This window comes from Protopterus annectens, chromosome 8.part1, assembly GCF_019279795.1.
Source record: "Protopterus annectens isolate FY-2018-M chromosome 8.part1, PAN1.0, whole genome shotgun sequence".
NCBI lineage: Eukaryota > Metazoa > Chordata > Ceratodontiformes > Protopteridae > Protopterus > Protopterus annectens.
The window spans coordinates 137,568,823-137,640,911 of NC_056742.1; positions in this window are offsets into that span (position 1 = coordinate 137,568,823).

The following is a 72,089-nucleotide window of genomic DNA, read 5'->3' on the forward strand; positions in this document are numbered from 1 at the left end:
GTTTTACATTTGCAAGACGTTTCGTTGAAAAAGCGAATCTATGAAATGCGATATATTGTTGGCGAAATTAAAGTGTATTAACCCACCACGGAGTTCGCGTAGGAATGGGCGTTCCCGCCGTGATTGACATGCGGGAGGGCAGGGATTAACAACGGCAATGGCATTCCTATGGCCTTTCCATTCAAATAATATAACATTAACATGGTGTTGAAGGTGTTCCATCTACTCATTATGCTAAGTATGAATGTACCCCACTGTTGCATGGAGTCATTATCACATCAAAATGTACATCCTTAACATGCAGCAGCAAATTGTTCTATGATCTTCTTTTTCTCTATATAAAGTGGTCCTACTGTCCCTGTAGTTATGTTTGTTTCAGAGAAGGTCTGCTGTTATTTGGAACAAGAGCACACATGCTTCTGCCTCATCAGCATATAAGTGTTGCCACGAAATGTTTACGGAGAAGCCTAACCACATGCTCACGTTTACAGCAGATGTTCCTGTTTTTACAAAGCCTTTCCCCCCCATGCATGCCTCACAGCATTACAAATGTTAACAGACTGACCCTAACAAATTTGGACATATTTGGAAAGAGGAGCATTTCTGTTTTTTTTTTAACGATATAACGTGAATCATACCCACCGCAGGTCTGTATTTTTCAAACTCGTTTGCCCCCATTGTCGGTGTGTGCCCGTGTACAGAAATGACTCACAGCATTATAGGGTGGGCTCAGATTTAGGTAGAACCGCTCAACTTCTTAATGCAAGAACTGTGGACAAAGTCTTCAATGATATGTGCAGGGGGGGCCAAAGAAATAGGGAAAGGTTTTTAATCTTGGTGTCATAAACCTAAAAGCCATTACTGGGCTGTCTATCTAATCTAATCACATCTAATGAGATGTGTACCGAGTTTTCTGTTTATAAATGAAACTGTACAAACAGTACTTGCCTTTGTACTTTTGCACCAGTTTGCGAAATAAAAAAAAAAGATTTCACAGCAATCTCATCTGTGTTTTTATGTTATGCATACAATGTTTTCTTTATAATCTAATTTTTTTTTTTGTGCAATTACCTTTTGTTTTGATGGATTTGAATACGCGTATGTTTTCTGTTTATAGATCTATACTACCTTGTGTTATGGTGGCATCTTTCAATCAAACGGTGGGCGGTTCAGTCAAAATGCTCGCAGGCGGGGTTTGGGATGGGCTTGCTACTGCACATCTGGTGGGTTAATACACTTCAATTCCGCTGTGTTTTTATGTTATGCATACAATGTTTTCTTTATAATCTAATTTTTTTGTGCAATTACCTTTTGTTTTGGTGGATTTGAATACGCTTATGTTTTCTGTTTGTACAGATCTATATTACCTTGCATTATGGTGGGATCTTTCAATCAAACGGTGGGCGGTGCAGTCAAAATGCTCGCAGGCAGGGTTTGGGAGGGGCTTGCTACTGCGCATCTGGTGGGTTAATACACTTCAATTCCGCTGTGTTTTTATGTTATGCATACAATGTTTTCTTTATAATCTAATTTTTTGTGCAATTACGTTTTGTTTTGGTGGATTTGAATACGCTTATGTTTTCTGTTTGTACAGATCGATATTACCGTGCGTTATGGTGGGATCTTTCAAACGGTGGGCGGTGCAGTCAAAATGCTCGCAGGCGGGGTTTGGGAGGGGCTTGCTACTGCACATCTGGTGGGTTAATACACTTCAATTTCACCATATTGTTTTCCCTAATCTTTTGGGGGGAAAATTGTATGTCTGAAACAACCAAAAACTTCACAACACTTTCTAGTCCATACGTTATTACTAGGCAAATGATGCCAGCGGGCATTTTAAGGCCTAGCCATGCTTCCCAAGAATCAAACTTTCTACCTTGTGTCTTTAGGATAAACAACGTAACCATTATGCCAGCCCCCAACTTGTCCCGCAAAATCTTAATGATATAAAAAAGTCAAACTTTAGATCTTTGGAAAGGTGGTAGCACTATCAAGTACGGTGAAGAACTACTAAAATGTAGGGGACTGATGTGTGTCTCAAAGGATACCTGCACAATGGAATAAGCTCCCCATCTATGTGAAGCAGAGTTCATCCCGACCCTGTTCAAAAGAAATCTTTTTAAACATCTTTATTGAATTATCACTTGTGACATAGGCAAATTTACATTTATACAAAAGTAATCAAACTGTATTAACAAATTAACATTAACAAACATACTACTAAGCAACATTACATAAATTGTTCAATTCCTACCCCAGTTTTTTAAACAAGAAACATCTTTATTAAGCTATCACAACATAATGATACATTTATATAAGTGAAAACAAACCACACCTACACAAGCCTAGTTGCAAGTGTTTTACATCCCAAACCATACACACTCGCAGTTGCAACATTATTCATAACTTATAATCTACCCAAACATTTTCAGTCAGACTTTACATAGCTCATTTAAGTCCTGCCTTCTTTTAAACCTCATTCTTCCCTTGTATGTATTGTTCCAACAATTCCCATTTTTTCCCTATGTAGTTTGCTGTTCCTACCGTTTTCTAAAGATCTCCGTTCCAGTTGTTTTATTTCTGTTATTACTATATTCACTACTTCTGGTTTAGATTTTGATTTCCATTTTCTAGCAATTGCTTTTTGGCAGCCACCATAATTAGACACAGCAAGGCCTCACCATGTCTAGGCAATTCCGCTTCTGTATCGTAGCTTAGAAAAATCATCTCCCTCGTCACATCAATCTGTCCACCCAGCATCTCTGACAGAGCATTCTTCAGATAATCTTTTAAAGTCTGCCAAACCACTGCACTCCGAGAAAATATGTTCCCAAGTACCTCTTTCTTCCCCATCACACCTCTAACATTTGCTGTCTACCTAAGGAAAAATTCTCTGGAGTCTTCTTGGGGTATAAAATATCTATGTAAACATTTCCAAGCAAAATCCTAAATCTTCTAGATTTTGTGTTCAGAAGAAATCTTGATCACTGGGTTGGAAATCGCAAATTCACCCCTGGCTTGGTCCCCATGATGTCTCTGATAGACAGTCAGACAGTAAGCAAATTAATCTCCAACTAATATACCCCCACACATACACACACACAAAACCCTTAGCTACCTCCTTACTAACATACCCCACCATACAGGTGTCCAAGGAACTCTGGGATAAAACTGGGTTGGGTTCCACGGCTAGGTTTGTAAAGACCCTGGTAGTTAATAGACTAGTATAAACCTATGAAAACCAAGAAGGCATAAATAATAAGGGCACAAATGTTTGTTTTTGTTTAATGTTGCATTGGGATATTAATGTGTTTTGATTTTTATATGCTTTGAAAGGCAAAAGGTTTCCACTCACTTTCAGAATTACCACCTGTCTCTCTTTCTACAGATCAGTCCTGATTTAGGAATGTGTGTTTTATGTGGGTGGAAAAGTGAAAATGGCAAAAATGTTTTCAACTATTTATAGGTGCAAAGGAGATTAATAGGTTAATGGCTTAAGAGCCCTTATAAGCCTAGCCATTATTACCCAAATTTTACCTGATTTACAATCTCTAAGGGATGGAGGATGGCTTAAGTTTGTGCCTATGCCTCTGAGTATTTTATAGACTGCACCTGTGCATAAGGGACATGGGCACCACCCCAGGACTGAATTTATAGGTTCATAGGTGTGTACTAGGCTAATGGCCCTGGAGCCTTTACAAGCCTAGCCCATAGCATTACCCTGGCATCGTGCCACCCGACCTTAGTTCCCAGTTCCTCTGTCAAGTAGCGCCACTGGAGTAATCCTCGGGGTGAATTTTCTATTTCCCATCCACTCAGCAAGATTTCTCTTGAAGAGGGCCAGTGAGGTGCTCGGCTTGACATGTATGGGAAGTCTATTCCATAGCATGGGCAGTCTCTGGGTTATGAACTGTCCCTCCAGCATGTTCTGTTGATTGTGGTAATGAGGTTGAGGTCTCTGGAGTGTGTGGTGTGGAGGGATTGGGATTTCTTTAGAGGTAGCATTTCTAACAGATCTGGGTCAGACACGGCTTTGTAAGTCAAGCAGAGATCTCCTTTAAGTAGGCGATATGAGACAGAGAATAGTTGGAGTTTTTTGAGTCTGTCCATATAGGACAAGTGTTTAATGCCTAGTGTCCTCTGTGAGATACTTTTGCAGCCTCTCCAGTTGTTGCAGGTGTCTAGTGAGGTACATGCCAAATGGGGCATTGTACTCGATGATTGGCCTAATGAGGGAAGAGAAGAGGGAGACAGTTACCTCTTTCTTCCTGGATGCAAAACCCTTAGTAATGGGATGTGCCACATAGAAGGACTTTCTGACCACAATGGCAATGTGGTGGTCAAAAGAGAGGTTGCTGTCAGCCTGTGTTCCCAGATCTCCCAACTTGCAATCGTCTGCGAACTTTGTCAGCCGGAGTCCCTTCGTGTTGGCCTGGGCTTCAGAGAAGTAGATACCAAACAGGAGAGGACCCAGGACCGAACCCTGTGGGACTCCACTTGTGACTGGTTGGCAGTCTGATTTGGAGTCAGCTACTTTCACACTGTGGGTTCTATCTGTGTGCCAGTTTGCAACCCACCTAGTGATATAGGGGTTGATGCCTAGCTTAGTGAGTTTTTTTATGATTCCTGAGTGGGGAATGGTATCAAAGGCCTTGGCTAGATCAAGGTAGGCTGTATGAACCACCTTGCCTTCATCCACAGCTCTGGTGACTGACTCAAAGAAGTCGACCAAGTTGAGCAGGCAGGATCTACTCTTCACAAAACCAAACTGTATGGGATCCAGAGTTTGGAGATTCCCTATATCCTTATTTATTAGGCCCATGATGCGTTCCATAGCTTTGCATATCAGACTCGTCAGGCTAATGGGGCGATAGTTCCCAGGGTCTGTAGTCGCTCCTCCTTTGTGGAGAGGGATGACTGTAGCAGTGCACCATTTGGTAGGGACAAAGCCTGAGGTGAGGCTGTGACTGAACAGGACACCCAGGTGAAGTGCCAGTTCACTCTGTTGTTCATGTAAAACACAGCTAGGGATATTGTCAGGTCCCATAGCAGCTGTATTCTTGGCCTTGGACAGTGCTGTTTTAACCTGTGCAGCAGTAATACTGGGTACCTGGCAATCTACTGGTATTGTGATTGGTTCTTTGGGAGGGGAGGGGTAAAGTTGGCACTGAATCTGTTGGCCAGTATATTGGCAATATCTGCTGGCTCGGTATAGGAGGTACTACTATGCAGTAGCAAAGAGCAAATCTGGGTATTGCCATGGAGATTCTTTACATTTATTTATTTATTTTATTTTACATTTGTTAACTGGGATAATCTAACTGGGCCAGGTACATTTTCAGTGGAGGCCCGGGGAGAAAAGCTCCACAATTAGATTAAGTAACAAAAATAGACAAACAGATAATGATAACGCAGAGACATGCATAATAACAATAGCGAGCTTAAACTGTCCCAATAAACTATGAAATAATTACAAGTCTACAAGTCTAGACCTGATAATCTTGTGTTATTTCAACAATAGGAAGATTATGAAGGAGGCAAAGCGGAATAAGAAATACAGTCATCTGTATGTTATACATGGGCAAATCCAGGTTTTCCTGAAATGTGATTTGAGTGATTTTTTGAATTGTGTGATAGTAGAGGAAGAAGTTATATAAGAGGGGAGGTTATTCCAGTTTTTAGCAATGGTATGAGTATTGTTGGCACTAGTTATACAGAGGAGAGATTTATTGGTAGAATGGAGTGGACGATTAGTAGAATAGTGGGAAAGTAGTTGTTGTAGAGCTGGAGTTTTGTCAGGGTACTTCAGGATGTTGAAGGCACTGACTAGCTGTTTTAGGTGAGTAGATGAGGAAATTCTAGCCATTGAATATCCCTAAGTGCCTGACAGTGATGGGTTCTGAAGGTAGAGTGGTTAGCAAATTTGGCAACTTTGTTATAACATGACTCAATTTTGTCAAGGTCACTTTTTCTAATGTGAGTCAGGATTGGTGCTGCATACGTAAGGGTGGACGGTAGGTGAGTTTGAGCTAAGGTGATGCGTGCTTTGTCTGTGAGAAAATTCTTGTGTCTATAAAGAGTTCCCATTTTTTATGGACTTTTTGGATGGTCTGAGCAATATGGACATCAAAGAAAATATTTTTGTCTATTTATACCCCAAGGAGCTTAGTATGGGCCGTAGGAGAGATAACAGTGCAATTTCTAGAAGTGATAGAGAAAGTTAGGGGAGTAGATTTAGATTTATTAGGAATGAACAGGAGTAATTTAGTCTTGTTGGGGTTTAGAATAAGTTGGATGTCAGAGATCCAGCTTTCAACAGATGTAAAGGATTCTTGGGTCAGCTGCTGTATGGTGGTCAGAGATGGGGCTGAGCAGATAAGCGTTGAGTCATCTGCATACTGTATAAGTGTGGCCTGCTGGGTGGCGGTATGTAGATTATTTGTGAAGATAGAAAAAAGTAGTGGGCCCAGGATTGAGCCTTGTGGTACACCTATGTTTGTTTGTGTCTTTCGGCATTTCCCTGGTTAGGGGTCGCCACAGCGGAACTCCAGTCCGCTAATGATTGATTTTTACGTGTCGAGTTACCAGCCCTGACACACAACCTTCAACGAAGGTACGCCCATTCACGCTGTAGTTTAGAATCAAACCAGACAGCGTCTTACTGTGAGGCGACAATGCTACCGCAGCACCACCACCGCGGGTACTATGTGGTACACCTATGGTAGTTGGAAATAGAGGAGATAGTTCACCTTGCCATTGGGCAGATTGCTGTCTGTCTGAGAGATAGTTTTTGAACCAGGAGATGGCAGAGGTGGCAAAGGATAGGGAGGTTAGAGCATCTACTAGTTTTGTGTGTGAGACCATATCGAAAGCTTTGGAGAGATCTAAACAAATAGCAGATACATCATTATTATTGTTTCTATGCTGGTTAACCTGATTAGTAAAAGAAAGAAGAGCAGTAGTTGTGGTTTGGTGCGGGCAGAAGCTGTGTTGACTGGTGGAGAGGAGCTTATGTGTGCTCAGGAACTGCATAACTTGGGAGTGAATACATTTCTCAAGAAGCTTAGATAAGGGAGGAAGTATGGCTATTGGACGGTAGTTTGAGAAATCATAAGAAATGCCACCTTTATGTAAAGGTATAATATATGATATCTTCCATAGTAGAGGGACATAAGCTTCTTGAATAGATCGGTTGATAAGGATTGAAACTGGGTAAGATAAGGATTCAGCTGCTATTTTTAGGAAGTTAGCAGGTATACTGTCAGCTGCAAGAGTGGTAGGTTTCAAGTTTAGGAGGAGTTTTTTGATTTTAAAGATAGGAACAGGTGAGAGAGTGAAGGAAGGCATGTCATCTGGACATTTACTAGAGGCAGATGAAGAGCTATTTTTGGATAGTTGGGTGGACAGCATCTGGATTGAGTTAGTAAAGTGATAATGAAGTTGGGAAGCTATGTCGTTATATAGTACATAACTATAGAAGGCCTTGTGCTTGTCTTTACTATCTACTACAATTCTGTTTTCATATCTAGCTTTAGAGGATTTTATGAGGGATCTCAACTTTTTGTTGAGGCTGATAAGGGAGTTTTTCCAGTCTTGGGACTTCACCTTATTCTGCATCAGTTTCCTCCTTCTGTTGTAGAGTTTGTTTATGGCAGGGAACCAACAGATTGGCTTCCTTTTTTTGGAGGAGACCGTCTTGGTTCTATTGGGTATGGCGAGAGCCATACATTTGTGTACATGTTTGTACAGTGCATTGGTGTATGATTTGGCAGTCATACAACTATTCTCCATTTGCATGGGTGCCGTGAAGTTAGCCACCTCTGTTTTTAGGAGCCCAAAGTTCGCTTTGGAGAAGTTTTTTATGGTGGTTACCTTTGCGGGGGGGGGGGGTGTAGATTTCCAAGGTGATTAGTTTGCGGTCGGCTCTAACCAGGGAGGAGTTGACTATTGGTGGAGAGAAATGGTCGCCCATGTTAGTAATGACCAGGTCAATGATGTTGCTACCTCTAGTGGGGGTAAGAACGAGCTGGTCCAAAACATTGGAATTAATGAATTCCCTATCCATTGATCCAAACTGAGTTTGAAGAAGGTCAGGGAAGGGCTCTAGTTTACATGAATAAAAACCTTGTTCTTGAGACGGGGTAACCTCTGAGACACATATCTGTCTCTTTAGAATGTTTTGTCCATGTCACAGACCAGATTTAGATCCCTAGATCTGGTGACCCTTGTGCAGTTTGTCTTGTAAATGTGTAAGAGTTCCATCAGGGCTGGATTTATGAGAACCTTGTAGGCTAGGTATGGATCACCCCTTAATAATCAGTAGGAGACAGAGTAAAGGGATAGGGCGTTTTGTCTGTCTGCATAGACATGTTTACACCCTGAATTTTTTTTTCATAAGGAACCTCTGAGGCTGCTGCAGCTGTTGCAAGTCCCTGGTCAAGTACATGCCAAAAAGTGCACTGTACTCAGTTATTGGTCTGATAAGGGCAGAGTACAGTGGAACTATAACTTACTTGGATCTAGATGCCATGCCTTTACTTATAAGCTGTGCCACATAGAAGGACTTCCTCATCACTGTGGGCACATGGTGGTCAAAGTTCAAGCTACTCTACTATCTGTCTCTGAATGTACTCTTGGGGGTGTGCTATTGTAATTTGTAGGGGCATTTGAATTCCCATAGGGCATGATTATGCATTTTTTTGCATTTAGTTTTTGTCCATGGACCTGGCACCAATCATTTGTCTGAGTCTGGCCCTTCTGAAGGATATCTACATCATTGGGGTATTCAGTGATTGCCCCCAGCTTGCAGTCGTCAGCAAACTTAGTTAGCCAAAGGCCTTCTACATTAGCCTTGACATCAGAGAAGTATATTCTAAACAAGAGAGGTTCCAGCACTGAGCCTGTGGCACACCACTAGTAACTGGCCTCTTGCTGGATCTGGATTCACCCACTCTAACAACATGTGTGTGTCCATGAGTCATTTGGCTATCAGTCTGGTGACATACGGATTTATGCCCAGTTTTGAGAGTTAATCTATAATACCTGAGTAAGGAATTGTGTCAAATGCTTTAGCCAGGTCAAGTTAGGTAGTATGCACATTTTTAACCTCATCCATAGCCCCGGTGACGTTCTCAAAATCCACCATATTCAGCAGGCATGATCTGCCTTTGACAGAGATGAACTGGATTGGGTCCAGTATTTGGAGGTTTCCTATGTCATTATTTACCAGCTCCATGATTATTCTTTCCATGGTCTTGTATATAGTGAAACTTATGGGTTTGTTGATGGTTCCCCTTCACCCCTTCATGCAGAGGGATGACTGTTGCTGTCCTCCACTCCACAGGGGTAAAGCCCGTCTGAAAGCTGTGGCTAAACAGAAATCCTAGTTGGCCTGAGAGGTCCTATTTCAAGTTATTTAAGAGGCATCCTGGGATCTGGTTAGGACCCATTGAAGCAATGTTTTTAGCTTTAGAGAGTGCAGTGACGACCTGTTCTTTGGTGATAACTGGTAGAGGAATGGTGGAGGATATTTCATGGGGTGGTAACCCAAGTTGATAGAGAGGTGAAATTTGAGCTAAATTTATTGGCGAGCAGATATGCTATATCTTTTGGTTGAGCATAGGTGATGCAGTCTATAACTAATTCTGCACATTGTTGTGTGTTGCCATTAAGACTGCAGACATAACTGGAAAATGCCTTATGGGAATCCTTAGCTTGGAAGGATATTTGTAGCTCAAAAGTTGCTTTTAAAGACTTGTCTAGCTCCCTGACATGCTTGTTAAGACTGATGAGAGAGGTTTTGCTCTGTTGTGTGCATTCTGTCTTACTTCTAGACAAGATATTCTTTACTTTGTTGTACAACCTATTTATACCAGGGGTCCATCAGGATGGTTTGTTTTTGTGGTTTGTCCTAGGTTTATTTCAGTCTGGTGCTGCCATTTCTATGCAGTTGTTTATATGGTCATACAGGGCTTTTTTGTACACCTCCATGTAAGGTTCTGTTTGCCTGGTTTGGGACAGCTTGGAAACTAGCTATGCTGTCACTTAATAGGAGGTAGTTTGCCTTAGAAAAGGTCTTAAAGGTATTGGGGTTATGTGGGGGTTCTAGTTATATTTCATGGGATACCGCTTTGTGATTTGATCTAACCAGTGAAGACGTCACACTTAAGGGGGGGGGTGCAACTCTCTCCCATATTTTTGAGTACTAGGGCTAGGATATTTGTACCCATAGTGGGAGTGCAGATTAGCTGCTCCAGGGTATTTGCATTGACAAAGTCTCTTAATCTTTGAGCCTGCATGTTAGTGATCTTGTATGCTTCCCAGTTAATAGAGAAGTAGTTGAAATCACTCATGAGTATGGTATTAGGCTGAATTGAATGGTAAGTGACTCTAGTAAATTCAGGTATGCTGTATGGATTTCCTGGTTAATGGTGGGGGACCTGTAACTAGCAAGGATATGGTAAGTGATTTCTCCCATGGTTAGTGGGACATGGAGTAGCTCAAGCATGTCATATTGTTTGACTAGTGCTTATCCTTTATGAAGATGGACACACCTCCACCTTTTGCCCTTTCATATGCAATGGGTGATCATAACGTGTGAAAGGCATTATGGCCATGCACTGAAGGAGTAGTTTCCATAGATTTGAACCATGTTTCATTAAATGCACAGATGTTAGAATTCTCCAGGACGAGGAGTGCTTCCAGGGAGTGTAGCTTCTTGTTCAGACTCCTAGCATTGAGCAGTAATACCTTTAGATTAGCCTGACTAGATCTTGCTATGTTGGAAGGTTTGTCTGTTTGGCAATTCCTAAAAAAGTCACTATAGGGATAAATAATGTTTTGGCCAATATTTGAAAGCCTAGTGGTGACAAGTGAAGACCATCCCTGGCAAGCAGGATGGCCTGTCAATCGTATTCTCCCAGGCTGACAAATATTGGACCCCTTTGGAGTAACACCAGTAGCTAAGAAAATTATTAAATGTAATCAGTTTATTTTGGTATTGTGGCATCATCTTTGGAGATAGCAGAATGCTGTTCAATGCTAGGCTCATACTTGCCTGTGACACATATTCTGAGAGCTCAGTCATGTCACTCTTCATATAGTCCAGGGAGGTATGTCTCAGGTCATTTATGCTGTCATGTACTATGACTGATTCATACTGGTAATTGGGGTTTAGTGACCTAAGTGCTTGCATAATCTGGCAAATCCTGGCCCCTGACAGGCAACTAACTGTAACCTTCTCCATCCCGGTGACAGGGACATCAGTGTGTCTCACAGTGGAATTTCCTGTGACCAAAATATTGGGTTGTGTGGTGTTACACTTTATAGGCTTGGTAGATGAGACACAATGAGATGTAGCTTTATGTGTTATGGTGTGAGTTGTCTTTTTTGTGTGTATGAGGATTTTCTGAGGACTGCATCTGAGAGGCCTTTGAGGTTTGGACAAGTTACACATGAGCACTTCTGCATATGGAGGTCTATGTGTCTGGTCCTTTGTAAATGTGTGTATGTGTCACTGACAATCTGTTTGGCATTTTTTGTGTCTGCATACAAGAGTATAGCCTCCAGCGACATTGTAAAATGAATCGCTCACATACTGTATTCATCTGTTTCTGAATTAAGTGGCTGTCAGTGTACGTTAGGCAATTGCTACACTGCCTCAGGATGCCCATGTCCACCCAGCTAGACATAGAGATAGCAGGAAAGTTCCTATCCATGGTTGCAGGTCCTTAATATGTGCTTTACAAGGGAAAAGAATGGGGGTGTTTGCAACAGGATGAGGGATGGGTGCTTACTTAGTGTAATCTACAGGTAATCTATCCGGTGATGATGCCCAGTGTGCAAATTAATTGTTCTTTGAGCAGTGATAATTCTGAATGCTGTAACAATGTAATCTAGAGCTAAATAAATGCAGCAGTGCTGTTCAGTGCACAAAGTAGTTGCTCCTTGAGTAGTGTGGGACTGTGTAAAATGTAGACATAGTTTTTATAGGGAAAGCACAACTTCTAGTGGTTGCTTATATACAGGGTACCACTAACTGTAGTTGTGTGAAGCAAATGTGAGCCATATATAGAAGAAAAAAAAAAGTTTTAAACTAGGTATGTCTGCAGGCCAATCAGGTAAGCACACTATAAGCTTTCCACCAGCAATTCCCAGATCATATAGGTGAAATCAGCTCTCTCATGCCATATGAGTGCAGACCTCAGCTCTCTTAATGTAAAATGACTGGTTTGGAGCCTAAGTGTTAAGGAACCACAAAATACATGCCTAAAAGAACTGAAAACAGCAGATACAATGTATTTTGACTACTAAAACTGCAGAACAGCAGCCATTGCAGTAGTGGAAAATGTATCTAAAAACTCTAAGCAAATGCAGTTAAAACAAGACATATTTGAGAATGAAGTGAGCAGAAGCAATACTTCATTTTGTTTTTCTTGCCAAGGATGGCTTCAGATGCAAGCAAGCTCTCTCAAACTCTTTGGCTTCATTGCCAAATGATGAGCAGATCTGGATAACTGAGCCAAGACTCATGCAAATGTGAAGCTTATATACAAGCAGAATAAAGCAAGTTTTAAACTAGTTATGCCCACAGGCCAGTCAGGTAAGCACACAATACAATTCCCAGCTCAGATGGCTGAAATCAGCCCTCTCCTGCCACAGGAGTGAAGACTTTGACCTTCTTAATGAAAATGACTGATTTGGAGCACAGTTGTTAGGGAACTACAAAAATAGATGCCTAAAAGCACTAAAACAGTAACTACAGTGTATTTAAAGTACTACAAAGGCAGAACAGCAGCCCTTATGGCAGTGGAAAAATGCAACTACAATAAATAGCATAGAAATCTTTGAGAATGCAATGAAAACAAGTACTACAAGTGCAAAATAATACTTAATCTTGTTTTTCTTTCCAGGATGGCTTCAGATACAAACAAAATCTCTCAAACTCTCTGGCATCATTGCCAAAGTATGAGCAGCTCTGGATAAGTGAGTCAAGACTCGTGCAAACACAAGGCTTATATGCAAGCAGAAAAAGCAAGTTTTACAATAGTGAAATGAAAAAAAGGCTTCCACCACAATGAGAAGTACACTAAAAATTCTGTTAGGATACAACCTTTAATAAAACGTAGAAATAAAAAGCACAAATTGTGCTGTTCAGGTTGCAGATCAAACCGGATAAGCGCTTTAAGTTAAAAAACCTTCTTCAGATCCTAGTGTGTAGACCTGACTTACTACTGTTAAAATAGAGATCCTTAATTGCTCAGCCAATCACATACAGCAATCAGATACACACCTTCCTTAAGCCTCTATTTCATTTCTTAATCAGGCTTCTCTCTTTCAAAATGGGCTTAATAGGAACTACTCTGTTAAGTCCTGGAAATAGATTAGCTCTAAGGTTCATGATCCATCTGGTTTCTTCCTTTTCAGTTTTGTTGACAATGTCTCCTCCACGAAGGTTAGTAGTCACATTTGAGATAACCATAAAACTAAATGAATGCCCTGGATTTTCAGACACATGTCCATATAGGGCATTAGTTACCACTTTGTTCTTGATGTCTAACAGGTGGCAAAGTATCCATTCCTTGAATCTTCTATTGGTCTTTCCTACGTAATAGGCTTGGCACAGTTTGCAAGTGCCAACGCATATAACATTCTTGCTGTTACAGTTGGCAAAACCAGAGAACTTATGGCATTTATTAGTTATCGGGTGAACAAAACTGTTGGAACATTTGATGGGGCTGCAAGCTTTGCTAAAGCCACATTTCTGAGTTCCTAACCTATTTCTTCCTTCTGACTCTGCTTGTTAGATAGTCCATCATAGTTGCACAATAAATCCTTTAAGTTCTTCTTGTTTTTAAAACCAAACTTAGGTGTTTCCCCTACAATTTTCTTAATTTTGCTGTCAGCAGTTAAGACTGGCCAAAATTTCTTCATGGTTTCACGGACATCAAAGGAGTCAGTGCTGTAGGTCATCATGCATCTGAGACTGTTGCTGTTCCCACCTTTCTTCACATCACTCTGCATCCGCTTCGAGAAGTATGGTTCCCCTTTGTTATGTTGAATGGACATTGCTTTGCCTTTACTCATATCCAATTGTTTTTTATTATAGCTTCTTGAGGCAAAATTCTGTAAAAGTTGGTCTTGTTCCTGCAGAAAATCATCATCGTCAATACAGAGCATGGATATCCTGGTCACTTGATTTTCAACAATATTCTGAAAAACATGTCTCGGATGCATGCCATTATAATACAGCATATGGTTCCTCCATTGTGGTTTCCTGAATATAGTGGTGCCAATTCCTTTGCTATTATTTATTGAGATTCTCACTTCTAAGAACTCGATCTCACTTACTAACGTTTTCACTTCGAACCTTAAAAAGCTGGTCATAGTTGTCAAATAGTTAACAAAATCATTTAGGCACTGCATACTGCCCTTCCATAGGAATATAACATCATCCACAAACCTATTGTAAAAGATGATGCATTCCTTCCATCCATTTTTTGCATCCATTTCCCATTGCCTTTCCCATTCAGCTAGAACTATATTGGCATAACTGTTTGCACAGGGGGTGCCCATGGTTGCCCCCATTTCTGCCAATAGTAGCTCTCACCATAGAGGAACACATTGCTCTCCAGGACCAATTCCAACAGGCTGCAGACTAGATTCACATCCATGCTCACTTCAGAGCGAGAGGCAAAGTCCCTTACTGCTTCTATTCCTAGATCGTTGGGTATGCAAGTGAATAAATTATTAACGTCCATCGTCACAAAAATGAGGTTGTCTGTGGAGCTTTCTTGCTCCATTCTTTCATACAATCTCTCCAGCAACTGTCCAGTGTCCCTCAATACAGTCTGTGCAAAAGGCAACAACTTCTTGAGTTCAGTTTCCACATAAATTGAAAGGGGCTCAGTGTCCCAGCCTCTCTCCGAAACTATCGGTCTCAGAGGGGGGTTAACACTGTTCTTATGAATCTTGGGCAGCCCTTTGATAACAGGTATAGTTGAATATACCATTTTAAGAAAGTCATACAGATTTTTATCAATTACTCTCATCATTAATTTGTCATAAAAGACATTCTTTACTGAGGAAATCAATCTGTCTACTTGATACTTCTTGATTTTATGGTATGTATCACTATGGCTTAGCATATTCTGCATTTTCTGGGCATACTGTATTGAATTCATCACTATTAAAGCTCTTCCTTTGTCAGATGGCCTGAAAATAATTTCTTTCATTATTTGCAATTCTTTTAGTACCTGAAACTCATCCTGTGTTAGGTTGTAATAGTGTTTACTTTTTCCTCTTGACCTCTGTTCAGCCACCTCATCCTCACACAACCGTAAGAACATCTCCACAGTGGGATGATTACTGGGAACAAAGGAACTTGTTTTTTTTTTAAGACAGACAATGTGTAGTTTGTACCAGTGTTTTTATTATCAAAAAGACACTTCAACGTAACGTTCCTGCCAAAGCACCTCGAGTCTGTCACTAACTCACTCAGGTTAGAACGTATTGAGGGTATAAAGCTCAAGCCTCTTTGCAGAACACTCATTTGGGTAGCTGTTAACTCATAATCGGATATGTTAATTACCAACAAAGTCTATTCATCTGAGCTCACTAAAGTTCCTAGGTTACCTTTCTCTTTTTCCTCTCTCTGCTTTTTGTCCTGGATCTCCTGACATTTTTCTGTGTTAATAGAAAAGAGAATTGCTGTAGCAAAGGTACATGGACGGATCCCTTCTTTGGTATCACGCTCAAAACTATTTCACATGAAGGCTGAGTGCTTCCAGCCAAAACAGTGTCTACATTCGCTGCATTATCATTTTCCATTAGCGATATAATGACCTCAAGCATGCCAGAATCATTATTAACTATACTGCCATTAGTCATTGTTATATATGTTATATACATTGGCACTTGCAAACTGTGCCAAGCCTATTACGTAGGAAAGACCAATAGAAAATTCAGGGAATGGATACTTCACCACCTGTTAGACATCAAGAACAAAGTGGTAACTAATGCCCTATATAGACATGTGTCTGAAAATCCCGGGCATTCATTTAGTTTTATGGTTATCTCAAATGTGACTACTAACCTTCGTGGAGGAGACATTGTCAACAAAACTGAAAAGGAAGAAACCAGATGGATCATGAACCTTAGAGCTAATCTGTTTCCAGGGCTTAATAGAGTAGTTCCTATTAAGCCCATTTTGAAAGAGAGAAGCCTGATTAAGAAATGAAATGGAGGCTTAAGGAAGGCGTGTATCTGATTGCTGTATGTGATTGGCTGAGCAATTAAGGATCTCTTATTTTAACAGTAGTAAGTCAGGTCTACACACTAGGATCTGAAGATGGTTTTTTAACTGAAAGTGCTTATCCTGTTTGACTTGCAACCTGAAGAGCACAATTTGTGCTTTTTATTTCTTTGTTTTATTAAAGCTTGTATCCTAACAGAATTTCTCAGTGTACTTCTCGTGGTGGAAGCCTTTTTTTCATTTCAATATTTTTGCCTATTAAGGCTTCCTTTGGAGGTGGTTTTTGGTTTGGTTGTTTGTGCAAGTTTTACAATAGGTATGGCCACTGGTCAATCAGGCAAGCACACAATAATCTCACATTTTTAAAACATCCTAATTAGTACAACTGAAAATGTCAAAATTCTCCACCTACACAAACTTGTATTTTTGGTGTATGGGGTTAAGGGGTACTAGACTCTTTAAGTAAATGTATTTTTTCATTGAATATCTGTTTTCTGAACTATTTTAATGCATCAAAATAACTCTTAAGTGCTTCTTATGAAATTTTAATTTGATTCTACACAAAATGATCATCATGGGGCCTGCCATGTTATTGCAATAGTGTTTTACTGCTTTCTTGTCTTCCTGGAATCTTTTTCAAGTTTCCCTTATAAGAGATAGACATAAGGAAGTGATGTTGTTTTCTCATTGCATTGACTTACTATGGCAGTAGTGTGAGTCATAGACATCTTACACATGTGTAACGGGTGTGCTTGTATTTGCCCACAAATGATTCTCATATATATTTCTTTGAGAGCTTATTTTAAAAATGTATAGCAGATAGCCAACTCCAGCTAAAGAAAGTAGATAAAATGCAGGATGTTTATAAGGATGTCAGATTGTATTCCTGCAAGTACTGACAGATTCTCCCACACACTTTTCTTGAGGTATTAAAATTGCCTGTAGTGTAAGAGCCTTGCTAGATCATGTGTGACTGACAGCTGTTCCTCAAAAGCAAGGGACATGCAATGTAATTCTACTGTTCCTCAGTGGCTGAAGTGGGAAGATCTATGTTTTTTCTCCTAAATGTTGTAGGGCTGGAAACGTGCTGTGTTCATTGCTAATTAGTTTAGTATTATAACTGCTGTCATGTTCTTATTTTTCCTTACAGTGCAAGGTGATTGTTTGTATTAAGGCACATGAAGAGACACATTAGCAATACATGCCCTCAGTGTGACATCTGCATGGCAAATAGGAAATATAATCACACCCACTTAAAGAGAACCAAAGTTTACAACTGTCAATAAACTATATAGGTGTTGATGGAAAAGGGCTTGTTATTTTTCAAATATCAATTTAAAGTTTTGTTTTTAAAAAAAATGTAATGCAAATTCAGTCATTTTTGCCATAGTGATTAGGAGTTGTGAAACAAACTGGAGGAACAGGGAAAACATATTAGCTAGTTAATGTTATCTACAAGAAAGTTGTAAATTACTAGGAATTGTCATAATACCTAACAGAATAAACCACAGAAGCAAATGTGATCATACCTCTCAATTGTCATATTTGCCATAGACTTCACAAAAGGTTTGATTTTCTGATAAATGAAATAGGATCCCATTAAGTGAGTATTGATGGACATTACAGTTTCGTGCTTCTGTTTTTCAAAGAAATTGCATGTTGGTGCCACATGTTCTTTCTACATATAAGAAACAATTCTGTAAACATTAAGTGCCCCTACCAAATCAGTTTTCATTTGTATTATGAATAGATCTCTTCACCATGCCCGCTCATTCTTCTTTAGTTGTACTTCTTGACGTAATGATGAAAACAAAGAGAGTGTAAAAAAATCTTCAAAATCTATTGCAACTCATCAAAGATTTTCCAGCCACACCTATAGCATGCCCATAGTTGCGCAAAGCAAAACAGAATGTATGGAAAATAGAAAATATAATCACACCGACTTAAGAGCACCAAAGCTTACAATTGTCAATAAACTGTATAGTGCTAATGTAACAGGGCTTGTTATTTTTCAAACATCTATTTTAAGTTTCTGTTTTTAAAAAAATGTAATACAGATTCAGTAGATTTGCTATTATCATTAGAAGTTGTGAAACAAACTGGAGTAACTGGGAAAACATATTAGCAAGTAAGTGTTATCTATGAGTAAGTTGTTAATTCAGGTTGGGGAGTGCCATAATGATTAAGGTATTTACCTTACAGATACAAAGTTCAGGGTTTGGTTCTCACCTTTGGAAGGCATGGCTAGGCTTAATAAAACCCATTGGATTCATTGGCCTAGTAAGGAATTATCTATGAACCAGAACTTTTAGTCTGGCAGTTGATGCAGAGAGTTAAGACTGGGAACTAGAGTTCCTCTGGTACAGGGTTTGATTTTCTAAGTCCTCATTTGCCTACTGTGTGACCTTGAGCAACTCACTTAAGCAAACAGTGCTTGGTGGGGCTACTGGGAGTTTGGGCTAGGTTCCTCAATGGTCCCCTGGATTGCAAGCCTAGTAACTACCTATGATTTGGGACCTGTCATATTACCTACTCAGTAAACCACAGGAGTGAGTGTGATCATACCTCTCAACTGTCACATTTTGCCACAGACTTCACAACATTTAAATTTTCTGATAAATCACTGATGATCCCTGTGACACCTGTGCATGGGCCCAGCAATCAAGGAGTCTCAATCCTCACCACTAACACCAGTGAGGGGCATCCACATTGGGAAGGATAACAAATACACACACAGTAAAGTACATTTTCCCTTAAGAGCACACAGAGATCACAGTCAGTCTGAGACTGGTTTCTCCCTTTTCTCTTCAGATCCCCAATAAGACTCCCCACTGGCACAGCTATATGGTACAGGTCTCAGCCTAGTGGTCAAGATAAAAGCTCCTGTCCATCCAGTGTTTCATGTCCCTGCCCAAGTAGCTGACACACACACACTTTGAGATATGAGTTATATACAAACACACAGACACTGCTGGGGAAGGCTGGCACAGGTTCTTCAGCTATGTCCCCTTCTCTGCCAGGCTATAAGGTAGAAATCACTGCCACCACCCACTAATAAGGCCCTTACTAAAGGGTGTCCAATTATTACTGTGCAATATTATTATCAAAATAATAATTGTGACCCAGGGCTAAAGCTATTGGAGTGGCTTGGACAGTATCACTATATATGTGCAGTGTACTCTAGAGCTTAAATTATTCCTACACAAAACAGCCACAGTTGAAAGGTTTAAAATATTTAATAATACATAATAAAAACACAAGACAATACTTCTTACTACACAGTGCTAGTCAAGAGTTCGGAGATCACAGGAAAATGCTTAAAATAATACAGTAGAATAGTTCTGACATCAATACAGAAAAACAGCTAGACTAAACTTACTATTTTCTATCTGTATATAAAAGCAATCACAGTTCTAAATAAACTTACATATAGAGCAAAGCAGAGTACTGGTGAGTTGTTGTCAACTTTAGACAAAATCCAAAAGGCTCTCTCTCTCTGAGTCTCTGAGAAAGCCCTTTAAATTGATAATACATCCTGCTGACTCATTTTAGATTACATCATTCTTAACAATTCTCTGGGTTCCCAGGTGAACAGAAACTCTACATTTACATTTCTTAGTAAGCTTGCACCTGGTCAGCAAACTACAGCAATTAAAGACATTATATATGTAAAATTTAGCAATTAACTCTGGTCTCAAAACAATAGAAAGAATCTGCTAGTCCAGACACCACGGTTCTGAGTTTGAGATCAAACAGTCATACAAGGCTTGACTTAACAGCTTTCTTCCAGCAGAGTGCACTGTTGTTACATTTTTGATGTTCAGCCTCCAATATAGTCTTCACACATTTAAGAGAACAAGCCTATGGCTTTTATTAATATTTACAAAGACATATAATTATCTACAAAAGTCTATCTAGCTAGGCTGGCAGCCTTCACATATCTTCACAATCCCATTAAGTCAGTATTCAGACATTACCTTTCATACTTTCTGTTGTTCAGAAAATGCATGTTGATGCCACATATTCTTTCTACATATAAAAAACAAGTCAGTAAACATTAACTGTCCCTACCAAAGCAGTTTTCATTATGTATTAAGAATATAACTTTTCACCATGTCCCCTCATTCTTCTTCTTTTGTTGCACTCCTTGACTTAAACATGAAAACCAAGAGAGAGTGTGAAAAAATATCTTCAAAATCTGTCTGCCACTCAGCAAAAATTTTCAAACCCACAACTATAGTACACATATAGTTGTTTAAACCAAAACATTGTGTCTTAATCTGAGCAACTGCCCAGTGCAGCAACATCATGTAAACATGCACCAAAACAGACCCAATTCTATTTTTCAATTTATGTTATGATGTTTTTAAACCAAGCCACAATTGTCTTCCTATATCGTCTCATGTCTACTACTTATATGTTCATAGGTAGGTACTAGGCTAGCTACCCTTGTGGGCCATCTTAAGCCTAGCCAGTTTCCCTTTTGATGCTTGAATTAACCTTTCCCATTTGGTGTTAGATTGGCTTTACCCATCCTCTGGTTGATAATTATATTTTACACCAAGTGAGAATAACTGGGATTATACCCCAGATAATTTGAGGGGACCCATGCATTGGATAAAGCATCTAGGAGCTGCCAAGGTTCATTAATAGTACATGGGGCAGTTCTGGAGAAACATTTCTATTACCTATCCATAGATCCAAGTTATGCTTGAATACAGACAGGGATGAACTTTGTTTTATGTGAATGGGAATCTGCTCCAGAGCAGTGGCATCCTCTACGATATAAACCTGTCCCTCCAAACTGGTCTGTTGATGTTGCAGAAGAGGTTTAGATCTCTGGACCAGGTATTAAATATGCCATTTGACTTGATGATGTGCAGTAGGACCATCAATATTGGGTTAGAGGATACTTTTTATGCCAGACACAGATCACTTCTTAGCTGTCTGTTGGATACTAACTAAAGTGACAGGGCTTTGAAGTGGTCCAAGTAGAACATACTGTTTAAGCCTTGTATCCTGGGTGCATTCCAGTTGTTGCATGTGTCTGGACAGATACATGACTAAGGTGACATTATACTCAAAGTTTGGCCTAACAAGGGCTGAATAAAGGAGGACAATGACAGCTCTAGATCTAGCTGCAATCCCTTTGTTTATAAGCTACACAATACAGAATGGCTTTCATACAACAGGGGACATGTGTTGTTGAAAAGTTAGGTCTCTGTCCAAATAAATTCACAACTACTGAGCAACTGAGTCAACTGTCAGGGGTGCGTTATCAATGTTTTAGTTCCCTGGGGCAGACAACTTCCCAAAGGATGTGATAATGCATTTTTTGGCATTTAGTTTCAGTCCATGATTCTAGCACCATTTATTTGTCTAGGCAAACCTTCCTGTGGAATGACTTAAGTCATTTGGTGATTCACTAACACTACTAGCTTCTAGTCATCTGCAAATTTAGTCAGCCAGAAATCTTTGGTACTGGCTTTTACTTCAGGGAAGTAGATGCTAAACAGGAGAGGTCCCAACACAGAACCCTGGGGGGACTTCATTGGTGACTGGTCTCTTTGTGGAGGTAGCTTCCTCTATTTTGATTTCCTTTGTCCTATCTGTGAGTCATTTGGCAATGCATCAGGGTGATGATTTAGCTTTTCTACTATATCAAAGTCAGGGAATTTGACAAAAGCCTGGTCCAGGTCAAGGTATGCGATATGGACCATATTATCTTTATCCACTATTTTGGTGACATTTTCAAAGAAGTGCCAACTGATGTGTTAAATTGTTACAGATTAACCCCTAATCCATGGACATGACAAAGTATTACTTACCAAAACAGCAAAAAAAAAAAAAAAATGTTGGCAGCACCAGGAAATAACGTTCAAGATTTAATCCAAAAGTTCAAGACAATATTCCAGTAAAATACAAGCCAAAGTGCGCTTGCCTCCTGCACTGGAGACTTCTTCAGACTAATGGCTTACACATACACATAACCTATTTAAATGCTAAAATAGCAGTCAATTAAACATAATTGGCAATTAATCATTAAAAGCTCAAATAGCAGTTCTTAAAACAACAGTCAGCCTAATGCTGACAAATACCTCTAATTAAAATCCCTAATGCTTCAGTCCCTTCCTTTTTAAATACATAATAAATTCTTCTCTATTATTAAGTCCTGGGGGAAAACATGCATTTAATCTAACCTGCCAGCAGTATTCCAACCACCCTAATTCTTCTTCTACATTAATACTTTTCAAATTAGGATGCACTGAATCTATTACCAAACACTTAAAGTTGATTTTACATCTATTTTCCACATAATGCTTACCCATAGTATTTTTTACATCACCCTTACCAATGGCATAGTGGTGTTCATAAATTCTCCTATATAGTTCTCTTTTAGGTTTATCTATATAAAAGGAGCTACATTCTACACATATTAATACATAAACAACATTTTTAGATCTACATGTGAATCTACCTGGGACTTCTACTAAAGTTTTACCAATGTAATTTCATGACTATCTATATATAAATATTGGCAATAATTACAATTGAAACACTTCACCATTCCTTTCCTTTCTTCCACAGCCTTATTTTTATTTAACTTCTTTTGAAAAAAGTCTTTAAAGTATTTTTGCTCTTTTTTTGTCCAAATTTGGGTTCATCTCCTAATTTCTGTATGATTTCACTATTTCCTTTTAGTATTCCCCAATTCCTTCTGACTATACTTTTAATAGTATTAGAAGTATTACTTACCTCTGCTCTGAATAAGGCAAAAAAAAACTATGTACTTCTGCAGTAAAACCACACTCCTCTATGTTATTGCCACAGTGAATTGATAGCACACAACATCACATTCACCTTCCACAAGCTGAACCTTTGCAATGTAACTATCCATTTATGCCTTTGTTTCAGTATCAGTTGTTATTTAGGAGTCACTGCTGTCATAGTACTGCTTCTATATTAGTCTTGTTCAGCCACTTAGTAGTTCCTGTGACAGTGGGTTTCTGTTTGACTGTTTGCATCTTCATTGTATGCAGTGTGTGCGGTAAGGAGAAGCATAGCTTTTCACTACATTTCCACTTATTTTGGAATGATTGGCTATTTTTAATAATGAAACTGGAATCAAAATTGAGAGTCAGTATCTGCATGGCTAATTTTAGGTAATGAAGAAAGGGTGGGATATGATTAGGACACAGGAGTTGATCAACAGAATTCCAGAAACTTTTAGGGTATTTTGAGAATTGTTTTGATCCACAAATTAGTTCATTTTCCTAGAAAAAAAAAACTAGTTTCTCTCCTCACAAACATACCCAAGGTCAGCAGCCAGTTTTGTTTGGTGTGAAAAATAGATGTCTGTGACATCATGGTTTTAATTTTGGAGTGACCCAGAGGAGTCTGGAAGTTTTAATTCTATGCTTGGAAGTGGAACTGCACTGTGGAGGATCCTCAGAAAGATTTTGTTAAAGTGTTATACTTCTTCAGTTAATGAAAGCTCTTCACAGGAGCCCAGTATATAGAGTGTAGCACAATACTGAGTTGTTCAGGATCAAAACTCTTCATATGGTATTATTAATCTTTAATGTAAGCATCCTTGTTGTTACCATCACACTGACACCTATGTTATTATTAAGGGTAGATGTAAACTAAGTAGTATCCCAAATACAAAAAAAAAAAAAAAACAGGTTTTAAAATGAAGTAATGATCTTTTTGGAAGTTATTGTATCATAAGAGCAGTAGCCGTTCCTAGGGTTATCAGGTGCACCAATGTTTATACTCAGTTGTCATGCACTGAGCATGCTGTGACTCAATGGGTCAGCAACAGTGCTCTATCATGAGGATGTAAGACTACGGCAATCATGATTAAAAATAACTGATGCATACTCTGTTTTATTACTGTGTTGAGACTCAGTATATTTATGAGACAGTGGTAGCAAAATCATACCAGAATCTATTTATATTGGTTTCAACTTATGTCTCCAGTATCTCAATTTTGGCAGGCAAGACTGATTTGTGGCCAAATAAACAGTTAGCTTGAGAGGTAATAACAGCCAAGGATATTAATGGCTGTCTGGAGCCAAACTTAAGACACCAACATTAAGTTCGTGGGAAACAAAAAAACTCTGTACAATTTGAGACAAGTGCTAAAATGACATCAGGTTGCTACATTTATCCTTGCAAAATAATTTTTTTACTTATCGCTCTCACTTTGATGGATCAACCAATTTGGATGATCTTTTCACATTTGGGTGGAGAAGAGATGGAGAAGAAGTTCATTATTTATTCTTTAGTCCAATCACTAGGTATATGAGAACGTATATGGTTACCTTTATAGGTGCTAAAGGGCGAATGTAAAGTATGTCATACTTTAAAATCTTGGGATAAAAGACAATACGTATATATATAAATGAATGGGTGGTGAGTGCATTGAGGATTTTTTTTTCTTTCCTCTGAAAACATTTTTCAGTAGCTGGTATGTATGTTTACTGGAAAAGTTGAGATATATGCAGATATTTAACTAGATCATGTAACTCCCACAACTGCCATACATGTCACTGGGGGAGATCTGATGACCTTTTGTAATATTTGTTTGGAGGGAAGTTTACGTATGATAACATGACTTTTATGCAATTGTTTTTGTCTTATAGACACCACAAGTTGAATCTTGACCTGTGGAATTTGTAATGAAGAGCTTTAAGCAAATGCTGATCAGTGATGCTTAATAGGATATATATACCTTGTCTTAACTTGGATTGCTGCTGGGGAAAAAAAGTAAAACATTCCTAATTTGAAACTGAGAACAAGCCACATGTGCTCTTCAGAAAGCTGTGCTGTTTTAGGAAGCTTTGGACCTTTCCTTCCTGGATGATAAATGAGTTGTTTTAAACAGAACAAGGCTATCTAGTTTGGGATGAAATTGATCTTACTATTACTGCTGCACTTCTGAGGAGTGAAGTAGTGTTTGAGATCCTGAAATCCTAGTCTCCACTTTGTGAGGAATATATCAGTGACTTGGATAGAGTTCCATAAATGATCTTGACAGCTTCTCTTCTGAATATAGTCTATTAGGAGAATTGAGTGAGCAAATAGTTTTATGGCTGAGAATGACAATGCTGGGGAGAACGGGGAATATTTTCATCTATATTCTAGGGTGGGGCAAATGAAATGCATAGAATTCATATATCAATCGTGAATGAGATTAGAGATGAACGGTTTAGAACAGCTAAGCAGCTTATGATGGTACCCCCCCCCAACATAAATACACACACACACACACACACACAGAGTCATCAATCTCCCCTGCCATATTTAAGCAGTTGCAGGTAATATATAATGTAAAAATAATGGACAATGGACTTTGCCATTTCTCTGGCCCTTTAAGTTAGGTAGGTTGTCAGATAGGTGATATCTGAGTAGGGATATGACACAGAAATATACTGTGATTCAAAAATTGGTTAAAATGGACAGATTCCAATTTAAGGTTATTATTTTTGTTATTTTTTGGAAGCATTCCAACTGGCAACACAAAACAGATTTCTTTATACGCTGGCACACAAACAGAGGGCTTTTGAGTGGATGGTTATACATGCTGGAGGAAATGTGCATTAGAAACAGTGGATTGCCTATATTTTTATGAGTTGCCTGAGGTTTCTTTCATTTTTGGATGTAGGTTAGAGCATTTAAGAGACAACCTTTTGCAGAGGGGAATTTGGTAACCTTTTTTTGTTTTTCTTGCTATTGAAAATGGAAGAGGGTTCTCAGGTGCTTCCAATGCTTAACATTACATTAACAATGCTGGTGATCACGGCCTAGTAATTAAAAAGAAAGTGAATGCTGGAAGTAATTCTGAGAGGACAAGCATCACTAGAGCAGTCAATATAGGTAAACCACATTGAATTGGATATGTATAACTTATGAGACAGTCCAAAGTGGTACTTTAGTATCATGCCTCAGGAGTGTCCATTATGCTTTGGAACTTGTTGTTTAGCTAGGGTCAGATCTACAAATGTAACAAACAGTTTGGTACAATTTTTCAAAGCAGAGATCTGATGTTGTAAATCTTTATTCATTCCTTACTGATAGGACTTTGGATCCATCCTCGGAACCGACATGGCCGTTTCCAAGCTCACACCAGCCAAAAACTCTCAGCTAAGACCTACCCATAATGCCCCACTCATAGTCTCTCCAGATCTCATTTGCCACTTTCCTTGTCAGATGTGCCTAGCCTCTCTCTCTCAAAGCTAAGTAGAAATTTTGTTTTTTTTGTGTAGTTTTCTCTCAAAACATTGTCCTTTTTAGTCAGTTTCACTTTTTTCTTCCCTCGCCTGTAATCTGGTTCTAATTCCTACCCTCTACCTTTGGTAATTAACCTTTTACAATCGTTGGTACTGTCCCTCTCTCCTGACTTTGGTAGGCACTCTTTTTACCACTTGTGGTATTTCTAAATATCATCATTGGTATTTTCTCCTTTCCCTCTTTTCTTCTCAAACCACCCCCCCCCCCAAAAAAAAAAACTCCCTTTTCTTTTCCCATGTTGTTGTTTCCTTCTGGGTAGCTCTTTGTTGTCAGTACAATGTCAGACAAAGTTAAGTTGGGGTTTAAACAGCGCGACAAGTGTGGGCAAAAGATGCCCAACTCGGATGGTCACGCTCGCTGCTTTACTGTTTGGGAGTGGACCATATAAATGCTTCTTGTGACATCTGCTGTAGTTTTAGCAACAGCACTCTAGCAGAGTGCAAAAACAAGTTAATTTTGAAAGGTTTAGTCAAAATGCCTTTTTCAGAGGCTCTCTCTGGGTCAAAGGTCTCACCACCTCCTAAAACCAAGAAACAGAAGGAAAATGGAGTCACTTGATTCCTACATGCCCGACTGTTATGGAACCAAGTCGGCACTTAGCCTCTCCGGCACCCTCGGTGCCGAACTCTTTGGCACCAGGCCCTTTGTCTTCTCCCTCGGTGCCGTCTCTGATGTTGACTCCTATTTCAGTTCCAGCTTCAGCACCATTGGCTTCAGTGCTGTCCTTGGTTCTGGCACCAGCTTTAATGACCATACCCGCTTCGACCCCATCCCCAGCCATGGTGCTAGTAGCTTATTCGGCTCCACAGACTATGACCTCAGTTCCTAAAGTTGAACATCTCCCAAGAACCAGATACTCTCCAATGTATGACCCTTTTTTGGGGCACTAGTTTAGCCCCTTTCTTGAAAGACCTGACTCTTCTTCAGCAGTTTCCTATAGATCCAGCAGGAGCCTTTTTGAACAAGATGTAGTGCGAGTTGTAGACCAGCTTCTGGCAGCTAGGGGATTGCCCAACCTGGCTAGACCTTCCATTCCCTTTGGCTTGGAACCCTTCACAGCATACTCACCTGTTTATCCTCCTCCTCCGGCCTCTACCCAGGCCCTGGAGATCTTGGTACCAATGACCATCCCGGTGCATACTGCCTCGGCTCCGACTGCGGAGTTTCCCCTGTCTGCACTGACCTCCCTTGCTGCATCAGCCCCATTGGAACCGGTACACTCTCAGAGTAGTGTTTGGACTGTCGGCAGCTTGGTACCTAGCCCGTTGCCTATTTTGTCGCTGGCACCATCTATGTCCATGGCTCCGACAGCTTCCAGTCCTCTTGGAGGTCTTCACCTGGAGGCGGGCTCCTCAGGATGGGGTGTGACCCCGGTTCCGAGGTTGTCCTTGGTTCTGGACTCCCATCCCTCCTTGGGTGGGCCTGCTTTCTAGGTGATGGAGATAGTCCTTGTCTCCACAGGCTTGCAGTCAGCACCAATGGCATCGACACCAGAACACCCCTGTACCATGCAGCTGTCCCAACCCCCTACTTTGGGATCCCGGGCACAGGAGCTGTAAGACCTCCCTTTGAAGGGAACCCTTTCTCCGGATTCCTCCTCAGAAGATCCCACTGGGGAGCCACCCCAGAAGAAACAGTGCAAGAGGAAGAACCTTGATTCCCCTGAGGAATCTATCACTGAGGACACCGATTGTGATGAGGGAGAAGGGTCCCCACGGTCTCCCCCAGACAACGTCTCATTTGGAGACATTCTCAAAATCCTCAAGCAGTGGGGAGATTGGAAGTCCTCTAACCTTTCTTCTGAGGAATGGGTGTTCTTGCAGGCCTTCTGTGCCCAGCCATCTACTTCCTGTGTGACCCTGCCTGTGGATGAGCTTATAAAGCTGATTATACAGTGTGTCTGGAAAGGCCCTGGACAATGTAGAACCTGTCTGCCGGAGGCCGGACAAAATTCTTTCCACCCCCGAAGACCAGCCCAACTGGTCCAAGCAGTTGATGGTTGATTCCATGGTCGTGGCGGCGGACACAAAGAGGGAACTGGCAGAAGATAGTTCCACTGTCCATCCTCCAAACAGGGAGTCTCGGGCTATGGACAGACTAGGGAAGCGGACCTATGCTTCAGCGACCTTTGCCATTCAGTCATTAAACTATCTGTCACACTTCACTCGCCTCCAAAGAGACCTAATTTCTGAAATGTCTTCCTCTTTGGTGGGGGTACTGCCTGATGAGGTGCGTGACACTGTTGCTTCACAGCTAGCTACCCTTGAATCTATCTCAAATTCCTCGATGTGTTTGATATCTCACACCACCGAGGGGGCAGCTCAAGCTGCCACATCAGGCATTGTCATGAGACGTCATGCTTGGATGCATTTGTGTGATTTTGCAGACCCCTTTAAATCTTCCTTCATCAACGCACCTGTTGACGAATCTGCACTTTTTGGTCCCAAAGTACAAGACACACTAGCACGAAGTGAGAAAGTTGGAAAGACCTTGTCTGCTGTGGGCTTACGTTCCCCCCCCCCCCCACAGAGGTCCTACTCCAGGAACCAGAGGGGAGGGAAATTGTGGTTCAAGAAATCCCAAGGATCTTTTCGTGATACTCATGGTGAGCAATCCACCCCCGGGGCAGAGGGGGCAACTCATCTGGAAGACACCCGTTTTGGGGTAGAGGGGGACCGCATAACCAGGGCGCTAGAGATTCCTTTTCCAGCCGACCCTACCAGCTTTCCTGAGCAGCAGCCCGAGCTTTCCTCTGGAAGCAGTCGGGGTGCGTTTTTCTCTGCACCTTCCAGCCTGGCAACTCACTACTACCAATGTTTGGGTGCAGAGTATAATATCTAGAGGCCATTCGATTTAACTCCCAGACCCGTCAAACATATCCCCAATGTGCCACACAGTCAGAGGGAGGTAGCAGCCTTAGAATTAAAAAAAGCTGCTAAGAAAAAGAGTTATCCATCCAGTCCCACCAGATCAGAGAGGATCCGGGTTTTACTCAAGGTTCTTTTTAGTGCCAAAAAAGACAGGGGACTGGAGATGAATCCTGGATCTCAGCCTATTGAACAAATTTATCACACCTCAAAAATTCCGGATGGTCATGGTACAGTCCATTCTCCCCTTTTTAGGGAAGGACAACTGGATGTGCTCTATAGATCTCCAGGAATTGTATTACCACATAAAGATGGATCAGCGCTCCCGGAGATTTCTCCATTTCTGGTTGGGAGACTGTTACTACCAGTTCAGAGCACTGCCATCTGGTCTCTTGACAGCCCGCCAAGTGTTCACCACATGTATGGCAGTTGTAGTAGCTCATCTTCGACTACAAGGATTCCAGATGTTTCCGTATCTAGACGATTGGCTCCTTACCGCCTTGACCAGGAATCTTCTAACCCACAGCCCCTCTTACACTCAAGGCCTCGCTCTCCGCTTGGGGATTACAATCAACAAAGACAAATCACAAATGTTCCCAACAAAAACACTGGAATTCATTGGAGTAGTCTTCGACACAACATCCTGTCAAGCTTCCATCCCTCCTCACAGGCTTTCGAAAATAAGACACCAGATCCAGGCCCTCCTTCCACAGACCTTTGTACCAGCATGCCTTGTACTGCAACTCTTAGGCTCCATGGCAACTGCCATTACCCTAGTACCACTGGCGAGGTTGCACATGAGAATATTATAGTGGCTCCTTTCTTCACAATGGTTGATCCTAACCCACCCACTCGACCACATGATACGCCTTACAAACCTTTGCAAGAAAGAAATGCTGTGGTGGATGAGGCCAGAATCAAATCTTTGGTGTCAACCGTTCTTTCTCCCGCAGCCCAGGTGACCACGGACTCTTCCCTGTTAGTGTGTGGGGGGGCATTTCCAGGGAAAGTTGGTCCAAGGCACCTGGTCCCCCATGGAGGCCAATTTGCACATAAATGTCTTGGAACTGAGGGCAGTTCCCTTAGCGTTGCAAGCATTCCATACATTCCTCACTTCTGGGACCAATGCAATTCAATTGGACAACATGTCAGTTGTCTGGTATATCAACAAACAAGGCGGAACCAGGTCTTACCCCCTGTTTCGGGAAGCCATGAGGATTTGGCACTGGGCGATAGCTTCCAACCGCTACCTTATAGCAACGCACATTCCCTGGAGTTCCAACCTTATTGTGGACAATCTGAGCAGGAACATCCTGATGCCTCACGAGTGGTCCCTCAATCCTGTAATAGCAGATTGGATCTTCCACCGCTGGGGCCTGCCTTGCTGCTATCTGTTTGCTTCCCCTTTAAACAACAAATGCAGAAGCTATTTTGCCCTGATCCCCCATCAAGGAGAATCACCGAGGGATGCTCTAATGAACGATTGGCCCCCAGGTCTACAGTATGCCTTTCCCCTATTTCCCCTCATCCTGAAATTCCTCCAGAAAGCTCAAAGGTTGGGAAGCAAGGTGATCCTCATTGCCCCTTATTGGCCCTGTCAAGTCTGGTTTCCTTTCCTATGGCCTCATCTGATTCACAGCCTGTGGATCCTGGATCAATCTCAAGGTCTGCTGTCTCATCCTCAGGGATTAATTCACCCCAGTCTCCACAGCCTCAAGCTCGCAGCTTGGTTTTCCTCCACTTCCAATGATTGCCAGGCTGCCTATCTCATCTCCCGTTCGTGAAATTCTTCTGGCTTCACACAAACCTTCCACCAGAAAAAATTATTCTAGTAATGGACTAGGTTCTCTACTTGGGCCAAAGATCAGAACATAGACCCTTTCTCTATGCCTATTCAAAAGATACTACAATACCTGACTACTCTACTACATGCAGGAGCCTCAGCATTGACAATAACTGTGCATTTAGCAGCTATCATGAATTTTCATAATGGATTTGATAATTCTTCTGTTATGTCACACCGTCTGTGAAAAACCTTTTTGAAAGGAGTATTATACGTTAAACCTCTTGTCAAGCCCCCCCCATAGAACCATGGGACTTGACTTTGGTACTTCAGTCATTAGCAAGCCCTCCTTTTGAGCCTTCTTATTCATGTGATAAAGTAATAATATGAATATATCTTTCATTTTTAAAGATATTAAAATTTAAAAAAAAATGAACAATGTCTACACAATACTACTTATTTGGGTGTTTTGTAATTAAGAACTGTGGAGCTGACTCTTGTGCTTTTTAGTTTAGCATTGTGTTATATTATTACTTTATTATTAGACTTTTTGTCAAGAAACTTTTTTACTAATACATATTTTATATATATTGCAAAACCCACAGACATTGCCAACATCCTAGCTGACAGGTTCAGTGCAAACTTCTCCCCCCCCTCCCCACCAAAAGGGCAAATATCTATCCCAGCAGAGTGCTGCCCCCCTGACATCTCAGATGCTCAGGTAAGAGCCGCCCTCTCCAAAGCAAAAAACACAGCATCAATTGGACCAGACGGTGTCCCGGGCTGCGTCCTACATGAACTCCAAGAAGAGCTAAACCCAAACATAAAACTACTGTTCAGTCTCAGCCTTACTACAGGATATGTGCCCAAAGAGTGGCGTACAGCAACAGTGGTCCCTCTCCATAAAGGTGGTGCCTCAATGGATCCTGGAAACTATCGCCCCATAAGCCTGACTAGCTTGGTCTGCAAAGCTATGGAAAGGATCATCATGGACCTCATAAATAAAGATATTGGGGACCTACAAACACTGGATCCTACCAAGTTCGGCTTTGTTAAGGGCAGATCCTGCCTCTTAAACCTGGTTGATTTCTTTGAAACAGTCACCAAGGCCATTGACGAGGGGAAGGTGGTCCACACAGCCTACCTGGACCTCGCAAAAGCCTTCGATACAATACCCCACTGGCATTATAGATAAGCTCACCAGCTTAAATATAAACCCCTATGTCACTAGATGGATTGCAAATTGGCTCAAGGACAGAACCCACATGGTTAGAATTGCTGGAGCCATGTCAGACTCCAAACCAGGTACAAGTGGTGTCCCACAAGGCTCAGTCCTGGGACCTCTCTTGTTCGGTATATATTTCTCGGAGGTACAGGCCAACACGGAAGGACTGTGGCTGACCAAGTTCGCAGATGACTGCAAACTGGGCACCATAATCGACTCTCCAGCCGACACAAGCATCCTCCAAAAGGGCCTCATAGAAACAGACAACTGATGCCAGAGCCATGGCCTCAAACTAAATGCCAAAAAGTGTATAGTCATCCCCTTTGGCAAAAACAAAGTGCCCACAAATTACCACATAGGTGGTAATCCATTAAGTACAGAAGAAGTAATTAGGGACCTGGGGACCCAAGTTGATAGCAATCTCTCATTTGACAACCACATGGCCAAAGTGGTTAGAAAAACATTTTATATAGCCCACCTAATCATGAAGGGATTCACATCTAGATCAGGGGCGCTCATCGTGCCTCTTTACTCATCCCTCATCAGGCCCATAATTGAGATCAATGCCCCTTTGGGATGTACCTTACCAGACACCTGCAGCAACTGGAAAGACCCCAAAAGTACCTCACCAAGAGGATCAAAGGGCTCAAACAGATGCCATATGCTGCCCGGATAAAGAAACTCCAGCTCTACTCAGTGGCATACCGCCTGTTCAGAGGCGATCTGTGCCTGACGTATAAAGCCATGTCCAACCCGGAATTAATGGACATGCTGCACCTCAGAAAATCCAAATCCCATCGAGCTACACGCTCGAGAGACTTGAACCTCAGCACTGAAATAAATAGGATATGCTGGAGGGACAGATTCATAACCCAGAGGCTCCCTTCACTCTGGAATAAAATCCCAGTCCAGGTTAGGCAGAGTCCCTCATTGACTCTCTTCAAGAGGAATCTTGATGAGTGGATGGGAGATCGTAGGTTTACCCCGGGTATCACTTCTGTGTCACTGTTAGACAGAGGCACAGTATACTAACCTCGAAAAAGGGTATAGCAAAATAAATTTAAAATGGGTGGTGAAAGCCAAACACATTCTGGCTAGGCTTATAAATGCCCTAGGGCAGATAGCCAAGTATGAACCTATGAACCTATATAGTAATGTTCAAAAGTTTTTGGCAATGAATTTGTTTTTAGTAATTACTGTGAGTAATACACTAATTGGTTTATTGGGCTGTTGGTATACTATATAATCAGGCCCAAATGGTTTGTTATTGTATGTCTGAGGAAGGAAACGTATTGACGTTTCCGAAAGCGCTTACATTAAATTTTTCAAGGTTTTTAGCTCCGGCTTGCTTTACTGTTTTTTGTTTTACACAGTTTGTTGAGATTTTACCGTTTAGTTCATTGTTTTTTTATGGCGAACCAAGCAGGAGCTTTAACACAAGGCTCTCTATTCTCACAAGATGAGCCTAGTGGTACCTGTGGAAATACACCAAAGACTGTATCCGAAGAGGCGAAAGCCGTTGGTAATTTGACAGCCCTAATACACGTTCTTATGGGCCGAGTGGATAATTTAACACAGCGAATGGACAAACTATCAGATGTTCCTAATTCAGCAGGCACTAGTATCGGAGAGCCTGCATCTTCTTTAAGGAACATGAATGCGCAACAATCGTCAGCTCCAAATAATTTCATGCCCGTTAGTGGCCACAACGGGTCTGTATTACATAATGTGTCTGGAAACAATACTTCACCGGGATTAAATAGAGTTGAGCAGGGTGTAGGGGTTCAGATGCACCAGAACCGTGTGTCCAGTGGTGATTGTAACACCGCTTTGTATGAAACAGCTCCTACCATTAGGAATTTTTTGATGAATGAGAACTTCTTTGAAGACAGCTGGTCACCAGATTCTACACCTTCTGAATCGTCAGCGGTGAGTAACTTCACTACGTATATTAACGAATTTGATCAAAAACTATTTCGCTGTAGAAAGCTACAGCTGGAAATTTCCTATTTTGACGAATGTCTTAAAAAGCAAATTATACCCAAAGGGCTTAGGCAATGGAAGTACCCCGTTGGACTCGTAGAAGGGTCAGATTTCCACCATGAATTGTTAGACCTGTTTAACAGACAAGGTTACAAATTTATTAAAACTGTAATCAATCATTATAAACTTGAAGTGATTGCTTTAAAAGGTAACCTAGAAATATTAGAACATTCTATCAAGTCTAACGTTGACTTCCCTCACTATAAATATGATTATTTGAGAATTTTTAATAGCATTGAAGCTACCATGTTAAAACTAACTAACGCTAAAAAGAAAAAAATAGCGAGGGACGTCCAACAGTATGCTAGTCGGAAAGCATATCCTCCACCACCTCCAGTCTTTACAAGTGTTTCTTGTGACAGTGGAGACAACACCGAAGGGAATAACCCCAACGTGCCCCTTGATTCTAATTCCTCTTCAAGGCATGAATTTGTTCCTCGTAGGAGTGATCGTATTAAAAATAACAACAATAAAGATGGTTTTAACATCACCAATGGGGTCACTCATCAAAATGACAATGGGAACAATGGTAACTCAATGAGTAACAGTTTTCAACAGGGTTTTCAGGTTCATCAGTCCAATCAAATGAATCAAGCAAAGACTGCCTCAAACCAGAAATGCACGAGGAACAGGAGAAATCAAAGGAGGAGGTAGTGAATATTGACATATTAAACCCACAAATATGGTCCAACTCCGAGGATGACTTTCATATTTACAACTATACTGACTTAGTCATCCCACAGGAAATTATTGACTTTTTTGCATTGGGTTTAATTTTCGTTCCGGATTCTAACATGAATTTGGTTAATACTATAGTAGACCTTAAGCTCTTTGTTAGGAAAATTAATCTTAATGCTCTACTAGGGCCAGGTTCTACTATTAACAATCCATTAAGAGTTTCTAGTCTTTTTAACCCTCCCCTCCATCCTAACAATCTTGCCTTTGAAAAAACGTGTGAAATAGATTTTAGATCTGCCAGCACGTTTAGATTTAAGAACCAATCGAGGGGTCACAATATTAATTAAAATGAATGGGATTTTATCAGACTTTTGAAGGATTGTAAAATAAGGGCTATGAAGCCGGACAAGGGAGGAGGGTTAGTTTTCATGTATCATAACACTTATATTAACAGCATGATGAAATAACTGGACACGGCAGCTTACCAGTTAGCCAGTATTAATGAGGTCAACATGGCATACAAAAAAATTAGAGGCATACTGGATGACTTGTTCCTTAAGAGTTCCATCGACATCGAGGTATACAACTTTTTAATGATGCCTGCTCCCAGATTGCCATCTCTTTTTGGCACACCTAAAATCCATAAAAGGATTACGGACCCCCCATTTAGACCTATTGTCGATGGGCGAGGGTCTATTACATATATTTGTGCTAAGTATATTGACAGCATTCTGAAGCCATTAATTGAGAAAGAGTATCAAATATGTAGGGACTCTTGGAGTTTCCTTAAAGAGCTTGGTGATATCCCATTCCATCAAGAACATCAATTTCTAACTATCGATGTCCGAGATTTGTACACGGTTATTCCACAAACCTTAGGCTTGGAATAGACTAGGGAGTTCTTGAGCTTTAGGAATGTACAGGAAAGTGTCATACATGTAATTGAAACTCTCCTCGAAATAGTCCTTTCCTACAACTTCATGTGGTTCGAAGGAAGTATTTTCCTTCAAAAATCGGGGGTTGCCATGGGGTCCCCCTGTGGCGGAAGCTTCGCAAATTGCGTTATGGCGCATTGGGAAACTACTTTATTATTCCCTAACTCTCTGTTTCAAAACTACGTCGCTTGGTACACTCATTACGAAGACGATATGTTTTTAATATGGAAAGGCCCTACTAGCCTAGTACAAGAATTTGTGACTACAGTAACTTCTTTAACTAATTTTTTAGATTTCACTTACAACTTACATCCTGACACCATCAATTTTCTTGATAGCTGTATCCACAAAGATTATCATAACAGTAGGTTTAGAACCACGATATACAGGAAGCCTACCTACTCAAATTCATTCCTTCATTTTTCTAGCTCTCATCCCTACCACCAGAAAAGAGCGGTGGTTAAGGGACAGTTAGTAAGAGCAGCTAGAATGGTTTCAGATGAGACGGATACAGGAATGTCAACTTCTGGAGAATATGTTTATTAATAGGGGATACCCCTCAACACTAATTTCTAACATTTCCGCAGAAGTTATTACCAAAAGACAAGTAGGCCATTTTCTACCCCTACTTTCAACAGACTCAACTGTTGAACGTACCTCTAAAGTTAATCAGAAGGCTTTATTAACAATGGAGCCCCATTATTTTGCAACTAGTTTTCTTTGCACTTATAATCTTGATCATGCATTAATAAGAAACATTTTAAATAAAAATTGGGCTCTTATTAAGGAGGATAATAGATTGAACAAAGTTTTAGGTGACAAACCTAAGGTGGTATTTAGACATGGCCATAACTTGAAGTCACTTCTAGAATATACCAGCAAGCCTTTAGTAAGCAAACATATATGTATGACAAAGTGTGGAGCATGTCACCAATGTAGATTTATAAACACCACATATCAATTTAGGATTCATGACAAATGGTATAAGGTTCAGGGTAGATTTTCTTGTGATTCGAAAGGAGTTGTCTGCTCTGCCTGTTGCCTAAACTGTTGTCCTTTCTATATTGGAAAGACGGAAAGAAAGCTTAAGCAACGGATTTATGAACACCAATACGCCATAAGTAGGAAAGATATGAACAACGCCCTAGCAAGGCACATAGAAGAATTCCCTGACTACAACTTTAGGTTTAACATCTTGAGTCAAGTACAGTCGGATGTTAGGAGGGGACCATGGCAAATCCAACTCGAGATAGAGGAACTTTTATGGCAAATAAGAACTGTAGCCTACTTGCCTCCAGGTCTTAATGAAACTGTTTCTGTTAAATGTTTCTTAAAATTGGCAGCTTTGAAAAGGTGATTATTTTCCTATTTTCATATTAGGAGCTTTCCTTATACAATTTTATTTTTGTGGCCGCTGTATAACATTATTGACATGGTCCTTAGTTGGACATTTATTTTTAAAAATTTTAATATCTTTAAAAATGAAAGATGTCTACACAATATTACTTATTTGGGTGTTTTGTAATTAAGGGTAATTAAGAACTGTGGAGCTGACTCTTGTGCTTTTTAGTTTAGTATTGTATTATATTATTACTTTATTATTAGACTTTTTGTCAAGAAACTTTTTTACTAATACATATTTTATATATATTGCATATAGTAATGTTCAAAAGTTTTTGGCAATGAATTTGTTTTTAGTAATTACTGTGAGTAATACACTAATTGGTTTATTGGGCTGTTGGTATACTATATAATCAGGCCCAAATGGTTTGTTATTGTATGTCTGAGGAAGGAAACGTATTGACGTTTCTGAAAGCGCTTACATTAAATTTTTCAAGGTTTTTAGCTCCAGCTTGCTTTGCTGTTTTTTTTTTTTTAATTTGCCCCTAATATTTTGGTTCCTTTGCCAGTTTTTTCCAATACATTCCAGCCACCTCTAGCCTATTGTCTGTATGCCTAATTGCAGTCATCCCTATTGACAAAATCTCCTTCCTCCATTCCTGTGTTGGTGTAGTTTATAGAATACTTTCTGCTACTTTATAAATATAATATTCTGTAAGATTATTGTTATTCTCCTTAAAGATCTGCATCCAAAATCCCAGTCTCTCATTGTTTCTTGAGCCCACACCCCATTTCATCATCATCCTGTTCCACTTTGAATTATAGGTTTCTGCTTGTGCTATGTATAGCAGCCTTAACTGTGTAGCTCTGAAATACCCCTTCAAATCAGGTAATGCCAATTTGCCTTGTTCTATTTGAAGAGTCAAGTTTTCACATTTGACTCTTCCTGTCTTCTCCTCCCAAATAAAATCCTTCAGCTCTTTATTAATCACTATCCACAACTTCTCCTCTGGTTGATAAAAATTTGCCTGACCTGTGTGTAAGACTAAAGGGACCAAATAATTTTAAATACTTCTATCTTACTATCCATATCCATATAACAGTGCATCCAATTTCTCAGTTTTTGTATTATCCTTTGTTTAGTCTTTTCCATATATCCTTAGCTGCCACACTGGAATAATTTTTAATCCATTCTCCTAAATACTTAATTTTATCATGTCTCCATAAATATGGATATTGCTGAACCAATTTGTGTGTGGGTACATAATTTACTGCTATTGCCTTTGTTTTAGCTTCAGTAACTTTGAATAATGAAAAGATTTTCAGCTGTCTCAAAATGTTCCACAACACTGTAATGTCCTTTTCTGGTTTTGTTAGGTATATAATAATATCATCTGCAAACAGAGCCAGCTTTTCTTGACTACCATACTAATTATATCCTTGAATTTCTGAGTCCCTTATTTTCTTTGCCAATGATTCTAAATGTAATGCAAATGACAAAGGGGAAAGAGGACACCTCTGCCTGGTTCCTCTGCTCAAGTAGAAGCTATCAGAGAGGACTCCACCCACATTAATTTTCACTTCCCATCCCTCATATTTCCTCCTAATTAACTTTATAATTTTATCAGGGAATGCAAATGCTTCCATTCCCCTGCTCATAAATTCCCAGCATATTCTGTCAAAAGCTTTCTCTGCATCAAGACCCAACAACAACAGTGGCAGTTTCTTACATTCTGATCCCCTCTGGATCATCAATGTTCTGTTAATGTTGTCATATCTTTGCTTTCCCTCCACAGTACCACATTGATCCATATCTATCAATTTTGGCTTCACTTCTGCTATTCTTTTATCCATTATAGAAATAAACACTTTCTAATCATGGTTTAGGATTGAAATGGGCCTGTATGAAGTTGAATCTGATGGAGTTTTACCCTGTTTTGGTATTACATCTACCACTGCTTTCTTCCAGGATGTTGGTACTTCTCGTCCTCTTAAAATATTGTTAAACAAATCCTTCCAGATCTTTATCAGTTTTTTCTCTCCCAGATTCCAAACTTTCACAGGAAAACCATATATTCCTGGGGACTTTTTGGTAGATTGGTTATACATCACCATTTTTATCTCATCTCCTATCCTAACTGTTAGTAATTGAGCCTCATCTACATCTAAACTTAGCATATTTAATTATTCCATAAGCATTTCCATTTGCAACTTTCTTGATTTCCAAATTTCTCTGCTTTATATAGGCTTTCATAGAATTTCTGAAATATTTCTAATGCTTCTACAGGATCTTTTGTTACCTTCCTTGTTATAGGCTCCATAAGTCTAGTGACAGCCCTTTCTACTTTATGTTGCCTGAGGCATTGTGCTAAACATTTTTGTGCTGTAGAGTTGTTATCGAAAAACATTTGCTTAACAGCAATCTTTCTAAACTCATGCATATTATCAAGGCAATCCCTTATTTTCTGTTTAGAATTCTGCAGTTGCTCCTCTTCTTGTTCTGTGACATTCCCCCATTCTGCAATACTTTAACATTTGTCAGTCCCTCTAAATAATTCTTGTTACTTCTTAATCATATCTCCCTTTCTTTTATTTCCATCCTATTTTTAAATTCCATTTTAATTTTGTCCCACTATCTAGCTATATTTTCAGAAGAAGTTTCTATCTTATCTAATATCTCCTGAATAATATCCACTACCTGTTCCTTAAATTCCTCTCTTTTCAGCAAATAGGTGGGAAAGCACTGGTGTCTCATGTTTATTTCATTAGCTTATGTTTTTATTTTAGTTAATATTGGTACATGATCGGAAATAGTAATTGGGTGCATATCAAGGCCTTCAATTAAATGCACATGTTCCAGTGAAATGTAAATTATGTGTAGTCTAGCCCAGTTTTTGTATCTTGGGGAATAATATGTAAATCCACTCTGAATTCCTAATATTGAATTCACACCTTGCAAGCCAAATATTTTCATAAATTTCTTTGAAAATTTACCCTCCTTTGTTATATTTCCCTTTCTCGTGTAGCAAAGGTATTTATTTGCACTGTACATTTTTTAATGTAGTTCACTACTCTTTGATTTTTTGGATTTATCTGTGAGACCATTAATGTTTAAAGACATTATAGAAAGAATCATATTCTTGAGTGATTATTATTCCCACCTTCTATGTATAACAGCTTTTTGTTAAGTGTCTAGTTCCAGCTTTTGTGTGACATGGATTAATTGTTTTGTCTCTCTTTATTTCCACAAGAACAATTAGCAGAATCTCCTTCTATTCCACAGCTCACTTTTTGTTGGACAAACTTTTGTATTTTCTCCTTTGCATGTACTTCATCAAAAAAAATAATTTTCCCCCTCCAAAGAAGAATATTATGAAGATAGCTAGGTATAGGAGTTTGACTCTCATGCCTGCTTCTTGACATTCCCTGAACAGTGGAATAAATTTACTCCTCTTCTGCCTCTTGTACAGTGAGTAATCATTCTCCCCAAATACTCTGCTGTCACCCACTGTCAGTACTTTGTCCTTCTGCCAGAGTTTTGTCAAGGTCAACTCTTTCTGCTGGTAGAATTGCATATTTACTATTAAAGATGTAGGTTACTTTTTCATAGCCAGGTTTGTAGCATACACACAATGTGCCTTTTCAATTAACAACTCCTGCTGTGGAATACCAGTCCAGTTGCATTTGTGTTTTCATAAAAGTAATACAATCTGTCCTCTAATTCTATTATTTTTGAAACATCTCTTCTTGAGCAGTCTCTTATTCAGCTAGCCTTTCCTTTATGTTGACCTCTGATTTTTGCAGTTTTATCACCTCATCTGAATATCTGTTTAAAGCTTATTCCATTTTTCCCAGCCTTTTGTTGTTTGAGTTGATGAATTCCATAAATGTTTTGTTTATTTTGACCAGGTTTGTGTGCAGTTGTCTTATGGTTTCCATCTAGGTTTGAAGTCATGTCTGGAGCTTGCAGTGCTTGTTTGCTGAACAGCAACATTATTTTCCCATTCAGTGTTTTTTCATTACCTTTTGCAGCTGATTTTCCTTCAGGTCCTCTGTATTTCTTTTTTCCTGGCATCCAGGCAATGCATTTACTAGCTAGTTCCTGACATGTTCCTAGAAACACAAAAGTTCTGAGTTTCTGTTTTCATAGTGGAAGAGCAAGAATTAAGCTGTTACTCAATGTGCAGCTATCTTGGAAGTCCCTAGAATAGTCAGTTTTGAGAAGAAACAGGAGTATCCAGTGAAAAGCTAAAATGTCACAGGGAGAACATGAAAACTCCCCACAGACTAGAAATCAGGACTGAACCCATATCCTGGAGTTCTGAGTTGCAAAGCTTAACAACTGAGCCATTGTACTGTTAGCTTAAAAGGTTCCCCTCATACTACTTCTAAAACCCCACATAAAATTCTTGCTTTTAAAATAATTTTAGACACCAGTGTCTGTGGTGAACCTTTGCCTGTCCCTACTACTCAGAGAACTTAAAAATGGGGGAAATGAATAGTCAAGGCCCTACTCATTAGTGAGGATAATAAATTAAAAAAATCTGCTTGAAGAATACAGTAAGTGAGGTAGGTCATCAGCTGCATCTCCTCCAGTGACAACAATCTTCTACCTTTACTAAAGCTGGAACTTATCTAGTGTATTAGAAGGGAAAGAATATTAGGCACCTTAGTTGTCTGGGAGAAGCTACATTTTTCATTTGTTTATATGATTGCTAACTGTAAATTCTGAAACACCTGATGTTCTAATGAAACAAAACTAAACCCTTTTCTTGTATGCTTCCATTAATCACCATTATACAATGACCCTCCATTAATATTCAAAAACGTGCACGCTGAGTGGTCAGCATGCACGTTGTAAATCCGAGTTATAGTAATGGAAAAAGGTCCGGTCGCCCAGACTTTTTCCATTACTATAACTTTTACAGCAACACTGTCTCGCTATGTTAAACGAGTTTAACATAGCGAGACAGCTTTAAAAAAAGCAACGTAGATTCTCCGTTGCTTTTTTTAAAGCTGTCTCGCTATGTTAAACCCATTTAACATAGCGAAACAGTTTGTAAAAAGCAACAGAGACCTTGCTTTCTCCGTTGCTTTTTTCAAAACTGTCTCGCTATGTTAAACCCATTTAACATAGCGAAACAGTCTGTAAAAAGCAACTTCTCCTTTGCTTTTTTTAAAGCTGTCTCGCTATGTTAAACCCATTTAACATAGCGAAACAGTCTGTAAAAAGCAACTTCTCCTTTGCTTTTTTTAAAGCTGTCTCGCTATGTTAAACCCATTTAACATAGGGAAACAGTTTGTAAAAAGCAAAGGAGATCTTGCTTTCTCCGTTGCTTTTTTAAAACTGTCTCACTATGTTAAATGGGTTTAACATAACGAGACAGCTTTAAAATAAGCAACGGAGATTCTCCGTTGCTTTTTTTAAAGCTGTCTCGCTATGTTAAACCCATTTAACATAGTGAAACAGTTTGTAAAAAACAATGGAGATCTTGCTTTCTCCGTTGCTTTTTTCAAAACTGTCTCGCTATGTTAAATGGGTTTAACATAGTGAGACAGCTTTAAAATAAGCAACGGAGATTCTCCGTTGCTTTTTTTAAAGCTGTCTCGCTATGTTAAACCCATTTAACATAGCGAAACAGTTTGTAAAAAGCAACGGAGATCTTGCTTTCTCCATTGCTTTTTTCAAAACTGTCTCGCTATGTTAAATGGGTTTAACGTAGCGAGACAGCTTTAAAAAAAGCAACGGAGATTCTCCGTTGCTTTTTCTAAAGCCGTCTCGCTACGTTAAACCCATTTAACATAGCAAAACAGTTTGTAAAAAGCAACGGAGATCTTGCTTTCTCCGTTGCTTTTGCCCACAGCTCTGATGTACTGCATAGGCATATGCATGCACAGTACATCAGAACTGCCGCAGAATACCAGACAGCTGCGGAAGGGCAGCAAGGAGGCATTATACAATGCCATTATTTAAGAAAAGTAATTATTTTTTTTCTTAAATAATGTCATTGTATAATAGCAATAACCCACTTCTGGGTGTGGGTAATGCTGGATTTACCCACGGATGGCTTTGTTCGGCCACTCGGGCTTCGCCCTCGTGACCAAACCACACCAACCGTGGGTAAATCCAGCATTACCCACACCCAGGCGTGGGTTATTGCTATAATAATCCCTTATGGCTTCTTGACATTTTTAAGACTGTGTTCCTTAACTAAGTGATTTACTGATTAATAACAGGCAGCATAACAAAGGACAAGGTGTAACACAATGACACTAATATTGTTAAGCTATGTTATCTCCTGCAGTGGGGATACTAATCACTGTATGCCATTTTTTATTCATATTTTCATATTTATATTTTCATAACTGAGACAGCTACATGTTACTGAGGAGCATGGTGTGAAATGTTATGATGCGAGACAGAAAATGTATCCTTACTATTGATGTATAATATATTGTCCTGCAATTACTGCTAGCTGTTTGCTAAATAGATTTGATGGTATGCAATGGTTTTATATGCACATTAATATTTCCAGAACTAAGTCACTTACAAAAATATTGAATGGCATCAGGAGAAACCTTAAATGATTTTGAAGAAAATTTGTTATTTTTTTACTGTAACATGCACATCTTGAGAGATACTTAGTGTTATTTATATGGTTAATTATACAAATAAGCATACTTTTTCATATTTCTTTAACTATCTCAGCAATCAAGCATTCAAAAGGAATTTGCTGCTACCACATGAAACATTGTCTGTCCAAAGAAGAGGTATTTTACTATTTATGTTTATGTTGTATAGTTTCAAAGATATGAAAAGTTGTTTTGAAACATTAGAGAAAATACCTTGCTGCAGTAAAGAAACAAGAGTGTTAGAGTCAATAATAGCTGACTAAACAACTAAAGTTCTAGTCAATAGTGTTTATCTTCCCAGAACTGTAGAAATCCTCCTCCAGTCTTACTATGTTTAATGACAACAATCCCTAGATAACTCACACAGGTGGCCAAAATTGGCTGTTTGTTCTGTGTGTGAAAACTGACTAAAGCGCAGTACTTAGATGCAGCCATACTGATTAATCTACTTAAGAGCAAAGCAGAATAACAATGCAAACTGTAAAAATACAGAAAAATGACAGAACCCACTCAAAACTGATTTAAATACCTAGGAACAGCAAATAATCCACCTTGAAAAACAGTGCAACAGTAAACTGTCTTCAGTTAGTAGTTGTAACTTCACAGTAGAGAAAACAGTAAATGACTAAAGAGGAAACACACAAAATTGATTTAAATGGTAAGATAAGTGCAGCAGTCTGAATGACTTCCCTGGATGCAAATGGAGTCCAAACACATTGATTTCAGCTTCAGGAGAGTTTCAACTTCCAAGTGTCTTACTCACCAGACAAATGACTGGTAACAAAGCCACATCTTAAAACTCACTGCCAAGAAATGCATAATAGTACCCTTTGGGAAGTCAGTCATCCTAGGAAGCTAGCTCATTAATAACACACCCGTAAGAGTGGACCAGTAGTCAGGGATTTGGGTCTTATGTGGATAGTTACCTGGCTTGTGACCAACATGTGCCTAAGGTAGTAAGGAAATCATTCTATATTGCTCAAATTATAAGCAAGGACATGACATCTAGGTCCTAGGAGTTTATTGTTTTCTGTATTTGGCCCTTATCAGATCCATGGAGTATAGTGTTCCCTTCGGTATGTACCTGACCAGGCATATGCAGCAACTGGAATGTCCACAGAAGCTCCTCACAAAAAGAATACATGGTGTAAAGAACATGTCTTATGCAGATCACCTTGGTTTTCTACAGACTGTTGAGAGGCAATCTCTGCCTTGCATACAAGGCATCCATGGTTACCACTCTGGTGAACCTTTTGCAGATCTGCAAAACCAATAGTATCAAGAATTACTCAGTTTAGGGACTTAAACTTTACTTGTGACATAAATAGGATATGCTAGAGGGACAGTTATGTGTCTCAGAAAATTTCCCTCCTCTGGAACAGGCTTCCTATGCATGTAAAGCAGAGTTCTTCACTAACCCTTTTCAAATGTACCCTGGACCAGTGGATGGGAAATTAGAAATCCACCCAAGGTCTAGCATCTATGTCTCTAATGGACATAGCTACTCTGTAAATCATACACTACATATACCACTTAAAATCACCTCTAAGAATCAAAACACTTGTAGGCTACATTTGGGATGCATGGCTAGGCTTAAAAAGGCCCTAGTGGTTGTTAGCCTAGCATACACATAGGAACCTCACAAAGAAGATACTAGTCTTTTGTTCCACCACTAGAATTTACCTTTGAGGATATGTTTGTCAACTTATCCTCCTCGATGTGGTCTCTCCTGGTATATCTTTCATATCATTATCATACAGCATGTTACTACACACACCATTTAATCTGTGAATATTTCTTTTTCTTTTTGCTATCTGCCAATTATTGTTAACTATTATGTGCTATGGCTGTATCATCCAGGCTATATCTGCAAATACACAGAGTTGATCAGGGCACTGCCCTGGTAAACAAACATATATACTTACATAAAAAGTTAGCAAAAGGAGCATTTTGGAAAATCTGTTGTACCTTAGCAGGCAACATGGAGATGTAGCAAGAGTGTTTTCTGAACACTGTCACCTAGTTCTTAATGTAATTTATGTCTAACAAGTACCACATGGACTCAGTAAGCCTTAAGTCATTAAGGTTCATGAGGAACTTTGTGTCTATAGGAGGAGGCTCAGTCATCTGATTTTATGGAAGGTGTTCCCATACCAGGTGAGGTACACATTATGGTGTGAGTTATACTTCTCAACTTTGTAACACGTGTCTCTTCAACACCACTATGGACATTGTCACCCTGGTCTGATTGTCTTCTCTGCCAAACATGTACCTTGAGAATCTTGAGTAGGTCTAGAATCATGAAGGTTCTTGGGGAACTTTATCTGGGTCTCTGTGCTAGGAAGTGATTCAGTTATTTCCTACTGACTGTATTCTATAAATCAGATGAGAGACATATTAAGGTTGGTACCAGGTATGACAAAGTAAGGACATTTTCATCCACAGATGATGCACGTATAGTTCTCAGTGGTGTTCACTGATGTGATGAGGTATGGTGTTGGTCCAAAAAAGTATGCTTAATTGAATAAGGCTACTCTTTATACACATTTGGGCCATGGCTTAACTTATCAGGGTACTTCCAGATAAATGTCATAACAGATTTTATGACTGAAAAGTAAGGGAACAGATTTATTTTTTAAGAGCTAAATCTTCTAACATTTTATGCCTTTGCTTATCTGTTGCCAATTGAAATATAAACAATAATTTGAATGTTTTGAAAAAAACCCCGCAAACAGTAGATCATCAGCAAGGATCTTAAAATTAAGATAAAATGATTTTTAATCCAAAAAATAAAAGTTAGGAAAATTATTATTATTATTAAAATTATTTTTAATCCAAAAAATAAAAGTTAGGAAAATTATTATTATTATTAAATTATTACTGTAATACTGACTGAAGAACAAATTCATCTAATGCTCTGTAAACATCACAAAACAGTCAAGCTCCATCTTTTTGGGACATAAATAAGTGGCAAAATATTTTCTTATCCATTTATGGACAGTCCTTCAATGGTTTCAATGTTGTAGGGAAGAAGGAAGGCAGGATAATGGACTAAGGGTATTTTGTTGATCACTTTTGGCTAACACTACCTCCAAGAGGAAGGAAGGATAGCTCCATATGAGAAAGAACAGTTGTATAAGATATTTATCATGATAATAGATGACAGAATCATCTGTGTCCTCACAATCTGTACTTCACTGGTTTATTGTACTGTCGTGAAGGGCAGCATTAGCACGGGCTCTGACGTTTTCTAAAGCAGTAACATAAGTAGTGTTTAGTTGAAACTGAGTTACACTTCTCAAAATAAATTAACATAACCCTCCAGTAGTTAAGACATTCCAGGTATCACAGTCAACTTCTTTGAAGATCACCAAAAAATGTCACAGTATGTCATAAAATACATATGGACCCTAACCTTGATCCCATATACACCATGCATTGAGGTCAGTCTGTGTCACCTGAATCAGCTCAAAGTGACAAAATAAATTGCTTCAACATTGCCTTCTTCAAAATACATCATACTGTCATAGAGAGAAAACTGTTTTCAGCAAAATATCTGGTGCAATCCCCTCACTGAAACCCAACCAAGATTTGCATCACTACCACAGTCTTGAAAGATATTAACATCACACCATTAACCATGATCTGCTGATCAAGGCTGTCAGGAGTTTAGCTTGGTACTTCTGGGATCGAGTGAGTACTTTTCTCACAATATGCATGCACCTGAGAAGAAGAGATTAATCCAGCAACTTTCAAAGTTGTCAGGGATGCAACAATTTGCATAGTGGTGTGATAGGTTTTTGTCCCCATGGGAAAAAAACTTTCAAAAGTTACCCTTTCAGTCTAACCACCTTCACTGAAAGGGTGTCACAGAAAACAAATTAAGTTAACTGTAGCACTTATGGTCATATGAGCCACAATGGCCTCTTGAAATCTTTTGCCTATGAAAGTACAGCAAAAACATGTTATATTCAGTTTACAATCCAGTATGAAATGGTTTATTTCCAACAGATACCCAACTCATTATACATAAAAGAGATGAAATTTATATAGAGTTATTTTGTATGGTCCAAGAGATATAAAATGCATTCATTTACTTAGTTATTAAACATTTTAAAAGGGTGGGTGAAATGTTCCCAGGATCTTTTTCAGCTACAACTGAACCGCGAGGAGATCATAAACATTTACAAGATGACTAGATAATAAAAAAGCTATAAACAAGTACAATAATACAGAGAGATGCTTCCCCTGGCAATATACATTATTAGTGTTACTTGGTGATCAAAATCCTTTTCCATTGAGTCTGAGGAGGAAGAGGCAGATGCAGTGAAGGAAGGTGTATCATCTGATACAAGGCAAAGGGGAGCAGTGAACACATATTGTGGTACATCTAAACACTAATGATCTGTCTGAAGAGACAGCTGAACTGGAAGCAAGAAGGACAGGGAGGTGGCAGCCTGATGACCAAACAGGGGTGGGTGGAAATTTGGGTGTTTATATTACCTCGTCGAAATTTTACTGCATCGAAGCAATAAATGTCAAACACAATTGATCGATGCAGTAAAATATTGAAAGAGTATAAAAAAACAAAAAAGAACAAAAAAAAACTAAAGGGTGTAGGCAAGCCCCCCTGCACCCCCCACCCCCCCTCGCTACTTAAATATACCAACTCCGAGACCGCACTGCATTGAGGTAAATGGAAATCTCCCCCTACAGAGATTTCCGTTTACCTGGCTGATATTCTTCTCTTTCGATATTGTCGTGCCGACAATATTAGATTCGATATTGTCAGCTTGTGACAATACAATATAAATCTGAGATTTGGAGACAACATTTTCAGAAGTGCCACATGTACCAGCAGCCTGTACACAAATGAAAGAGGATTCAGGAGTATGCTCACTGCTGTGACAGTGGATAAGGAAAGGCTTGGGAATGGAAGGAGGATGGGGACACCTAGCTGAAACACCACTCGAGTGCAAGAGATAGGATTCACCTTAGCCCAGAAAGGATAACATTGACAATGCTGGGTTGGAAAAGGACATTTTGATGACTTACCTGTAAACTTAGACGGAAGAGTTAGGAAGGCTGACAGCAGCAGAAGATGGGGTAGGTTTCGGGCAGTAGGTAGATGGTAAAATAAGAGGAAGAGGAATAAAAAATGAACAAACAAGGATATGCAAAACAATGGATCTAGGATGAAATGAGGCGATGGTAGACATTACTGGTATCACAAAAAATTGGAACAGTGATGGGGCTGGAATATGGAGGTAACTAAGTAAAGGCAGCTCAGAAATGAAAGAAAATGAACAGATGGGGTGAAGTGGAAGTGTACACAAAAGGCATCATATGTGATGTCAGAGGAGGAGGAACACCAAACCAGGAATCATGCAGGGAGGAATGGACAGGCTCACAAACTATTTCTGAACACATATGAAATTTTGTCAAGCTGTGTCTTAAAAATGAGTTTTCTCTCAAAAAACAAATTTACTTTAGAGCAATTAGACAAGTTTATTAAGCACTAAAAAGCACAAAAAAAGTTTAGGGAGTGAATAGTTAGGCAGGTAAATGGCTTCCACATTATTTTTTACTTCATCGTAAAAGAAATCCTGAAAGATCCTTTTTGAAAAATTTATCTAAAACACTGCAAGTATGAGTAATACGTTATGCTAATTTGTTTAATAACTGATCCAGCCCCATTTAAAAGTGCAATCTTCATTACAGTTCAGAACACTTCAGAGCTAGCACTGCTCTTCGGAGAAAGGAACATGGTTACCACTATTCCACATTTTCATAAGGCAGCCCTGACTGTGGTAGTTGTGTCTAATGAATATGATGAAATATGGCAAATGTCTTGATATCCTGGGAGAAAGCATTTTCTAATATTCTTGTAAATATTGCAGAAATTTGTGTTACTACAGCTACAACATAAACTAAATTCTACAGATGTGGCTATTATGCCAATAAACAAATGGAAGCCTCTACTGAGTGAGGGTGCACTTTGTCTTAAAAAGTCTCACATCTTAAATTATTACCCATTTTGGGCACATGAAAAGGTGGCGATAAATCAATTAAGTAATGCCTGTGAAAACAAGGCTGATGAAACAGGGTCTACTTTAGAACAGTGAATGATCAAGATGATCTAACGCTGTTAGAGCGAACACTAAATGTCAAACCAGCAAAATAGCGAACGGCCGGAACAGCAAATTTTTTCCCAGGGAAAGAAATCAGTGGGCCAGCCGCGTTGTGCCGTTTCCTCCACTGTAGTGCGATCTTGGAATTGGTATATTTAAGTAGGGGTGGGGGGGGCACACAGCCCCCCCCCACATGGGGGTTGTGGGGGGCAAAGCCCCCCCACTTCATTTAGTGTTTTGTTTTGTTTTTTTTTTGGGAACAGCTGATCTGGTTGTTCGCTGTTTTGGATTTTCGAAATGTAGGGGTCGATATAACAATGTTTGATCATCTGATCGTTCGTTGTTATAATATAGACCTGATGAAACATTATTGTCTCTGCTAAGCAGTTCCTGAAAGTCTATTTGTCCACTTTTAGTAGCACAGATCACACTCTGTATATTTATTTAATTACATTTTAACGATAATCACTGGTTCAGTAATGGCCATTTGCTATATCTCTAGAATCCTTGTCCTGCCACTATCAAAGACTAATTTAATTCAAAACTCTGATTTATAAGTAAAGTCTACACTATGGACAGCCAAACAATAAACAGTAATAAAAGAATCCAAAGAAAGACAAAACTGAGTTAATGAAGTTGGTTAAAGTTCTTACAAGGACCAAGTGGCATAAATCACCAATGCACATCACTTCAGTAAGACAGAAGCACATTTTGTATGTATTTATTTATTTTAATTAAATGATTAATTAATTTTTTGTTTGTTTGGTTTTTAACCTTGTTAGGTAAGCTAATTCAAAATGGACCTTTTTCAGTCAAGATCTTGGATAAGACACAAACAGGTATACAAAGCTAATGTATAGACTACAACAGAGCATGGTTTAAACACGTGTAGTAAGAGTTATATGAAATGCTACTTTTAAATATTTACAGCATCAGATTATACAATCCCAAAAATGGATATGCATAAACATTGATGTAGATATGTAAAAACAGGAAGGTCAGTTAACTAACAACAATGTAAAGTAGCTTTCTGTAAAAGCAGAAGGAGAAAGGAAAGTTAAATTCATATTGTAAGTGCAGTCAAGAACACAGGTCTAGACAACCAGTATACTTAGTGCATACATAAATGAAGTAGGTGGAAAACACGAGGACAGTACAGGCTAGAATAGCTCTACAAATAAAAATGATGAGAAAGCATGAGTGAGAAGGGATTAGAGTGTTATATGAATAAGGAGGAAATTGGTTACCATGACTAATATGCAGTTAGGGGCAGTAGGAAGCAGCAGTCTAAGGTTATGTGAAGACGAAGAAGGAAGGGGAACAAGGAAATGGATGTAAAGTTATTGGATTATATGCTCTGTATAGCTTCGCTCACCAGAGCTAGTGAGCTTAAATATATAAATATAAAATCATAACGGAATGTCATAAAGTGACACATCCAGCTTGGAAGCCATTCTTGGCTACAACTTACTGCTAAGTTGGAACAGTGAAATTAAAATGTACATTATTTTTCTTTCAATTGAAAGAAAATTGTTTAAAAAGTTACAAAACATTTCTTCATTAAATGGCCAGATTGAAGAAAACTTAACAAAACTCTCAAATTTCTTCAAAATTCAACTGTCTTCTATTAAAAAACAAACACGCATAGAAAGCATACCTGTTCTACTAACCTTTACTATCATATGGCTGATGTTCTTCAGTTTGATTGATTGATTATTTCAGTGCAGAATCTGCTTTAGTTTTTCTTTTGTTAAATGTTGTATACAGGTATGGGTGAGTGTATAAATAATTCTTTCTTGAGTCTTACATCATCAGATTTCAAAGAATTACAATAATAAAAAAACAATTGCAAATCCCAAGTCAGCAAAACTCCCTTACGAGCATTACAGTGGCTCCCACAACAGTGAAGCAAATGCTATTTACCCTGTACACAGAACCATAATTGCTGAGTTAGGTTTTGAGAGAATTTTTCTAATTTCCTAAATTACAATGATTTGCAGAGTGGATGAAAAAAGGCATGGAAATCATACCAACAGAAACAGCTACAGATGTTCTTCATCTCACATTGCTGCAGTCCTAACACTTGGGTAGTCCGCTGTCCCTCGGTCGGCCCGAATATCAGAGTATAAGGCTGACGTCGGTCAAGGCGCATTTGACTGACATCAGAACGTCAGGGTACAAATGCGCATGACCGACGTCATATCCTCAGTCTTTTTTGCCGCATGGTCCGATGCAGAAGCAGTGTTGCAAGTGCCGTTCGGCGTTCTGAAATTTTTCGAATTCGGAGTTTCAGACCGAAGTCAGAGTTGGTTAAGTACCCCGTTGGGGAATATTTTGGTTTTTTCTTGCCTCAGTGGTTTACCGGATGTCAGAAAAAGTGAATAACTGTATTTCTTGTGGGAAACAGATACCGCATAGGGATTACCATAATTTGTGTATACCTTGTTTGGGACCTGAGCACGGCGTTGTTGGGTGTCGCTTTTGTGCTAGGTTCAATAAACGCACTATTGCGAAGGTTAGATTGTGCCAGGTTGGTCTTTGGGAAGCGGTGCAATTACAATATGCCGCCGGATGCTCCGGCCGGCTTCCTCAAAGAAGCGCAAAGACAAGGCAGTCAAACCTAGGTTAGAGGAGTCGTCCGAACCGGACGCCGGTTCTTTAGGGACGTCAGTGGAACCGGTGGTTCCGACGGAGGCCTCTCTGGAGTCCCAGGGAGAAACTTTGATTTTACAGGATGTGGCCTCCCAGCAGGCAGGTCAGGCTGCAGGGGCTTCTCAGATAACTGTACTCCCCTCCCTTCCTAAGGTGTCTAGGCCCTCTCTTTCTGTTTCCAAGGCTTCTCCTAGAGGCAGGTCTAGTTTAGCTTCTGTGGGTGTCACTCCTAGTTCTTCAGGTTCTGTGCCCAAGAAGCACATGCTTAAAATGGCAGAAGATTTAATTACTTTAATTAGAGGCTCTATGCCCCCTCCTGATAAGAGGCCTAGGATGGAACCAGTGTTGGGGATTATGAGCAGGCTTCGGATGTGTCTGAGTCTTGGCTGAAGACTTGCAGGAGTATTCTCCTTATTCTGATTCTGATGTGGATGATTCTACTCCTTCTGCTTCTCCTCCTGAGGATTTTTCTTTTCAGAGACTCTTCATTCCATGAGAGAGCATTTTAAATGGGAAGGTCAGGACTTCTCTGATTCCAGGAAAAGGCTTAGGGAATTTTTGTTTTACCCCAGCATAGGCCTTTGGCTATACCTCCTGTTCTGAATGTGGTGGAAGATGTGTTTGCAGAGGCTTCTCTTAATCCTGATTCTTTGCCTCCTGCGCCTGTTAAACCAGATAGGTATTACAGGGTGCCTGAAGCTCATAAGTATCTTTTAAGAGTCCTAGGGCAGACCCAGAAACTGTTAGCCAGGGGCCTAAGGGTGTTAAGGCTTCTGTTGTCAAGAATCCGGTTCCTGCAGATAAAGAGGCCAGGGCCTTGGATAGATGGGGAAAGAAAGTTTATACTTCTTCCACTCTAGCCATGAGAGCTTTGAATTGCCAGTTTCACATGTTGAAATATCAGAATTATCTCCTTTCACAATTGAAGTCTAAGGTTGATGCTCTGGCGGAAGGTATTGATTGTAAAGAGTTACAAGATTTAGTGCATGTTTCTGAACAGGTGGGTAAGCATTCTTTGCAATGTGGTTTTGATGCTGTACAGGCCTCGTCTAGGGTGGCTGCCACTGGGTCAGTTCTTCGCAGGCATGCCTGGCTGAGGGATCAAAATTTATCTGACCATGTTAAAACAAGGATTTTGGATGCTCCTTTACAATCTGATGTCTTGTTTGGTTCTCCTGTTGAAGCAGTTTTAAAGAAAATGGAAGACAAGGCTAAGTCTATGCAGACTGTTAAAGATTTTTTGCAGGTTCAGCCTCCAAAGTTTAGTAGAAATTGGCCTACTAAGGGGTGGACGTATCCTTCTTATGATTCCCAGTCTAGGGGTAGATCTAGACGTGGCAGGGGCAGAGGTCAGGGCTCTTTCAGGCCTAGAACAGGGAGTTCTCCTGCACAGTCTTCAGGTGAGGGCAGGGGTCAGTCCTTTCGTAAACAGACCCAATGACCTACCTTTTCAGCTGCCAGAACCTTCTCGCCTGGCAGCACCTTTGGGAGGAAGGTTGGCACTTTTCAAAGAAAATTGGAGTATAATTACCCAAGACAGATGGGTATTGGATATCATACACCACGGTTACAGGTTTTATTTCCATACCTTGCCTCCTTTCAAAGGCATGCCAGACATTCCTCCTCAACAAAGAATAGAGGCTCACAAGCAAATTTCTCTGTTACTCCAAATAGGGGCCATACAGCCGGTTCCTATGCCAGAAAGGGGCCTAGGATTTTATTCTCGCCTGTTCCTAGTACCAAAAAAGGGGAACACGTGGAGACCAATTTTGGATTTATCTATCCTCAACACTTATCTGGACATTCCCAAGTTCAAAATGTTGACGTTACAACAGCTTTTACCTCTACTGGGCAAGGATCACTGGATGGTAACTTTGGATCTCAAGGAGGCTTACCTCCATGTTCCTATCAGACTAAGTTGCAGGAAGTATCTGCGTTTTCAGACTGGGACTTCTCACTATCAGTTCTCTGCATTGCCCTTTGGCTTATCTACTGCGCCCAGAGTATTCACGAAAGTTCTGGCTCCAGTGATAGCTTTCTTCAGGCTAAAAGGAATACAAATCTATCCTTATTTGGACGATTGCCTGATTCTGGCTCAAGGAAGGGACGAGCTTCTTCATCATTTGGATTATGTCATAGCAGTGCTAAGATGCCTGGGGTATTCTGTGAACGAAATAAAGTCCAGTCTAGTACCCTCTCAAGACATGTGCTTTCTGGGTGTAAGACTGAATACAGCATCCCAGATGGCCTTTTAACCCCGGACAAACAAAAGAATCTTTCCCTTTACTTCCATCAACTATCTCTTCAGTCCGGGCTGACTGCAAGGACAGTCCTTCAAGCCTTAGGGTTCATGGCATCTTGTATTCTGGTGCTTCCCAATGCCAAACTGCATATGAGGAAGCTGCAATGGTATCTCAAAAATGTATGGACACAGCACTGCCAGGATCTGGACACTGTCATTCAAATAATACCTTGCATTCAAAAGGAATTTTTGTGGTGGGCTCAGGAATGTCACCTAAACAAGGGACTCTCTGTGACCCGGCCAGAGGCGAGTCAGATTTTAACGACAGATGCCTCAGACAAAGCTTGGAGAGCTCATCTAAATGAAAGTGGATACAAGACAAGTGGCCTGTCAGACTACAGCATCTACATATCAACTTGAAGGAGATGTTAGCAGTCCAGTTTGCATTAATAGCTTTCAAGGATTTACTTCTTCCAGGGCAGGTGTTGATTCTAACAGACAACACAACTGTCATGTGGTACATCAACAATCAAGGGGGAACACATTCTTATCCTCTATGCAGGCAAGCAATGATTCTGTGGGAGACTGCTCTCAGTTTACAACTAAATCTTCAGGCAAGGTTTCTGCCGGGAGCACAGAACTCCTTAGCAGATGTGTTAAGCAGACAAATCATGGATCCCCACGAGTGGAAACTGGATCTTCATGTATTTCAGACATAGATCTGTTCGCTTCTCCACTAAACCACCAGCTGCCAAAGTTTTGCACGAAGAGGTTTCATCCCACAGCTTGGAAAGTGGATGCTCTTTCCTTCAGTTGGAAAAATCTTCATGTGTATGCCTTTCCACCTCTGCCTCTCCTCCCAAAGGTACTTCTGAAGGTCAGACAGGACAAGCCAAGGATGATTTTGATAGCTCCAGATTGGCCTCGACAGCACTGGTACCCATTACTGAGAAGTCTAGTACGGAAGCCTCCATGGCCTTTGCCTTTGATTCCACACCTGTTGTCCCAGGAGGACAGTCATTTGCTCAATGTCAAACTTCACTCTCTTCACCTAACAGCCTGGCATATTCTGTTTTGAACCATAGAGGATCTCATCTTCCACAACAAGTTTTGAATGTGATTTTGGAAGCTAGAAGGCCTAGTACAAGGAAAGTGTACGCAGATAAATGGAAGAGATTTTTGTTTTGGAGTGCAGCAAAGGATTTGGATGTTTCTGAGCCTAATTTAAGTGTGGCTCTTCAATATCTTACTGAGTTATTGGACAAAGGTTTGTCCTTCTCTTCTATCAAGATTCATGCTGCAGCAATTTCAGCTCACTACGACTGTGACCCACCATTGTTTTCTCATCCTTTGTTCAAGCAATTTCTTAGAGGGGCAAAGAATATAAGACCCCCACGAAGAGCTCCTACTCCTGCTTGGGATCTCAATTTTGTGTTGGAGAAACTCACTCTACAACCTTTTGAGCCTGCAGCTACGGCTGAGTTGAAATATTTGTCATGGAAGACTGCTTTTTTGTTGGCCATTACCTCTGCAAGAAGGGTTTCTGAATTGCAGGTCCTTATGGCAGTTGAGCCTTTCTTAATTTTCCATAAGGATAGGGTATCTTTACGTACTAATCCTTCCTTTATGCCTAAAGTGGTTTCTAGTGTGGCTTTAAACCAAACTATTCATTTGCCTACTTTTTATGCAAATCCCCAAAATAAAGGGGAAAAGATTTTGCACACTTTAGATGTACACAGGCAGTTGCGATATTATTTGGACAGAACTAAAGGGTTCAGGCAATCTCAGCAGTTATTAGTTTCTTTTGCTTTGTGTTCTCAGGGCAAGCCCGTATCAAAACAAACTATTTCTAAGTGGATTGGGTTTTGCATTGCTTTCTGTTATTCCCATCATGGCAAAGAGATTCCAGCTGGGATTAGGCCTCATTCCACTAGGGCTACTGCCACTTCAACTGCTTTTTTGAGGGGGGTGGCAACTAAGGATATTTTGGAGGCAGCTACTTGGAGTTCAGTGCATACTTTCTCTAGGCATTACCACCTTCCACTGTACTCTAAATCCAGGGCTGGTTTTGCCACTGCTGTTTTGCAGGGCATTTTGGCAGCTCCTGCTTTATTATAGTTTAGCCATCCTCCCTTACCTCTGCTTTGGGATTCTACCCAAGTGTTAGGACTGCAGCAATGTGAGATGAAGAACATAGTACAGTTTTGTACCTACCATAAATGTAGATGTTCGAAGATCCACATTGCTGCAGTCCAATTTACCCTCCCTCCTTCCCCTCTGTAGTTTGAGGTGGTTGTGTGGGCTGGGTTATCAATCTGAGGTATATTGTATAGGTGTTTATATTGTACATATTTTTAGTGTTAGGTTCGTTGATTGTTTGGTTGTTGTCTATGGGTTTTGACCTTTCTTTTTAGGGTCTTCTGACATCTGGGGCAAGAAAAGACTGAGGATATGACGTCGGTCATGCGCATTTGTACCCTGACGTTCTGATGTCAGTCAAATGCGCCTTGACCGACGTCAGCCTTATACTCTGATATTCGGGCCGACCGAGGGACAGCGGACTACCCAAGTGTTAGGACTGCAGCAATGTGGATCTTCGAACATCTACATTTATGGTAGGTACAAAACTGTACTTTAGATAATGCTTATTATGTTACTTTTATTTGTTGTCATAGTAGAGCTGTAGGTCAGTCTTGTAGAACAACTTTCCTCAGTGAGTTCCTATCCATTAGAAAAGAGGCAAACAAAACAGGAACAATGAAAAACAGTAATACTAAGGCTGACTGCAGCAGAAAGAGATCAACTTAATAAGAAGTTATGTACTCACCATAACATTCCATGTTTGTTGTCCATCTCGCCTTCATTCTTTGCTGGTTGGGTTCGGAACTGAGCATCAATTCCAACTCAGCCTAATTCAAAAGCTATAGAGATTCCACTGGCTCAAGGCTATACCCTATCCCATGATGCTCAGGGAAGATTACCCAGATTTTGTTTGAAAGTGAAAGCATGAAAATTTGCCTATGTTTAACCAAAAGGTCTAAACAAGATTAAGAGAATCAGAGACTCCATAAACCAATTATTACTAATAAAAAAGAAATGTCCACCTGATCCTCCAGGAGCAAAGGTGGGGGAAGGAGGGTGGTACGCAAGAATGAAGGCAAGATGGACAACAAACATGGAACATCATGGTTAGTACATAACGTCTTAATGTTATGTTGTCCAATCTCGCCTTCATTCTTTGCTGGTTGGGTGGCTCAAGGAAAAATACTTTTCAGAACAGTGGATCCAAAGGAGGCCCTGTTCCGGGAGACCATGTCTACTTTGTAATGAGTGATAAAGGTACAAGGTTTTACCCATGTAGCTGCTACACAAAATCCAAAGGGAGTCTGGCCTGGAAGGCAGTGGAAGTTGAAATAGCCCTTGTGGAATGGTCCTTCAGTTTACCTGGTAACTGTCTCTTTTGGAAATTGTATGTGTAGGAGATACAGTCTGTTAGCCATTTAGAAATAGTTACCTTTGACACTGGAAATCCATTCTTTCTGTATGAAAAGGACACAAAAAGTTGGTCTGACTTTCTGAAATCTTTAGTTCTATGCAAAATAGAAATGCAGTTGTCTATGTACATCCAGCTGGTGTAATCTATATTCTGCCTTGTTGCCATAGTTTGGGAAAAACACTGAATTCAATAGATTGATTTAGACTGGTCTCTGAGCACACCTATGGTAGAAATGAAGGGTTAGTACATAAGGAGAGACTATCTTTGTGAAAAATGATGTATGGAGGATGTATAGATAAAGCCTGGAGTTCAGACGCTCACCTGGCAGAGGTGATGGTCACCAAAAAGACTGTCTTCCATGACAAAAACTTTATATCATATGATGATGCCAGTTGAAAGGGAGGCAAAATTAGATAGAACAAAATTTAAGTTCCATGGAGCTGGAGGTTCTTTCACTGGAGGTCTTAACAAGAAGGTACCTTTTAGAAAAGCTTTACAGAGACTGTGGGACATGATTTTAGTCCCATTTCCCCAATATGAAGGTTTGATATAGCGGCTAACTGTACTCTAATTGTAGCCGCTGCCGCACCCTCGTTAAAAAGTTAAGTGAAAAAATCTAGTACTGCTGTGATGGAAGCCCAGTGTGAAAATCTTTTCCATTTGCTAGAGTATAATTTTCTGGTTGATTCCTTATGAGAAGAAATCAATATATGCCTAACTGCTGGGGATATGTCATGGAGCCTGGTTATTTGTGGAACTGGAGCAGCCAAGCTGTCAATTTTAGGGTCTGGATCGATGGATGGAATGTCCCAGATGAATGAGTCAGAAGGTCTGGAACTGGGTCCAGGATCCACGGTTCCTCCTGGAGATGGGTCCACAGAAAGGGGAACCAAATTTGCCAAGGCCAGTATGGTGCAATGAGAATCACTGTGCTTTTCAACGTGCTGTCTTTCTGAAGGACCTTCAGTATCAGGAGAAAGGGAGGGAAGGTGTAAAGTATCCCTGGGGACCAATCGTGGATGAGCACATCCCTTAGTGACTTCCCCGGAAGGGGAATTAGGGCAAAATAGCTGCAGCATTTGGCATTCATGGACGTGATGAAGAGGCCACAGCAGGGCTGGCCCCATTTGCAGAAAATCTCCTCTGCAACTTCTTGTTTTAGGGACCACTCATGAGGCATCAGAGTAGCTCTTGTGCCTCTCGACATAGAGGATAGGATTTGGTTACTCCTTTTTTATGTACCACACTACTGACATGTTGTCTATCTGAATTACAATAGTTCCTATTAGGATAGAGTCCTGGAATGCTTGCAATGTGTAGAGCACTGCTCTCATCTCTAGGACATTGATATGCAAGTGGTTCTTGTGTTCCTGCCAGATGCCTTGGACAGTCCTTCCCAGATAATGCCCCCCACCCTATCTGAGAAGCGTCCAGGGTCACTGTGGCTATTAGTTGTGGAAAAACAAATGGTCGGCCCATGGTCAACTGAGTCGTATGACGCCACCACAGTAGGTCCCTTTTGCAGGACTCTTTGATAATGATCTTGTGTGACAGTGGCAGATCTTGCATGGACCACTGGAAGAAAAGTAGCCATTGAAGAACTCTCATGTGCAAACACGCTAGAGGTACTAAAATAATTGCAGCTGCCATGGTGCCTAGAACCTGCAAGACGGTCTTTGCCTGGACTTTTGTTTTGGATAACAAGTTCTTGATTTGATTTTTCTTGAGTCTAATTCTGCCCCTAAGAATATAAGATGCTGTGAAGGCAACAAGGCAGATTTTTTGAAGTTTATTGTAATACCTAGCTTGGAACACAGATGAATGGTTTTGTCTCTTGCTTGTACTAGTAGATGCTTGGTGGTGGTGGTGGTTAGGAACCAGTCATCTAGGTATGGAAACACATGGAATCCTAGATGCCTCAAGTGAGCTGTAACCACTGCCATGCATTTGGTGAACATTCTGGGGGCTGTAGTGAGACCAAAGGGGAGGGCTTGAAACTAATAATAACTGGCTGCCAGCGAAAAGTGTAAATGTCTCCTGGATTGCCTGTCCATTTTTATGTGATAGTACACATCCTGGAGATCTCTCGAGCACATCCAATTGTCCTTCCCCAAAAAGGGGAGTATTGACTGCAGTGTTACCATCTGGAACTCTGATTTCTTGATGGATGTGATTAGTCTGCTGAGATCCAGAATGGGCCTCTAGTCCCCTGTCTTTTTTTGGGACTAAAAAGAACCTTGAGTAAGTTCCGGATCCAATTTTTCTGTGGGGACATTTTGGATGACTCTTTTTTTTTTCTAGCAACTTCTGTAACTCTGAGGTTGCATACTCCCTTTGACTGGGTGGAACATCTGGGACCGATTGTTTCTCCAAAGGGGGAGTGGAAAAGGGTATGTAATAACCTCTTGATATGATCATTTGTACTCATTTGTCTTGTGTGACTTCTAGCCAGGTGCTTAGGTACGATAAGCGACCCCCGACTCCCTCCAGAGATGGGCAGGTGGGCCTCCTCTCAGGAGCACTGAAAAGGTTTTCCAAGGGAAAAATTCCTGTCATCCTGGTTCTATGGACCCCCTCTGCCATGAGGTCAGCATCTTCCATTGTTGCTTCCCCCCCTCTGCCCCTGGGGGAAGAATCACCATGTGCATCAGGAAAAACTCTTTGGGACTTGCGGAACAACATTTTTCCCCCTTCTGACCTTTGGGATAAGGTCTAGTGGGGAGGGAAAAACAGACACCCATGGCAGAGTCTTTCCCTCCTGTTTGCACCTGGTTAAGGTCTCTTTAACTTTGGGCCCGAATAATGACGAGCCATCAAATGGGGCATAAGTGAAGAAAGACTTGAAGCATTCAGCAAAGTTACATAAGTGCATTCAGGAATGTCTCCTTAAAGAAATTCCTGTACCCACTGCCCTACTCACTCCATCGGCCATGTAAGAAATCAATCACATGGAGGAGTTTTTACCATGGAGTTTAAGGTGGAGAGCTGTGAGGAAACTTTATCTGAAACTCCTGCAGTTACAGCACCTTGAAGGGCATCTCCTAGCTCTTTCAGGAGATCCCTCTGCACGCTCGTAAAATGGGTCAGGTAATTCAGCGATCTAAGTATAAATGCCACTGAAGAAAAGGTATACGCTTTCCATATCTGTCCATCATTCAAGACTCTTTGTTCGGTGGATGAGCAGATGAGGAAGTTTCTGACAATTCCCTTTTTGTGGCCTTGACCATCACCATAGCATCTACTGGGACATCTTTGCTTAAAAATTACTTTTCTGTAGGTGCTGTAATGTATTTATTTGGCCTCCTTAGAACAGGATCCACTGTATCTGGAGAGCCCCATGCCTTTCAACTAATTACATTAATCAACTGATTAAAAAGCGGAGACACCCAAGAGGTGGAAGGGTGAGACCAAAAGCTTCCAGGTACATGATGTGTCCTCAGAAGGATTGGTGGCCTTCCTGCCACCCCTCTGCTTAAGAATCTCCAGGATGTCTACAAAGAAGACATCCTCAGAGGGGGAACATGGGGACCCTTCTGAATCATCCAGGTCATTGTCTGAGGTGATAGACTCATCTGGGGAGTCTATGTGCTTCCTCTTGCACAATCTCCACTGAGGGACCTCCTCAGACAGGTACTCTGGCGAAGTTTCAGAAGAGATAGTTTTGCCTGCTGGGGCTTCCTGGGGTTTAGGGTCTTGCTCTTGGTGGGGGAACGATGGGGCTGAGACTGACACAGGCGCTTTTGGGGGAAGAGTACTTGAACCAGAGAGTGGAGCAGTCTGAGGTGACAGCACTCTCTCCATCAGCTCAAAAGTCCCCTCGCCCTGGTCCAAAGAGGTCCTCGGTTCTGAAGAGCCAGAAGACCAACCCCCAAGCAGAGCTCCAAGAGGTAGAATTGGGTCGGACAACTGTCCAATCCGACTATCCTTCCCGGACCAGATGGGAGAACATCAGCTCCTAAACCCCTCAAATTCTGATGGAACTGAGGTAGTCAGAGCAGATGTCAGAACCGACGATCCTGTTGGGAGGTGTCGAGTCCAATGGTTCCACTACAATTGGGCCCAAGTGCTCTGGCTTCCAAACCCCAGATCAGGTTGAGGAGGAACTGAAGAAGGAGAAGAGGTCTTTGTTGGCGCCGGTTCCTTCTGGGTCAGAGTTGACAGAATTTTTGCCAGTGCCGGTGTTCGAAGGAGTCTCTTCACCACTTGCTCCATATCATTGTCTGATAAACTTCTGGAGGATTGGGAGGACAAAGATGGTGACTTTGCTCTTTGTAGGAGTAGAGATCGTAGTGTTGGAGTTACCAGTTCCAATACTAGGGACTGGCTCCTAAACTGAAACCCTATTGGCTCGAGAGCTGCAGTCAGAGTCGAAGAGATAGACTTTTCGGAACCAAGAGCTTTTGGTTCTGAGCCAGATTGTTTTGCCACAATTTTTTTAGGTGGCTCTGAAGTTGCATCTGAAGTAGAAGTCCTTCTACCTAACTTCTCAGACTTTGAAGAAGAAGAAGGGGATTTATCAGAAGATTTAAAGCACTGAGACTCTTCTAAAGCCTCTGATAAAGGGGGCTTCAGTATTCCTCTAATATTAGCTTATTCTTGCGCTCCAGAAGCACTCTGCTGCTAAAAACGTGACAAAAGGCACAGGATTCTTGCAAGTGGAGGGCACCCAGGCAATAAACACAACTGGTGTACCCGTCTGTTAGGGACATCTTCTGACTGCACCTGTGACATTTCTTGAAACCAGATGGTTTCTGTTCCTTATGGTCTTTAGACATGTTTAAATCCAAGAAGTTACACTAAAAACTATATCAATATGTAATGTTAATAAAAATTCAACACTTGAAGAAAGTGAACAAACAACGGAAACTTAATATTATATATATATATATATATATATATATATATATATATATATATATATATGCATATTTAGCACACAAGAAAAGAACTAAGTCTATGAACAACAACCAAGCTTAACACTATTAAAATTTTTTTTTTTTTTTTAACAAAGGAAAAAGTTTAAACTCTGTAATTAAACAACGATTAAACAAGAGGAGAGAAGTCCTCTAACTTAAACAGATTCTCCTCACAATTAACAAAGGGAAGAAATGGAAAAAGATGGAGGGGAGTGGCCCTCTAAGTTAAACGGGCCACGAGGAGCCCTCTAACTTAAAACAAGCTACCTTAAAAGGGGACAAGCTTACAGAAAGGGATAGGAGACTAAAAACGTACAAATACAGACAGACCTGACAAGAAGCGATGATGGCCAACACCACCAAAAAACAGGGAAACAGCCAAGTATTGACTAACAACGCTACTATACACCAAAAAAGTTAAACGCTATTGAAATACTTCAAAAAGGAATGATAATAAAGAGAAAAAATTATCACTTAGCCAAGAGCCAGTTAGAAGTCACCTGATCTGCTTGAGCAGCAAACAAGATCTGGCTGGGTAATCTTCCTCGAGCATCATGGGATAAGGTATAGCCTCGAGCTTTTGAATTAGGCCGAGTCGGAATTCTAAACCCAACCAGCAAAGAATGAAGGCGAGATTGGACAACATAACATCTGTTGTTTTCTGAAATTTTATGAAGAAAGAACACTATAATTTACAGAATCACTAAAATTGATTTCAACGCATCATAAAAAAGAAATGCACATTTTTTTAAGTTTTGTCTTTCTAGGCATCTGACCTTTTCATGCCTTGAAGAATTACAGAGGAGCAAGAATTGCATTTATTTAAGGCATACCAGTGATGTTACCTTTTCTGAGAATACCTTTTCTGTTGTCATGAAGGGCACAAAAAAAAAAGAGAAATCATCTTTCCTCCAGTCTCAAATGTTAGGTCATTCTGTCTGGGAAAACAAGCACAGTTTTGGTAGTGGGAGAGTGGAAACAAAATATAACTTGGGAATCAGAAAAGTCTAGCATAATGTTAAAGGCTTAACTCAAAAGGTTTCCACATCACATTAAACCTTTCCAATTCAGGTTTTCCCCTCATAGGCTGTCAGCACCAGAGCTACAGCTGATCCATCGACCACCTGGTGTTGCTCCTCAATCTTGCAGAAAAGAAAGGTCAGTTTTCTCCCTGATCTGGCACTCCTCATTCGCCTCTCTTTTAGGGAGCAACAGGCCCTTCGGAACTTCTGTGGTCTACAACTCTAAATAGCAGAGAAAAACAAAACAAACAAAAAAAAAACTGTGGCAAGTAGCTTGCTACAATGTATAATAAGCAGGCTCCAAAACAAGTTTTTTTAGTCCTGACTGCAAAAGCAGTCTAGCACTACTGAAATTAATTTCCTTATTGGTATTCAGAAATGCTGGTATGGAAGTGAATATCAGTACTGCACTACTGACCAATCAGCGTCTTGTACTTAGGCAGTTGCCCCTTTTGTTTCACCCTAACTGTGCTTCTGCTCAGCACAAACAATTGACTCATGGACAACGATTTATGCTAATATGGTAGTCTGGTCTAGTCATGTTATCTCCCAGAATGTTCATGGACCCCAATTTACTCGGGGGAGCAATTCAGAGTTGCTCTGCTGAGCAAAATTTTATTCTAGGAGGAAAAAGTGACTGCCATCAAAAACACAGCAGTCACTCATTCACTCTTATGGGAGTACTTGTGTTGCAGGTAAGTTTAGCAAAAAATGTAGGAGTGGGGTGTGTGCATGTATCTGCATGGGTTGTCACACAAGGAGGTTTAGACAGGGAATTGAAAGTCTGGATACAAGTGTGTGCATTGGTTTCTATGTGCAAGTGTATGGTTAAGTATTTCTGTAAGTGTAACTTATTTTTCACTCCTGAAAATGGTGGCATGACTGCTAGACCATGGAGTGGACTCCACCACTTGTTTACAGTCTTTTATAGATATTTGTGAAGATTGTGCCTTGTCATTTTTTTTTTTTTTTTTTTTTTTTTTACTGTTGGAAGGCTTCTAGCAAATAGACAATTGTGAATGGTTGAGATGGTGTTTTCTCCTTCCAGTATGCAGCAATCAGTAGTTCCTTCAGTGTTTCTTTCTAGTTTTTACTTATTTACCTCTTGTGTGGAGTTGAACACTATACGAGGAGAAATTACTTGATTGGTGGACAAGAGAAAAGTGCCATTTTCTTTCATTTTTGGGACTGCAGAGATTGTGAAGACTGTAGAGACTTTTGAATTTGCTCATTTCAGTTGTCAGGATCAATGGGAATGCCATTGTGCTTTCTTGTGGTTTTGTCCTTAATGCCACTACACTATTCAATTTGGGACAATTAAAATGATGTTTTTGGCGAACACTGTTATAAGTTTGCATCTTGGGACTTTAGTTTTCCTGTAGCTAACTTTGAGATAGTACCTTTTGCTGAAAAAAATCTATGTAGTAACATGTCACACTTTGAAAAACAATAAAAAGTAGGAAACTACAGCCATATTCAAAAAGAAGAATTTATTTAGCACTTTCGTCCATCAATAATCCAGGACTTCATCAGAATAACCAAACTCATTGTAAACTAACCTTATATAACAGTTAACAATTAATACTAATTAATACAAATTAAATGCCTTTCCCCTATCAATCAGTGTTGCCATGACAACCAAGGCTAACCATAGCCACAAATCCAGACATTAAAACATCTTGCATAAAAAATACATATAAATGTAAATATGGATACAAACACAAATAATATAATGACACTTTGCTGTTGCTGAGTCATATTATTTAAGAAAATAATCTGTGTTAAGCTTCAAAAAAGGACAAAGCTTCATTTAGACGTGGGGCAGTTGTGGCATTAAGCTTTAACTGCCATTTGAGCTCCATAAACTCCAGGAACTCATCATACGGTCCCCATCTTTCACCCAAATCCACTTAATCTATAGCAACAAATTTAAAAGTATGTTGTGGGTTGTTCTTTGTGTGTTTGAAAAGTGCATTTCTTTCATCCACATTTCTAATATCATATACATGTTGGTAAATCCTCTTCTTCAAACTTAATTTAGTTTTATCAAAATAGAATGCACAACATCCCTCACACAAAGCCAAATATATCACACCTTTGCTACCACATGAAAACTTTTTTCTAAGTCTCATTTCCCCAAATTCCTGCACAACAAAGACTTCTCCCTCCATTACATAGGGACATTGTGCACAATGGCCACATTTTTTCATATACCCCTCATTACATATAGATATTCCCCTTTCAAATACATTTTTGAAACATATATCTTTCTTATACCCAATTCTCATTTTTTTCCCCACAATATCCTTATACTCATCATCCAGGCAAAATATTTCCCCATTCTTGTTTACTATGGAGGTCCATTCATGGAAATCACTATTATAAGTTAACACCAATGCTCTCTCAAAACCTCCCACATCTGTCTCCATTTTTGTCCTTAGACCCAACACCCATACTTCCTCCTTTTAAGAGGGGCACAAAATATCCAGTAGTTCTTTTAGCACAAACTTCACCAAGTATTTCAAGTACAAAATCTTCTGGGTACCCCCTCACCATAAACATAGATTTTAAAGCGTCACACTCTTTTTTTGAACACAAGAGTCCTCTGAAATCATCCTGGCCAACCGTACAAATTGGCCTTTCACTAAGGACTTTTTCTGGTGTTGGGAGTGCATACTACTATAATGAAGCAAGGTGTTGGAGTAGGTAGGTTTCGTGAAAATATTAGATTCAAACACCTTCTTTCCCACATTTTTACCAATAGTAACATCTAAAAAATTCACTTCATCTAGCGGAACATTACATGTAAATTTTAGAAAAGTAATTGTTCTATTTAAATATTCAAGGAAGGTATTTAACTTGTCCAAGCTGTCTCTCCAAAAAAAGACTGTCATCAAAGTACCTACCATAATATATCCAGCACTGCCTGAATTCAGAGTTTAAGACAAAATTAAGTTCCTACTGTGCCAACAAATAGCCCCCATAGCCACACCAGTTTTTTGTCTAAAGATGTGATTCTCAAATATGAAGAAATTATTTTCTAGGACCAGTTCCATAAAACATCTTAACACAAAGGCTTTATCCACTTCCATCTTCACACAACAACATAGAAACTCATAGAACCATTCAATTCCTAGTTCATGAGAAATTACTGAATAAAGATCCTGTACATCAAGTGTAACAAAAAACAGGGTCTCATCAAAAACAACATTTTTAACTTTCACTAAAAAATCCCATGAATCTTTGAGAATACAATCACTGTCTTTAAAAATATCCTGTGTATGAAAATCTATATAGTTTGCCAAACAGTATATCTTAGAAGTCTTAGTGTCTACTATAGGATGTAGCGGGGGATTAAACACGTCCTTATGGAGTTTCGGTATTCCAAATATGGTGGGGGTTTTGGGAGATGGTACAGTTACAAACAAAGTCTTCCAGTGAAATAACACTGTTTAACACAAGCTCTTCCAAAGCAAGGTCAATTTTTCTGAAGGCTATATTCATCTCACTTAGAGATGCCTCCTCATATGTATCAGTAAATAACATAACAAACATTCAATTTATGTAATAATCATCCACCTCCATTACTACAGTCTTCCCACCCTTATCTGGTTTCATGATTCTTAACTGTTTGTTACTCAGAATAAATGTCAACAGTTCTGATTCTTCATTGCTCAAGTTAGAAATAGGGGGTATATTCCTAGTAGCTCTCAAACATTCCCTAAATTCTGCTTTACACAATTTTTCGAACAATGTGACCATCGGGTGTGCTGGGGGAACAAATACACTAGGTCTTTTTAAAATACTGTTGGGCAAAGATTCATCATTCAAAGCTCCATTCTTGAAAAAAATACACAATTAAGTTTTCTTAAAATAAATTTTAAAATGCAGCATAACATCACCAGCAGTTGCCTTTCGAGTAGGCACAAAGGTCACCCCTCTCTCCAACAAGTCTGCCCAAGTTTGATTGATTTATTTATTTGTTTATTTATGACATTTGTTTACCAGAAAGGTCCACTGGGCTGACGAGAGCCCATTTTCAGTGGAGGCCCAGGGAGAAAAGCTCCAAAAGGTGATTTTAGATGAAGCAAAAATCATTAGTTTAATTAAGAAGAGAGCACTACAAGACTGATAAGGGAGAGAGGGTTAGGTAACAGCATTAGACAAGGTATAACAGTTGCAAATCTAGTTGGAAAGAAGATGATTTTGGAGCGCAGTTCTGAATTTGAAGGGGTGTTGTTCAGAACGTACAGAGGAGGGGAGATCATTCCAGTGTCTGGCCATAGTCCAGGAGTATAGAAGTTTACCAACTGGAAGGTTTGGTTTATGGACTTGTAGTAAGTTTTGATTTTCTGAGCGCAATGACCTAGTGGGGGAGCAAGGGGTAAATAAGGATCTGAGTGCAGGGCAGTCTCGTGGTTTGTATATTAGACTATGAAAGGTAGTTAGTTGGAGGTGTAGCAGGAAATGTGGGAATTCAAACCACTGGAGATGTCTTAAGGCTATACAGTGATGGGTAGAATAACAACAGTTAGAAGCAAATTTGGCGATTTAGTTGTAACAGGATTCTAATTTCAGTTTTAGAGAGGACTACAGGTTAGTTAGTAGAGGAGCACTCTAGGTTAGAGAAGGAAGCAGGTAAGAGAGGGCTAGGCCTTGTTTAGTTGTAGGGGAGAGGAATTTATGGTGCCTGTAGAGGAGGTCAAGTTTTTGTGGGTTTTAGAGATGTTGCATTGGATATGTAGATCAAATTTTAGATTGCTGTCTATTATAACCTCCAAGAGTTTAGTATTAGCTACGAGTTTGACCTTTATGGAATTCAATGAGAGAATGTTAAAGTCTTGGAAATTGATAGAAGTATTCTTTTTAGGGGTGAAAAACATAAGTTTTTTTTTTTGGCATTTAAGGACAGGTGGTTTTAGTGGAGCCAAGATTCAATACCAGAGAAAGCTGTTTGGGTCATTTGTTGCAGGATGACAGGGTTGGGTGCAGAACAGACTATGGTCGAGTCATCGGCATATTGGACTAGGGAGGAGTGAAGTAAAGTTTGGTGTAAGTTGTTAATGCAAATATTAAATAGGAGGGGGGCCAAGAATTGAGCCTTGAGGCTTGTAGGCAGTAGGGTTGTGGAGGTATAGAGAGATTGAGTGCTGCCATGTGACGGTATGTTGTCTATTAGAGAGATAACTTTCAAACAGGTACGGGATGGAGAAGACAGCCCAGTGGAAGACAGTTGAGAGAGAAGGATGGAATGGAATATGGTATCAAAAGCCTTTGATAAATCTAGAAAAAGGATAGATGCTATATGGCCAGAGTCATGAATTTTGTTAATAATTTCTAAGAAGGATAAGAGAGCAGTAGAGGTACTGTGGCCAGAACAGAATCCATGTTGTGTTGAGGAGAGGATGTTGTTTAACGTGTAGTTAACTAGTTGTTTTTGGATACATTTTTCGAGAATTTTGGATATGGGGGAAAGAAGAGCGATGAGTCAGAAGTTAGAGATGTTGGAGGAAGGGCCCCCTTTGTGGAGTGGTAGGATAATGACTTTTTCCATAAAGAGGGAAGATAAGATTCTTGGATCAACCTGTTGATTAGAATGCTAATTGGATAAGCTGCTGAATCAGCGGCATTCTTGAGGAATATGGCGGGAATGTTGTCAGCTGAGTTGGGGCAGAGTTTTAGCTTTAGTAAGAGTTGATCAGTACTTACAGAACTAAAATCATACACTTTAAAATCATCATGTTCATTACATATAATTCCTACCTGCCCCTCCAGTTGTTCATTCTCCCCCTCTAATTCTGATAAGGTATATAATGGTTCCATTGGGCCTGATCGCTCCAACCACTCTGACCCATAAAGTTCCCCCTCTGATTCTCTCGATTCTGAATCCTCTGCAACCTTCTCAGAGGGGGAACTTCCTCCAAAGGGACATGCTCTACAACAGCATCATCGTTTTCCCCAACAACATAAGGGTCAAGGTCTCTATTAACATCTTCATATACAAAATCATTCACAGCACTCAAACCCTCCTGAGAATCATTAGATGTATAAAAGTGCCTACACTTGGGGGTGGAGGGTAGGCAGTACCGTTATTATATTCAGTTTTATCCCTATTAATTTTCTTTGCTTTTCTATCTCTTAATAAACCAATATGTTTTTCAATTTTAAACAAACAAGCATTATAGTTGTTCACATTAGATTCAAACAATAAATAATTTTAATACTATTACCTAATTTGTCCATGTCCACCAATAAGACATCCATTTGCTTGTTGTAAAATTTATCAGTACCTCTAAAAGTTTCATTACGTCAGTCAAATAAAATGAGAAGTTCACTGTGTAAATCACAACCCTTTATCAGCCCCATTAGATACTTCCACGAACAAAGAACTCTTGGAATTATATGTAGTTGCAGGCACTCCTTAAGGTAACTCACCTCAACCTGCAGCTTTCTGTACTTCCACACACAGCTTGAAAAATTATTTATCTATTTTTCTAATGTGCCCAAAGATATATTATGAGATACAGGCCCTTTTCAAACACACAAAGTACAACCCCACAACATATTTTTAAATTTGTTCCTATAGATCAAGTGGTTTGGGTGAAAGGGGGGACCTTGTGATGAGTTCCTGGAGTTTATGGAGCTCAAATGGCAGTTAAGGCTCAATTCCACAACTGCCCTAGGTCTAAATGAAGCTTTGTCCTTGTGTAGTTTTTTGAAACTTAAAGCAGCTTATTTTCTTAAATAATATGACTCACCAACAGCAAAGTGCCATTATATTATTTGCGTTTGTATCCATATTTACATTTATATGTATTTTTTATGCAAAATGTTTTAATGTCTGGATTTGTGGCTGTGTTTAGAAACAGTTTTTTAGGTTAACCTTGGTTGTCATGGCAACACTGACTGACAGGGGAGGGGCTTTTAATTTGTATTAATTAGTATTAATTGTTAACTGTTATATCAGGTTAGTTCACAATGAGTTTGGTTATTCTGATGAAGTCCTTGATTATTGTTGGATGAAAGTGCTAAATAAATTGTACTTTTTCATAGATCTGGCTGTGGTTTCCTACTTTTTATTGTTTTTCTTAGTGTGTTTTCATTTTTCCATTAACATGTCACACTTTGTCTCCTAACATTATTTTATCACTTGGTTAGGTAAACTTTTTATAAATGTACTACATATATTGTTTTCATACTGGACTTTATTTCACTATGTAACACCATCTGAGTTGATAACTTGTACAGCACTTAAGTCACTTAAGTATTTAAGCACTAAAATAAACTTGAAATTAAGTGTGGGAGGAGTTTGTTTACTGATGAGTGTGTGTGTGTGTGTGTGTGTGTGTGTGTGTGTGTGTGTGTGTGTGTGTGTGTGTGTGTGCACGCATGTGTGTGTGTGTGTGTGTGTGTGTGTGTGTGTGTGTGCACATGAGTGACTGTAGAAGGTGTCTTTGCTAATACCATGCATGGACAGCTAGGGGGAACACTAGTGCAGTTAAGTCCGACAGCCCTAGAGTCTAATTCAGAGACATGGTAATGTGTCGATAATGAGGTCTTTCTCACTGCGGCCATAC